General features: G+C 44.2%; 1 protein-coding gene across 2 annotated transcripts; it reads left to right on the top strand.

Annotated features, from left to right (window-relative positions):
- The first annotated feature begins 8,803 nt into the window (after nucleotides 1-8,803).
- On the top strand, nucleotides 8,804-48,562 carry LOC132678239 (zinc finger protein 670-like). 2 transcript variants are annotated; one of them, XM_081791724.1, is made up of 6 exons: nucleotides 8,804-9,328; nucleotides 19,788-19,914; nucleotides 20,106-20,178; nucleotides 20,695-20,810; nucleotides 43,875-43,939; nucleotides 46,290-48,562. In XM_081791724.1, exons 1-6 carry the CDS (start codon nucleotides 9,326-9,328, stop codon nucleotides 46,476-46,478), a joined length of 573 nt encoding a protein of 190 aa, XP_081647850.1. In that variant the 5' UTR covers nucleotides 8,804-9,325; the 3' UTR covers nucleotides 46,479-48,562. The 2 variants fall into 2 exon arrangements, with proteins under 2 accessions (XP_081647850.1, XP_060486304.2); XM_060630321.3 differs by lacking the exons at nucleotides 43,875-43,939; nucleotides 46,290-48,562 and having other exon boundaries at nucleotides 8,816-9,328; nucleotides 20,695-22,574.
- Nucleotides 48,563-55,080: the final 6,518 nt, after the last annotated feature.

Below are 55,080 nucleotides of genomic sequence, written 5' to 3'. Positions count from 1 at the left end.
TTTCTCTTTCTCCCCCCCTCTCTCCCCCTCCCACTAGCTCTCTCTCAAAATAAATAAATACATTTTAAAAAAATGACCTCACCGTATGCAATACAGACTGGTTCCATGTTGATCTTTAACGGTTGACAGCATTGAGGCTTCTATCCATCCCTTCTCCACCTGCGTGTATGTGGTACTTCAGCTAGAGAACTCCATGCCTTCTCAAGCGTTTGAGTTTTTTTGCTTTAAAATTTATACTTTTAGGGGCGCCTGGGTGGCCCAGTCGGTTAAGCGACCAACTTCGGCTCAAGTCATGATCTCACCGCTCATGAGGTCAAGACCCACGTGAGGCTCTGTGCTGACGAGCCTGCTTCGGATTCTGTGTCTCCCTCGCTCTCTGCTCCTCCCCCGCTCTTGCTCTCTCTCTCTCTCTCTCAAAAATAAATAAACATTAAAAATTTTTTTTTAATTTATACTTTTAATTGTGGTAGCATACACATTCTATAAAATTTCTATTTTAGGCATATAGCTCAGTAGTGAGAATTACCGTGACATTGGGAAGTCAATCTCAGAACTGGAATAAATGCCTAAATTTTGAGATCACTCCTGCGTTACCAAATGCCATCTTCCTCTCTCCGATTCACATTATTTTCAACTATTTGTCCTCCACGGTGTATTTCAAACAGACTCAAAGTTTGAATTGCACAGAAAAACAACCTGGAATATCCTGTATAAAACCCACGTGCCTCTCCGCTAAGTATATTTCCTGGGCACAAACGTCCTATGTGAAGGCTTTTAGTAGAGTTTCCCCTTTGAAAATTTCTGGGTGATCTGTCCTGTTGGCACTGACCCGTGCTGGGTTTGGGCACCTTAAAACGATGTACTCGCTCATTTCTCTTTTTCCAATAGGGTAAAATTTATTTAATTAGTAAAGCTTGAAAGAAAGCACCAAATATTTCCAAGGAGGTAAGAAAGTGGTAAGTTTCAGAAAAAATAAGATATTCCAGTATTACATCCCATTTGTTAATAATTTTGATTTCACTTTTTCTTCCCCTGGGAGTGCGTTGTAAGTTTCTGAGGCCTGGTCTTTAATTTTGGGTGATTTCAAATCTGCTTAGACTGGCAGAGAGGAAGTATCCAAGCAAGACTGATTATTTGCAAAACAATGTCTTGCCTTGAAAACAATAATTAGTTGACATCTTTCTTTCCCCCCAAAGGAATAGATATTTGGGATTTTCTGGTCGAACTAGTAAATATGCATTACAGTTTCTTCCCTCCTTACCACATAAACATGGAGTTTGAGTGATTTTGTGCAAACATTGAGTTTCAGTGATGTTGGTTTGTGTCGTATAGCATATAATGGTGGTCCTGGGACGCCTGGGTGGCTCAGTCGTTAAGCGTCCGACTTTAGCTCAGGTCATGATCTCACAGTCCATGGGTTTGAGCCCCATGTCAGGCTCTGTGCTGACAGCTCAGAGACTGGAGCCTGCCTTGGATTCTGTGTCTCCCTCCCTCTCTCCCCCTCCCCCACTCATGCTCTGTCTCACTCTCAAAAATAAATAAACATTAAAAAAAATTCAACAACAACAACAACATATAATGGTGGTCCCAAGCAACTCCAGGGAGCATAGAGGCATGTGACTCAGGTCAATGACCTGAGTAAGACTGTTGGAGTCACTGCTTTGAATTCTCCTTCAATTCCCAGAATAGAATTGGTAGATCAGAGGATAATTCAGTTTGTAGTTTTTTGAGGAACTGTCATGTTGTTTTATATACCATCAACACGATTTTATATTCTCAGCAATAGTACAACAAGGGTTTCAAAGAGTATTTTCGTTTTCCTGATAGTGTCAGTTAAGGACAAAAGTCCCTAATTTGATGAAGTCCAAATTTGATGAAGTCTATTGTTTTTTTTCCATTCTTGCCCTCGGTGTCTTATCTACGAATTCTTTGCCAAATACAAGTCTAGAATGGTTTCCTATGTTTATGTGAGTGTGTTATCGTTGTCATTTAGGTCTTTATCCTTTCTGGTAAAGTATTGTATGTGACGTCCTGTAAGAATAAAACCTCTTTCTTTTGCTTACAGCTATCCAGTTGGCTTAGCACAAATTTATGAGAAGAATATTCTTGCCCTATTCTTGGCTTCCACCACCCCACCCCACCCCCACACACAAGAAATCAGTTGACTATAGATGTATAGGTTTATTTCTCAAATCTAAATCTATTCCACAGATCTATAGGTCTACCCTTATGTCAGTATCACACTCTCTTGATTACTACTGCATTTCTCAAAGTTGTGACCTTAAGAAATGTTAGCCCTACCATTTTGCTTTTCTTTTTCGAGACTGCTTTGGTTATTCTGGTTCCCTTGCAACTCCATATAATTTTAAAAACCAGGTTGCCAATTTATATAAAGGAATGAAGTGGGATCATGACAGGTATGGTGTTGAGTCTCTAGACCATTTTGGGGGCGAGTGCCATTTCAAAATGTTAAGTATTCTGATCCACTTTCCCATTTATTTACACGTTTATTAATGTCTTTCCCCCACGTTTTATAGCTTTTTGAGTGTTCACTATGTACTTCTTGTGCTAAACTATCCCTAAATATTTTATTCCTTTTGATTTCATTGTAAATGCCTTTCCTCACTTCATTATCAGATTGTTCCTTACAAGTGTATAACACTTTGATTTTTACATATTGATCTTGTATCCAAGCAATTTGCTGAACTCAGTGATCGGTTTTAGGAGGGTTTTTTTTAATGTTTATTTATTTATTTTTTTTTTTTCTTCAACGTTTTTTTTTTTTTTTTTTTTTTTTTAATTTATTTTTGGGACAGAGAGAGACAGAGCATGAACGGGGGAGGGGCAGAGAGAGAGGGAGACACAGAATCGGAAACAGGCTCCAGGCTCCGAGCCATCAGCCCAGAGCCTGACGCGGGGCTCGAACTCACGGACCGCGAGATCGTGACCTGGCTGAAGTCGGACGCTTAACCGACTGCGCCACCCAGGCGCCCCTGTTTTTTTATTTTTTTATTTTTAGACTTTTCTAAAGATAAGGTATCTCAGTGGGAGGTAGAAATGCCATTACATCTTCCTAACCAATCTTAATGCGTTTCGTCTTTTTATGGGTAACAGCTTTGGCTAATATGGCCAGTACACCCCCAAATATAAGTGGCAAGAACAGATATCCTTATTTTGTTCCTTACTTCAGGGGAAAGCACCCAGTCTTTCACCACTAAAAATAATTTTAGTTTGGGGTTTTCACAGATGTTCATAACGAGGCTAGTTAATTTCCTTCTATTCCTGGTATGCTGAGTGCTTTAATCATAAAAGCGTATTTCATTTTGCCGCTTATTTTCTCTGAGGCTAATGAGATCTTGCCATTTTGCATTTTACTCTATTGATATCATTCATTATTACACTAATGGATTTTGAGATATTAACCCAAGCTTTCATCCCTGGAATATATCCTACTTGGTCATGGTACAGAATTTTACATATTGCTGGATCAGGTTTGTGGGTTCACAAAATGAGCGTGAAGTGTTCTCCTCATTTTCTTTTTTTTTTTAATGTTTAGTTTTGAGAGAGAGAGAGGGGGAGAGAGAGAGAGAGAAAACAAGAAAGTGAGGGAGGAGGGGCAGAGAGAGAGGGAGACACAGAAACTGAAGCAGACTCTAGGCTCCGAGCCTTCAGCAAAGAGCCCTATGTGGGGCTCAAACTTGTGACCCAGGAGATCACAACCTGAGCTGAAGTCCAACGCTTAACCAACTGAACCACCCATGCACCCCGTCTACTTATGCACTTCTGGTAGGAATATAAATGCATGCCGCCATTGTGGAAAACAGTATGGTAGTTTTAAAAAAATTACAGAGTGTTATTGTATGATCCAACAATTCCACTTTGAGTGGATAACCAAAAGAATTCAAAATATGGACTCAAACAGATATTTGTTCATCTGTGTTCACAGGAGCATGATTTACAGTGGCCTTAAGGTGGAAGAAACCCAAGCGTCCATCAACGGACGAATGGATCAACAAAATTTGGTATACACATACAAGCAGAATATTATTCAGCTTTAAAAAGAAATGGGGGCGCCTGGGTGGCTCGGTCGGTTAAGCATCCGACTTTGGCTCAGGTCACGATCTTGCAGTCTGTGAGTTCAAGCCCTGCGACGATGGCTCAGAGCTGTGCTGACAGCTCAGAGCCGGGAAGCTGCTTCGGGTTCCGGGTTCCGTGTCTCTTCTTTCTCTGCCCCTCCCCCACGCCTGCTCTGTCTCTCAAAAATGAATAAATGTTAAAAAAAATTTTTTTTAAAGAAATGAAATTCTGACACATGCTACAGCATGGGTGAACCTTGAGGACATTATGCTAGGCGAAACATGCCAGGCAAAAAAAAAAGACAGAAAAACTGTATTATTCCACTTAAATGAAGTGCCTAATCAAATTCATAGAGACGGAGCAAATTATGGTAGCTGTCAGGGGTTTGGGGCACAGGACAATGGGGATTTGTTGTTTAATATGTATACAGTTTCAGTTTTGCAAGATGATTTGCAATTTCTGGAGATTGGTTTCACAGGGTAGTTCACACTAGTAAACTACTTAAAAATGGATACAAAAAATGGGGTGCCTGGGTGGCTCGGGAGGTTAAGCATCTGACTTCCACTCAGGTCATGCACAGTTTGTGAGTTTGAGCCCCACATGGGGCTCTGTGCTGACAGCTCAGAGCCCGGAGCCTGCTTTAGATTCTGTGTCTCCTCTCTTTCTGCCCTTCCTCTGTTCACACTCTGTCTGTCTCTCTCTCAAAAACTAAATAAATGTTAAAAAAAAATTTGTAATGGATAAAATGTAACTAAACACAGAATCCACAGAAAGAAATTTTTGTAAATAATATAACTGAAGAGTACTCGTATTAAGAATATATCGGGGTGCCTTGGTGGCTCAGTCGGTTAAGTGTCCAACTGTTGTTGGTTTCGGCTCAGATCATGATCTTGAGGTTCATGGGATCTAGCCCTGAGTAGGGCTCTATGCTGATGGCACAAAGCTTGCTTGGGATTCTCTCTCTCTCCTCTCTCTCTGCCTCTTCCCCCTACTCATGCACGCACTCTCTCTCTCTCTCAAAATAAAAAATAAACATTAAAAAATAAAATTGCAGTAAAATCTACATTAAAAATATTTGAGAGAGAACACAAGCAGAAGAGGGGTGGAGAGAGAGAATCTGAAGCAGGCTTCAACCCAGTGCAGGACCCCAGATGGGGCTTAATCTCATGACTGTGAGGTTATGACCTGAGCTGAAATCAAGAGTTGCACGCTTAACCGACTGAGCCACCTGGGTGCCCCCATAAATAAAATGTTGAAAGTAAAAAAGAATACATAAAGAAATCCTACAATTCAAATAATCTACATTTAAAAAGTCAAGGGATGTAGGAATACCTGGCTGGTTCAATCGGTACAGCATGCAACTCTTGATCTCAGGGTCATGAATTTGAGCCCCATGTTGGGTGTAGAGATTACATAGAAATAAACTCTGGGGAGCCTGGGTGGCTCAGTCTTGATCTCATGATTTCTTGGGCTTGAGCCCTGCATCAGGCTCTGTGCTGGCAATGGGGAGCCTGCTTGGGATTCTCTCTCTCTCCCTCTCTCTTTGTCCCTCCTCCACTTAAGCGGTCTTTGTCTCTCTCAAAATAAATAAATAAACTTAAACGCATTTTTAAAAAAAAAGAATGGGGGCGCCTGGGTGGCGCAGTCGGTTGAGCGTCCGACTTCAGCCAGGTCACGATCTCACGGTCCGTGAGTTCGAGCCCCGCGTCAGGCTCTGGGCTGCTGGCTCGGAGCCTGAAGCCTGTTTCCGATTCTGTGTCTCCCTCTCTCTCTGCCCCTCCCCCGTTCATGCTCTGTCTCTCTCTGTCCCAAAAAGAAATAAAAAACGTTGAAAAAAAAATTAAAAAAAAAGAATGAAAATCTCTAAAAAATTTTAAAAATGAAAAGTCAAGGGACGTGCATAGATATTTTCCAAGAAAGATTTACAAATGGCCAAGAGCACACAGAATGGGGAAAGGTGGTCAAAAGGTACAAACTTCCTGTTATAAAATAAATAAGTCATGGGGATGTAATGTACAGCATGGTGACTATAATATAGTTCATAGTACTGTATTATATATTTAAAATTTGGTGAGAGAGTAGATCTTAAATGTTCTCATTGCAGGAAAATAATTGTAACTACACACGTGATGAAGAATGTTAACTATACTTTTTGGTAGTGGTCATTTCTCAATATACACAAATATTAAATCACTGTGTTGTATGCCTGGCACTAATATAATAAGTCAATTGTATCTCAATTAAAAAAATTTTTTTTGATGTTTATTTATGTTTGAGAGAGAGAGGGACAGAGTGTGAGCAGGGAAGGGGCAGAGGGAGAAGGAGACACAGAATCCGAAACAGGCTCCAGGCTCTGAGCTGTCAGCACAGAGCCCGACGTGGGGCTCAAACTCATAGACGGCGAGATCATGACCTGAGCTGAAGTTGGACGCTTAACTGACTGAGCCACCCAGGCACCCCAATTGTATCGCAACTTTTAAAAAGAATGAAGTATTGATATATTCTGCAACACAGCATTCCCTGAGAAAATTATATCAAGTGATTGAAGTCAAACACAATGACGACATATTATATAATCCCATTCCTATGAAAGTCAACAAATATGGAATTTTACATAGACAGGAAATAAGTTAATGGTTGTCTAGGGCTGGCACTTGAAGGAGATAAGCAAGAAGATAGGACAGTAATAAGTAAAGTGTATAGAGTTTTCTTTTTAAGAGATAAATACGTCCTGAAATGAACTGTGGTGATGATTGCATGCATCTATGTAGGTACTGGAAACTGATGAGTTGTAAAAATTAAAGGGGTCTATGGTTATAGTATGTGAATTGGATCTAAATAAAGTTGTTCAACTCTTCAACAAATGTTGGGACAGTGTTGGGAAAACTGGACAGCCACATGCAAAAGAATGAAACTGGACCACTTCCTTTCACCATACACAAAAACAAGCTCAAAATGTATTAAAGACCTAAATGTGAGACCTGAAACCAAAAACATCCTTGAAGAGAGCATAAGCAGTAATCTCTCTGACATCAGCCATAGCAACATATTTCTAGTTTTGTCTCCTGAGGCAAGGGAAATAAAAGCAAAAATAAGCTATTGGGACTACAACAAAATAAAATTTCTGCACAGCAAAAGAAACAACAGAATTAAAAGGCAGCCTACTGAGTAGAAGGGATTTGTAAACGACATATCTGGTAAAGTTTTAGTATGCAAAATACATAAAGAACTGACACAGCTCAATACCCCCAAAATAATGCAATTAAAAATGAGCAAAAGACATGAACAGGCATTTCTCCTAAGAAGACATTCAGGTGGCCAACAGACACATGAAAAGATGCTCAACATCGTTCATCATCAGGGAAATGCAAATCAAAACTACAATGAGCTATCACCTCACACCTGTCAGAATGGCTAAAATCAAAGACGCAAGAAAGAGCAAGTGTTGGGAAGAATTTGGAGAAAAAGGAACCCTCTTGAGCGGTTGGTAGGAATGCAAACTGGTGCAGCGACTGGGGAAAGCAGTATGGAGGTTCCTCAAAAAATTAAAAATAGAACTACCCTATGACCCGGGAATCACACTATTGGGTATTCACCCCCCCAAAATACAGAAACACTAATTCAAATGAGTAAAAGCACCCCTATCTTTAGGCAGCATTATTCAAATAGCAAAACTATGGAACTAGCCCAAGCAGCCATTGATAGATGAATGGGTAAACAAAAAGTGATATCTATCTATATCTATAATGGAGTATTACTCAGCCATTAAAAAAGAATGAAACATTGCCATTTGCAACAACATGGGTGGAGCTCGAGAGTATAATGCTAAGTGAAATAAGTCAGCCAGAGAAAGACGTATACCATATGATTTCATTCATATGTGGAATTTAACAGACAAAACAAGCAGAGGGGAAAGAGAGAGAGAGAGAGAGAGAGAGAGAGAGAGAGAGAGAGAAGCAAACCAAGAAACAGACTCTTAAGTATAAAGAATTAATTGATAATTATCAGAGGTGAGATGGGTGAAGGAATGGGGTAAATAAGGGATAGGGATAAAAGAGTACATTTATCATGATAAAAAATAACATAAAATGATTTTTTTTAATTTTTTTTATTTTTTTCATTCTTACATCCAATTTTATTGTCTGGACAATGACAAACATGCACATTTTAAATATTCGGTGTATGTAAAAATAAAATGATTTTAAAAAAAGAAATGCCCACCCTAAGGTTGTTCAAATAAGTAGATATATGCATTAAGAGTTTTGCTTTCTAGGGGCGCCTGGGTGGCTCAGTCGGTTAAGCTTCCCACTTCAGCTCAGGTCATGGTCTGGTGGTTAGTGAGTACGAGCCCCACGTCTGGCTCTGTGCTGACAGCTCAGAGCCTGAAGCCTGCTTGCGATTCTGTGTCTCTTTCTCTCTCCGCCCCTCCCCTGCTCACACTCTCTCTCTCTCTCAAAAATAAATAAACATTAAAAAAATTAAAATAAGCACTTTTTAAGTTAAAAAAAGAGTTTTGCAATCCAATCTCTTAAGCATATTAATACTTTCCAAGAACGTCCCATGTTTACATAACTTTTTCTTGTTTCTTGTTATATCAGTTAAAACAGTAATCGAATTACCTTATAGGGGTATTCTAGCCTTTTATACATCAAGGTTCTCTAAGTATACATTCAAACGATGACCTAAAAATAAATTTTCTTTCAGTGTAAAACGTACACCTGAGAATTCAGTCAATGCCTCTTACAACTGTGGTAGGTCTTTCGAAGAGTCCCTGCCCCCAGCTGAGACTGGGGCTCCGATTTTCCATCCCAGCCAACAGGCTTGGAAGGCAATAGGCTTTTTAAACTACGAAATAAGGATGGGGAAGCATCGGGTGGAAGACCCAACGCTGTCAATGGTCAACGATCAAAATGGAGCCAGGTGACTTTTAAGGGTCTGTACTTGCAAAGAAGGGTCACAGTTCCAGCAGCTGGCGTTCCACGGACCCCTTACCTCTGGCCTGCTCTCACTCCGGAGGGAGTGGGTGGGCCTTGCAACCTGTCCAATCAGGGGAGACGTCAGGGCAAGGGGGTGGGGCGACGCTCCGCAGGCGCGCCGCGGGAGGCTTCTGGCTCCCGCCATTGTTTGGATCGCGGGTCGCCTGCGCTGGAGTCTTCCACGTCGCTGTGCCTCGGGTTCTGTCTTGCTGAGCCCTGGACCTTCCTCGGAAATCGTAGGTAGGACGCCGGGAGACACAGGAAAGCTAGAAATGGTGAGTGGGCAGGCCCGGGCTTCCGGAGAGGGGGCGGAGTGCTGGGTGGAACTGGCCGGAGCTGGCCGTGGCGTGAACTGGCCTCCTTGCGGACGACTCTGAAGTGTGAGCACCCATAGGTGGCGCCGCTCGGACCTCAGTCCCGTCCGCGCGTGGCCAGGGGGCTGGGCCGGCCGCCGGCACCCCGACGACCTGTGCGGTCCCTGTGCGCGGCAGCTTCGGCCTTCGAGCCTCCGGACAGCTCCGCGCCTGCAGCGCCGGGTCTCTCCGGATGGTGCGGTGACCGTGGTGACGGGGGGCAATCGTGTCCGGCTCTCTGGTGTCCGTGCGCGGGAGTTGCTAAGTGTGGCCTTTGGGGTCTCCATTCCCTCCTTTCTCTTCAGAGGGGACCGGCTTTCTCCTGAGTTTTCTAAAATTTGGGGAAACCGTGAAATCCACGAGCCTGTCGCGGCACCGTCGCCCCCCCCACCCCCCCACCCGCCGCGTCCAGCCCTCCCTGGGACTGGCATTCGTTGCCTAAATTAACTTCCAAATCCCTCCTGGCCCGCATCCCTCCTCCAGTTCACAGCGTCTTTATGAACTATTCGTTCTCTATGGCGCCTTTTAAACAGACCCGATACTTCATTTGTTGATCATTTTCCCGCTGTCAGTGGATGGCTCTCTTAAAAGGGTTTAGTTTTTGTTCCTGGATATTTTACGGAATAGAAAAGTAGCGAAAAACTGCCCGGTACAACGTGGTATGAAATCCTTGCGCCTCTCCCCCCAGGATCTTTCCTGGGCACAGACATCCTATGGGAAGTCTTTTGGGTGGCGGTTCCTCTTTGAAACTTTACTGGGTGATGTGCCCGACAGCACAGCCCCTCCCTGCCTTGGTTTGTCACATTTGAAACATTTCTTCAATTAATTTTAGTCTCAAGTTTTTCAGTGAATAAAAACGTATTTAAATTTTTTTTTTAACGTTTATTTTATTTTTGAGACAGAGAGAGACAGAGCATGAACGGGAGAGGGTCAGAGAGAGAGGGAGACACAGAATCTGAAACGGTCTCCAGGCTCTGAGCGTTAGCACAGAGCCCGACGCGGGGCTCGAACTCACAGACCGTGAGATCATGACCCGAGCCGAAGTCGGCCGCTTAACCGACTGAGCCACCCAGGCGCCCCTATAAAAACGTATTTAATCCATACAACGCGAAAAGCAGTTGTGAAGTATTTCCAAAGAGTCAAGAAAGGAGTGAATTTCAGGGGGGAAAAAAAAAAAAAAAAAAAAAAAAAAAAACAACATTTCTGGGATTACACCTCAGGTATTATTATAATTTTTTTTTTTTTTTTTTTTTTTTTTTACTTTTTCCCTCCCTTGAGTGTGTTACTAATATTCTGAGGTCTGTTCTTTGATTTGGACGAGTTGGGATGAATTTCCAAGGCTTAGACTTGCAGACCTGTGGTGTTCAGCTATGATTCATAGCTTGTAAAACAGTTTGTTCTCATGGAAATAATTAACGTCTTATTATTTTTTTAGTTTTTGTGAATGCGGTTCATACTTGGGAGGTTTCTTGTTGAGCCAGTTTATTAAGGGCCTTACAGTTGTTGTTGTTTTTTTTTTTTCCCTCTCCTTTCCACATAAACACTGGGTTTGAGTGATTTGCTGGATTGTTCAAACACTGGGTTGATGTCATTTAAAATATCTCTGGTGGTGCGAATAAATAAAAAATAAAATAAAATAATACAATATCTCTGATCTCTGGTGGTGCAGAGCAATGCCAGTGGCAGGCAGAGGCTTCCGGATGGTCTGTCCAAGCGTTGGCCCCCCCTTGAGGCTGCAAAAGGAAGTTCATGGTGCCCAGTTTTTCCTCCTGGAGCAGTACCTCCCCTGCCAGTGTGTGGGGCTTCCGGAGTTCATTCCCGTGGCTGCTCAGGTGTCCTTTCCGCAGACTGACCCACCTCGGGACTTCTGTCTCCACCAGGGGAGTCTACAATGGAAACTTTTTTTTTTTTTTTTTTTTTTTTAAGTAAGTGGGGCTTGAACTCATGAGGCCAAGCTCAAGAGACACCTGCCGTACCCATTGAGCCAAACAGGGGCCCCTAGAATGTGAAACCTCCCGAATGTGGCTTTCCTTCTATCCTATGGGAAGCAGGCTGCTCATAAGAGCTGATTCTGATCTTTCTTTCCTTTGGGTTCCTTTGCTGCTTGAACAGTACAGCCCTTTGGCTCTGGTTTCCTTTGGCACTTGGGCTCAGAAACTCTTAAGTTAACTTGATTGAGAGGTAACGTGAGGAAAGCAAGAAAATTGTGGAACTAAGTAGAATCTGTACTCTGTTTAGGCAAGAGAACCTCAACATGTGAGAGGCATTCAGTTAAGTTTTCTTAAGGTCATTGAAAATTTTTTTTAATGTTTATTTTTGAGGGATAGAAAAAGCACGCACGGGAGGGGCAGAGGATCTGAAGCGGGCTCTGCACTGACAGCAAAGAGCCTGACGCGGGGCTGGAACTCCCGAACCGTGAGATCATGACCTGAGCTAAAGTTGGACGCTTCACTGACTGAGCCACCCAGATGTTCCTGAAGGTCATCTTTCATTTTTGGATCAGTTAGTGAATGCACTTTTCCCTAAAGAACATTGGCATTTAACAGGCTAAAGCAAATGAATTTCTATTTCAATTGATGTGAGGAAAACTACCCAAAGTTTATGTAAATATTTGAAAATCCAGTGCATTGAAGGAGCTAAGCTCAAATTCCTAAAATATTGTAATATGCTACTCGCTCCTGGAAAATGCCCGGAGTGTGATACAGGGGGGAAGGGCAGACTGATACTCTGTGTCCTTCCAGTTAGGCATTTGAAAGTTTTCATTTTGTATGGTTTACACTTTTGTAAACTTTAGTGTTTAGTTATATTGTCACATGGTTTCCTGTGTATAAAAGTTAAAATGAAATCAAGACTGTTAGTGTAATATACGTAAATTTCTCTATATTTTTTAAGTAAATTTGTAAGATAGCGAAGTGTGACTTAAGAAAATCACTGTGAACAAATCCTAGTTCCTTCCAGCACTGTGAAGCCCAGCCACCCCCAAATACACAGTTTTAATCGTTTCTTGAGCCTCGTGTTAGGGTTTCTTTATATTCAACAAGCAATTGCGAATGCATATTTTTCTTAACCTATGTTTGTCCTTGTAATGAGCAGTCAGACTTTGCAATTTTGGATATTTTAGTGCTGACAGCTTAAGCCTCTCCCTGCCCTCTCCACTCCCACCTCCCTTGCTCCTTGTGCTCCCCGTTGGATGAGCTGATGAGAAAGCCTGGGTGGTCCCTCCTCTAGAACAGGTAGGAGATTCCAACCAGAAAAGCCCCCGCCTGTGTGCAGAACTCTTGCCCCCGCCCGCTCCCCAACCCCAATGGACTCCTTACCCAGCCAGGCTCATTTCTGTTCTCCTGAAGCCATTTCAGAGCTGCCTTCACAGGCAGCCTTGCCCTGAGACCTCTGTTATGTGAGTCCTAAGCCTTTTCCGACTGTCTGGGTGTCTGTGTACAATGTTGTTGGGGCTACATCGCCATTCCCCTCAATTTCTGAACCACTTCTCAGCAGGGAGCCATAACAGTTGGCACCGTGAGCAGCGTGTCCACATGTGACCCCCATTCCATGGGTCTGTCTTCTCTTGCTGTAAGTTGCTCCCTGATGGTGGCATGTACTGCCGGGGGCTGGTGAGCTCGTGCTGTGACCTGTGCTGTCCTGTGTTGCGTCGGTGACCCAGCAAGCCTCAGTTCTAGACTGAGCCAACCAGAGTTGGCACTTGTGAGAATTTCTAGGCTTTTGGGAGCAGGACTGTCGGATTGGGGCCCTCCTTAAAGTGGTCCTGGGTCCATGTCTTTGCTGGTTTCTCTCCCTGTGTTAGAGTGAAGCTGTGACAGAGGCTGGGTTGGCCCCTGTATGCCCTGTGGAAAGAGGTGGCCTCATTCAGCGTTTACTCCTGGGAGAGCAGACATTTGGAAAGAGAAAGAAGAAAGGGTGAAAGGCAGCCAGTAAGTGGTGGGCTGAGTCCACACTCCGAGTACCAGATGGTTGAATGGGACCTTTGAGTACCTCTGCTGCTCCTGCCCCTGCCTCTTCTGCAAGAAATATCCTGACTCTGCGGATTTGAGAGGACAGCATCCATGGCACCCTTTGACACAGCATTGGAATTGGTTCAAAGCTGACGTAAGCTCCTTGTCCTTAAACCCATGAAAGCAACCAGTTATCATGGGGAAGGCTCCTATCCCTGATGGCACGGATTTGAGACTCTCAGGAGGAAACCTTTTATAAACACCAGGGTAGAAAGGCACCCCCTCTGCTAAAGTATATCCAGGGACAAAGAAAACAAAAGAGGGATGCTTGAGGAAGGGACTAATAGATAAAGTACTGAAACAAAGGACCACAATTTGACTGAATTGGAAATCCAAAATGTACAAAAAGAATTTATACAACAGAACAGGTAAGAATTCACTGCTTGGCTTTTCAGCCTCTGTAACATAAGTTCTGGATCAATTTTGCTATCTAATGTAATGTACTAACTCAAGAACCTTTAAGCAGTCAGTCAATACTAGGTCTCAAATTATACCTATACCTAGGATCCCACTCCTGTTTAAACAGGGTACCCCTGATGGTCTCATGGCAGTCACTGAATAGGATATAGGGGAAAAACAGCACAGCTGTTTCTTCTTGACCGTCAGAACTATGGTCTTGTCGAAATCCTCCATGGACATAGCCCTGGTTGTTCTAAAAGAACCCAGAGTGATCTAGGAAGCTCTGAACCAATGATTCATAAATTAAAATTAAATAAAGCCATCGGCACTTATAAATTATCTTGACAAAATGGGACCTCACGGATTTGCCGTCTAAATTGAGTAGTTAATATGGCTCAACATAAATTGCTCAGGCCCTTGAAGGAATGAAACCACATATAAAACCTGTTTAGCGAGGGGCTGATTATTCCCAGTGCTTCTCCTTTGAACAGCTGAATTTGACCTATTCTTACCTGGAATAAATGAATGACACCTCACAGTGGATTGCTGTAACCTTGTAAACGTGGTCACGCCCAACAGAGGTCTATATCCAGTCTCCAACTTTATGGAAATTACTGACTCAACCAATCAACAACTGGGTAAATCTGCTGTCACAGATTTGGCTGGGTCTGTTCTGTTCAGTGTTTATCTAAAGAGCAGTTGCCTTCACTTTGCAGGGACATAGTATACCTTTACTGGGTTATCCTCATGGATCTTCAACAGCTTTGCCTTCCCACACAATTGTAGTCAAGATCTGAACTGCATCCTTGTTTCTACAAGAACACAGGTGTCACGTTATATTAATGAACTCCTCCTCCTCCTCTGAGAACATACTAGAGAGACAAATATTGAGAAAAGGAGCTAGCAAAATTTGGATGGGACATTGTCATGCATAAAATGTGAGGCCTGGTCAACCATGTTATTGTACCGGAAATTGTTTGATCATCTGACACCTGCTCCTTCTCTAACATCATGAGGAAATAGCTGTTCTCCCTAGCAATACCCCAACCTCAACGACGTTCTTTTGTTGTTCCGGAAGTAACATATTCCTTGTTTACAAATTTTACTTGAACCCGTTTATGCTGTTATTTACAAATGGGCACCTGTACCTCAAAAGGCTGGAGGTTTTTCAAATTGCCATTGAACTGGCACTCCTGGTCGTGCCCACAGAGACTTCTTCACTGTAGATGATTCATTGGCCTCCTTTCACGCCTCCTGGAATTACCCATGATGGCCTTGGAAAAGGCCTGCTCTGTTACCAGCTTGAGACATTATGGGGCAAACCTTGGACCTATGAGATAGCCGCCTGCGGGAGGGGGTGACCTATTCTCTGCTCCATCTCTTGCAAGATGTCTTAGTACTGAAATAAGCCCCTCCCTTTCCCAGGCCCCTGGCCTCCCCGAGGAGCTCCATAGGAGTACCTGAGTGAAAAGCAATGGTAGTCCGTAGACTTTAGGTATGACATCACCACATTTGTACATGGTGGAGCATAGGCAGAATTGCTCATTTTTTTTTTTAATTAATTAATTAATTTAGAGAGAGAGCGAGGGCGAGAGCGAGAGCAAGAGAGAGATTGAGAGAGAGAGAGAGAGAGAGAGAGAGAGAATCCCAAGTAGGCTCCGCACTGTCAGCACAGAGTCCAACACGGGGCTTGAACTCACGAACCGTGAGATCATGACCTGGGCCGAAGCTGGACACTCAACCAACTGAGCCACCCAGGCGCCCCAGAGTTGTTGCTTTTTATGTCTTAATTGGGATGTCTCACTAATAACTGGACCCAGTGGTCATTACTACTGACCACACATCCAGTAGTCATTTTAGCACCAGGCAACAAGACATTATCTTCATCTGTTTACTAGTCTTGAGTGATTCTCTGAGTTGCCCCTTTGAGGTGAAAAGATTCTAGGAATCTTATGCCTCCACCATCCCCAGTGTAAATCAAAGCAACACTTGTCCCTACATATACTAAGGCCAGAATACAAGACCTTGCCAGGACACTTATCTAGGTCTGAGTCAAGATGCTACTGACAGTAACAAAGACAGACATTTCATTTCTCAAAGTATACTGTGCTGGGTGCTCTAACAAGGCATTCAGTGGAAGTTGTTTCTCCTCCCTTCCAAGTCTCGGTGCAGGCTTCATAGAGCACCGTAATGGCTTACTGAAATAAGTTGAAATTATTGAATGAAAGATGGTCTATGCTTCTCATGGATCAGTTATCAGGTGTGAATATGAATGTGTCTGTCTTTTTCTTTTCCTAGTAGACTTTTTTAACTTTAAGAGAATTTTAACAGAAAATTTAATCAGAAAATACAGAGGCTTCCCACATAATCCCTCTGCCTTGACAAGGTTTTTCCTATATTTTATATCTTGTATTGTTGTAATACCCTTGTTCCATTTGTTGAACCAACTTTGATGCATGAAAGTCCTTGTTTTACAATTAAGGTTGACGCTGTGTCATATAGTCTCGGGTCTTTAGCTAATGTGAAATGATGTGTCTCCATCATTTCTGTATCATATAGAATACTTTCACTCTTTGGAAAAATCTCCTATTCCCTACCTCGTCATTCATCCCTCCCTCCCACCCCATATCCTGGTAACCAGAGATCTTTTAATGACTTTTAATTTTCTCTTTTCTGAAATGTCATTCCCTTGGAATCATTCAGTGTGTAGCCTTGTCATATGGTTTTCCTGCACTTAGAAATATGACTTAAGGGGCGCCTGGGTGGCTCAGTCGGTTAAGCGTCCAGCTTCAGCCCAGGTTATGATCTCACAGTTCGTGGGTTTGAGCCTCACATCGGGCTCTGTGCTAACAGAACAGAGCCTGGAGCCTGCTTCAGAGTCTATGTCTCCCTCTCTGTCTGCCCCTCCCCTGCTCACGCTCTGTCTCTGTCTCTGTCTCTCAAAACTGAATAAACTTAAAAAAAAAAAAGGAAATATGATTTAAAATTTTCTTCATGTCTTTTGGCTTGATGAGCTCATTTCTTTCATCACTGAAGAATATTTCATCCTGTGGATGCACCAGTGATATTTTCTATCAGTTCACCTATTGAAATTATCTTGGTTCCATGTAAGTCATGACAAGTATGCATAAAGCTCCTATAAACATTTACATGTAGGATTTTTATGAACCTAAGTTTTCAGCTCCTTTATGTATATTTGAAATGTATAATTGCTACATAGTCTGGTAAATGTGGCCTTAGTGTTAAGAAATTGCCTTTCTTCCAAAGTAGGTATATCATTTTCTGTTTCCACCAGCAATGAATGAGGTCACCTGTTGCTTTCCATTTTTCCAATTGTTTGGTGTTCTAAGTGTTGTTTTTTTTAATGTTTATTTATTTTTGAGACAGAGAGAGACAGAGCATGAACGGGGGAGGGTCAGAGAGAGAGGGAGACAGAATCCGAAGCAGGCTCCAGGCTCTGAGCCGTCAGCACAGAGCCCGACGCGGGGCTTGAACTCACGGAACGTGAGATCATGACCTGAGCCGAAGTTGGACGCTCAACCGACTGAGCCACCCAGGCGTCCCAGTTCTAAGTGTTTTTAATGTTAGTGTTTGATGCCAGTCCCTTATCAGATAAGTGACTTCCAAAGATTTTCTGCCAGCTTATTGCTTGTGTTTTCATTCTGTTAACTTGTTTCACTAAGTAGCTTTTCATTGTAATGAAGTCCAAGGTATTTTCTTCTTTCTTAAATCTTGCTTTTTTTTCTTTTTTAAATAATCTCTACACCCAACATGAGGCTCAAACTCACTACCCTGAAATCAAGAGTTGCATACTCCACCGACTAAGCCAGCCAGGTGCCCCTGCTCTTGTTTTCTTAAAAATTAATCACCAAATACTACATCACCAGGATTTTCTATCTTAATCTTTTAGGAGTGTTAAAATTCTACAATATACCCTAAGATCTGTGATCAAATTTGAGTTAATTTTTGTGAAAGGTGTACAGTTTGTAGATTTGGTTTTTTTGTATGCACATGTCCAGTTTTTTTGACATTATTTGTTGAAAAGACTGTTTCCCATGGAGTTAACTTTGGTTCTTTGTCAAAGGTGAGTTCACTGTATTTGTGTAGATCTACAGAAAAGCAGTTGCCTTTTCTATACTAACTTTTTATCTTTTAGTTTTTCTCTTCTCAGTTCATGGGGTTTTCTTTGTTATTTGGAATTTTTTGACATTTTCTCAATTGACAATCTTGTCATATGACACAAAGACAGTTTTATTTCTTGCTTCTCCAAATGTATGCCTATTATTTTTTGTTATTTACCTTTTATTCCCCTTGTCTGAATGCATGAGCTAGGAATCCCGGTACAAGATTGTCTAAGTGTAGTGAGAGAGGACATTCTTGCCTTTGTTCTGAGGTTACCGGAAAGCATGTAGTTCTTTTAAGGTGGTACACTTATATATGGTTTTTTTTTAATTTTTTTTTTAATGTTTATTTTTGAGACAGAGAGAGACAGAGCATGAATGGGGGAGGGTCAGAGAGAGAGGGAGACACAGAATCCGAAACAGGCTCCGGGCTCTGAGCTGTCAGCACAGAGCCCGATGCGGGGCTCGAACTCACGGACCGTGAGATCATGACCTGAGCCGAAGTCGGACGCTCAACCGACTGAGCCACCCAGGCGCCCTGGTGGTACACTTATATTAAACAAGATCCCAGTTGATGTAGAGGCACATGGGGTCAGTGGGGAAACATTCTCTTACCTCAGGGATTTGCTCTCAGTCTTTCAGGGAGCCTTTGTCCCTGGGCTTTGACCTACTGTGATACAATGAGAAAGATGTGTTGTAAGTGTCCTCAGTTCCTAGCAAAAGCTCTTGAAGCCCTTGAGATTACTTGAGTGTTAATGGTGAAAGAATGTGTGTGTTTTTAAAAATTTTTTTCTAATGTTTATTTTTGAGAGAGAGAGAGACAGACAGACAGTGTGTGAGCCACGAAGGGGCACAGAGAGAGAGGGAAACACAGAATCCAGCTCAGGCTCCAGGCTCTGAGCTGTCAGCACAGAGCCCGACGCGGGGCTCGAACCCACCAAGTGGGAGGTCATGACCTGAGCCGAAGTCTGGCACTCAACTGACTGAGCCACCCAGGCGCCCCAGAATGTGTTTTGTTTAGTGAGGTTTTATGGTGGGGTTTTGGACACCTGAAATAGCCAACTTTGATTAAAACTTTAGAAAGTTGGGCTGCAAGTCCCAGCTTCTGGGTATAGGATAGGGGCTAGAGGATGAGTTAATTACCAGTGTCCAGTGATTTAATAAATTGAATCCATGTAATGAAACCTCCATCAAAATTCTTAGAAACAGGATTCTGACGGTTTCTGTGTTGGTGAATCAATCCAGGTGCTGGAAGGTTGGCATGTCCATAGTGGGGGTGGGAGCTTTGGATGCCCCACCCCCCATCTCCGTTCCCCTTACCATTGCCTTAACTTGTCCTATGTATTGCACCTTTTGCCTGTTCCTTATTTGTATGATTTATAGTAAACTGGTAATGGTAAATAAAGCATTTTGCTAAGCTCCTCAAAATCATTTCAGTAAATTACCAAACAGGTCAGAGTGTGGAGGGAATCTGTGAATTTGTAGTTGCCTGTAGAAATAGTAAACTGGGCTCCCCATTTATAGCTTGTATCTCAAATAGGGACAGTGTGTGGGACTGCCTTTTTAAACTATGAGTCTGACTTAAACTCTGGGTAATTTGTGTTAGAATTGGACACCTTTTTAGTGACATAGAATTGGAGAAGTGGCTTTGGAACAGGTACCACATATTTGGTTTCAGGAGTGAGAGAACCCTATCATCTGCTCCTCCTTTGGAGCAGAAAGGAAAGAAATACCTTTGTCCCCCCCCCGGTCCCTTAGGCTCTGGGAGTCATATGGAACTTCTTATAAATTGAGTATAGGTCTTCAGGGGTCTGTCTCATCCATCCTATGTACATATATGGGATTATTTAGGACTCGGTGGCCTTTGAGGATGTGACTGTGAAGTTCACCATGGAGGAGTGGGCCCTCCTGGATCCATCCCAGAAGAAACTCTACAGAGATGTGATGCAGGAAACCTTCAGGAACCTGGCCTCAATAGGTAGGGACGACAACATTTCTTGCTTACTAAGTCAATTAGAGATCCAGTGTAACTTGCTCCTCAGTGCTATTTTAAGGGAAAAAATGGAAAGGGAATGTTTTTGTTAATAAACCTGCCATGGTAATAACTTATCATGGACCTAGAATCTAGCAATTCTATAAATTTTTATAATTTATAATGCTTTTTCCTAGTATGTATTTCAGAAGAAAAATGGGAAGTCTATGACAGCGAAGATCGGGATGAGAATCATGGGACACATCTAATGTGAGTAGCATTCACGTGGGAAAACAAGAGAATCTAGAGATGTGATGAAATTTTATTTTTAAGTTTTATTTATTTACGTGATCGCTGCACCCAGTGTGGGGCTCGAACTCGTGACCCCGAGATCAAGAGTCAGATGCTCTACCAACTAAGCCAGCCAGGTGCCCCCGTAAAATTTTAAAACCAAACAAATAAATCAGCCTGGATTTATTTAAATCCATTGATCCATAGGCTATTTTCATCAGTGGTTTTTTCCCACATGTGGCCGAGATGTACAGGTTTTGAAATATGGTACGCCTGGAAACAGCATATAGAAATACCATTTATGAGTATTACTGTTTTGATAACAGCTAAGGTGGAGCCCTATTGCAGAGCTTTTGGTATGTTCACTTTCAAACAATCAAAACCTGCAGAAAACCTACATTTTCCTTGATGGTAACAAGTCACTGTCATAGTTATTCGTAAACATAAGCTCATTAATAACCAAGCTATTAGTAATATGCTTCTCGTTTTTTACAGCAGTCAAATGGTAGGAAGACTCTGTAAATGTAAAGAATGTAGCCAGTATGAAGGACTCTTCGGCCAGATTCCAAATCGGAATCCGAAGAAGAGAACTCCTACTGGAATAAAACTAGGTAAATGCCCTTTGTGTGGACAGGCGTTCATGCATCATTCATCTTTTAACAAGCACCTGAGATCTCACGCTGGACACAAACTATATGAGTATCAAGAAGGTGAAGAGAAGCCTTATAAATGTAAGCGTTGTGGGAAATCCTTCAAGCATCGCCAATCTATTCGAATGCACGAAAGGTCGCACAGTGGACAGAGGCCCTATGAATGTAAGCACTGTGGGAAAGCTTTCATTTGTCGCAATTACTTTCAAATTCATCAAAGGGCACACAGTGGGGAAAAGCCCTACAAATGTACAGAATGTGGTAAAAGCTTTAGTTATTCAAGTAACTTACGTAAACACGAAAGGACTCACGTTGGAGAGGAATCTAGTGAATGTAAGCAATGTGGTAAAGCTTTCAGTTGTGTCAGGTCCTTTCGAATACACGAAAGGATACACAGTGCGAAAAAGCCCAAGGAATGTACAAAATGTGGTAAAACCTTCAGTTACTCAAGTAATTTACATAAGCATGAGAGAAGTCATAATGGGGAGAAACTCTATGAACGTAACGAAGGTGGGAAAGCCTTGCATTCCCTCACCAAATTTCGAAGACCCGCGATCAAGCACAATGGAGACGGACTTTATAAATGTAAGGAGTGTGGGAAAGCCTTCAGGTGTCCCAAAAACTGTCGTAGTCATGAAATGACACACAGCGGAGTAAAGCCGTATGAATGTAAGGAATGTGGTAAAGCTTTCAGCTCTCCCAGGTCCCTTGGAAAACACAGAAGAATTCATACCGCAACGAAGCCTCACGAATGTAAGGAATGTGGTAAGGCTTTTCGTTATCCCAGTTCCCTTCGAAATCATGAAAGAACTCATACGGGGGAGAAACCTTATAAGTGTAAGGAATGTGGGAAAGCTTTTAGTTGTCCCAATTATTTTCGAATTCATGAAAGAACTCACACTGGAGTAAAACCATATGAATGTAAGCAGTGTGGAAGAGCTTTCAGCTGTCCCCAGTCCTTTCGGATACACGAAAAGACGCATAGTGCAGAAAAGCCCTATGAATGTGCAAAATGCGGTAAAGTCTTCAGGTACTCCAGTAACTTACGCAAACATGAGAGATCTCATACTGATGATAAACGCTATGAATGTAAACTATGCGGTAAGGCCTTCAGCAGTCACTACTATGTTCAAAAACATGAAAGAACTCACACTGGAGAAAAACCGTATGAATGTAAGGAATGTGGGAAAGGCTTCATTTTTCGCTCAGGTGTTCGATCGCACATGGTAATCCACACTGGAGATGGGCCTTATAAATGTAAGAAATGTAAAAAAGCATTTATTTCTCCCAGTTCGTTACGAACACATGAAAGAACTCACACTGGAGAGAAACCTTATCAATGTAAAACTTGTAGTAAAACCTTCAGTCTTACAAATTCCTTACGAAATCATGAAAGAACTCATACATGAGAGAAATGTATGTGGTAAAGCTTTTTCCTATTTTCCTATGAAAATAAGGAATGTGAGAAAGCAAAAGATTTGTTGCATAATCTTTCATGGACACGTAAGAATGCACACTGGAGAGGAATTGTAGAAATGTACAGAACGCAAGAAAGCCTTCAGTTGTCCTGTTTCCTTCAGAACTTACCAAAAGTCACAGTGGAGAGAATTCTATTGGTAATAAACAATGTGGGAAACCTTCACTTGCCCGCCATCACTAAACATCTCATTCCCCAGATTCGTCCTGTATAACTAAAAAATAAAAACTTTGTAATTTTTGCAGATATTTTCAAGGTGGTATGAAAGTTATATGGGAAAGAAATCATACTCAAGTAATATGGGTAAGCTCTTTGAACCTTCATGTATAATACTTCTGAAAATTCACAACATGAAAGAAATGTTATAATCGTTATACATGTATGGTCTTTATCAAGGATTCATTCTCTTGAGAGAGAGCATGCGCCCATGTGGTGGGGGAGGGGCAGAGGGAGAGGGAGAGAATTTTAAGGAGGCTACATGCCCAGCGTGGATGGACGTGGGGGTCGATCTCACAACCATGAGGTCATGACCTGAGTCAAAATCAAGTTGGATCCTTAACTAACTGAGCCACTCCGGCGCCCAAAGGATTCATTTGTAAAGTGATTCTCTGCACTGTGGATTTCTACTTACCTTTGAAAGCAGATATTGAGTGAGATAATTAAGTAGGTACTCTTTAAGCAAGAGTTCCTAAGTTTAGTAAGTAATTTTTTTCCCGAGTAATATTATTGTGTTCTTATTTTGAAGTCTGTTGGATCCATGGGTTATTGAAGTGTATTTCTAATATGCAAGTAGGTTTAATTTTTATATGATTTTTAAGTTCTGGAAGGAGAGGAACGTTGAAAAATAACACTTTCTTCCTTTTCCCTAGAGTCCTCCTGTGGGGCATGTACTCAATATGCTTTAGCCATTATTTCTATATTCTACATTTCTTTATTAACACAGAGTTCCCCTTTCATTGACCTAAAGAGACTCTTTCTGTTTTCCTTACCAACTTTCCTTTCCTTTCCTTTCCTTTCCTTACCAACTTACCATATAGTTGTCAATATGCAAAGTTCATCATACAGTTTCGTGAATTTGTCATTGCTTGTGGCTGGAATTTGGAGTACAGAGTTACATTAAGAATAAAGGTCTTGGGGCGCCTGGGTGGCTCAGTCAGTTAAGCGTCCGACTTCGGCTCAGGTCATGATCTCGCGGTCCATGGGTTCGAGCCCCGCGTCGGGCTCTGTGCTGACAGCTCAGAGCCTGGAGCCTGTTTCAGATTCTGTGTCTCCCTCTTTCTCTGACCCTCCCCTGTTCATGCTCTCTCTCTCTCTCTCTCTCTCTCTCTCTCTCTCTCTCTCTGTCTCAAAAATAAATAAATGTTAAAAAAAAAATTTTTTTTAAAGAATAAAGGTCTGTGTGAGGTAGAACAATAATAAATCTAGAGTTGGAGATGACCCTCCTTGATGCTGTTAATGTCAAAGTCAGTAATGTGAAGTATGTTTTCCAGTATCTATTGCATTTATGTATCCGTGTTAGAATTCACTAAAGCCTAACCTACATGAAACTTGGAACACAGAAGTGAAATGGGGTTAGGCACGTTTTTCAGCCACCTGTATAGACGCAGGTAGAAGCATAGGACTTCATGGACACCTGCTTCCAGCCTGTTTTCCTCATTCTTTTTTTCCTTTTTTCCCTGAGAATCAAGAATAATCTCAAAACCACCACCAAGTGCTTGACTTCCATTTGATCCCAGCAGTAGGCTTCTACAGTTGTGTCCAAAGTTCTACATCAGAGACCCGGCAGGGGTTAAAATTTCCAGCAAGCTCTCAGGTATCCACAACTTTAGGCTGTCGTGGTTGAGAATGTTCTCTGAAGTGCCACCCCCTTCTTTCCTAGATTTTACTCATATAAGGTCTAATGTGTATAGTAAACACCCTTTTCTGTTAATACCACAGTTGACTGTGTGTTTGTGTTTCCCCTATGACAGCTGTAGTGGGCCAGTCCGGCAAAACTACATGGCCTTGTGCAGTGACTGCTGAGGGCCAGTCCTTCCGTGTGAGAATCAGCACCTTCCTCCTATCAGGCAGATTCTTTCTGGGTGTTTCACGTAATTCATAGTTGAGCATAATCCCTCGATATATTGTTAGTTATCTTGGTATGTGATTGAAAGTGTGTGCATTTCTTCCTCTGATGAATTCATTTATAGTTTTTTCTTAGAAATACTTGGTTAATTTTAACAAGCACTTGTATGCTAATATGTGGTATGATGCTGAGAGGATATATTGAAATGTCTTGTTGTTTATTTAAAAAAACTTTGTTTTTTATTTATTTTGAGAGAGAAACAGAGCATGAGTGGGTGAGGGGCAGAGAGAGAGGGAGTCACCGAATCTGAAACAGGCCTCAGCCTCTCGGCTCTCAGCACAGAGCCCCACGCGGGCTCAACCCACGAACCACGAGATCGTGACCTGAGCCGAAGTCAGACGCTTAACTAACTGAGCCACCCAGGCTCAGGCGCCCCTAAAATACTTTGTAATTATGGATTTTCAGATCAACTTTTGTAATTTCCTTCACTTAATCGTTATATATTATAAGTCAATATTATTGAGGCGTCTGGGTGGCTCAGTCGGTTAGGTGTCCGACTTCGGCCCAGGTCATGATCTCACAGTTCGTGAGCTCGAGCCCCGCGTTGGGCTCTGTGCTGACAGCTTGGAGCCTGGAGCCTGCTTCAGATTCTGTGTCTCCCTCTCTCTCTGCCCCTCCCCTGCTCATGCTCGCACTCTGTCTCTGTCAAAAATAAATTAAAAAAAAAAAAAAAAATTTAAGTCAATGTTATTGTGTGCATATAAATTTCAGTATTTTTTTCCTTAGGAAAATATTTAAAAATTCTTTTATACTTAGAATTTTTATGATAAAACTAGTTTTCCATTTGTTCATAAAACCGCAGACTTACGTCATTTTCAGTTGCATTTTGCCCAAGACCACTAGTGTCGCATCTATAGTCAAAGACAAGAGTATATGAAATCTAGAAATAAGTATGACCATAAGCCATAAATAACCGTGCTGTGTAACAACAGTATCAGCACACTTGATTAAAAGGAATTCTCATTGGAATTTGACTTGTGGTAGATTATTTGATTGCTGTTTAAGAAAGGAAGACGTTTTTCTGTATTGGGGCTTTGAGAGAATGAACTTAATTCGATCATAAATAATCATAGTAATTCTTACATAGAAGGCGGAAAGAATGGCTTGATGGTAAACCTAATTTGTAAGAAGCAGAAATCGTATTAGTGAATAGAAGGTCATTTTGGTTATTTCTTTGGGATCTGTTCTGTATTGTCATGTTAGGGATTTGGTTCTAGAATACTTTTATGTTGATCGAAAATGGTTACAAGGTATCTGTGTCTGATGATGGACATATGAGATACTTTTCAACGGCCTAGGCCTTGCATGGAGTACTAGGCCAGCTCTCAGCCATCTGGAACACCTTACCTTTCTTGTTATTTAAATACTGAAATATTCCCTACAGTGTATTGGACACTTCCGTAAACTACCTCACTTAAAGTATATATATTTCAAATCACATATTCTTTAGCAAAATATGTAAGACTTATTATTTCTTTTAGGAGTAATGCTTACAAATTTAGGGAAATTGTCGAAGAGCACAAACTCAAAGTGACAGTCAAGATCCCTCTTCCAGTGAAGCCCTTCTTTTTTTTTTTTTTTTAATGTTTATTCATTTTTGAGAGACAGAGCGTGAGCCGGGAGGTGCAGAGAGAGGGAGGGAGATACAGAATCCGAAGCAGGCTCCAGGCGCTGAGCTGTCAGCACAGAGCCCGACGTGGGGCTCGAACCCACGAACCGTGAGATCATGACCTGAGCCGAAGTCAGATGCCTAACCGAGCCATCCAGGCACCCCTCAGTGAAGCCCTTCTTGCTCAGAGACAATGCTCTTGATGTTCATTTTTCAACACCATGTCAGGAAGTGTAGGCTGAAAATACAATTTAGCACAAATATTTAAGCCACTCTAGGCCGTAGATAACATAGGCATGAAAGAAACAAGTTCCTATGTTCTTGGTGCTTATGTTTTTGTGAGACAAGAAGGTGGTTAGTTGAGAAAGCTTTGGTTTTTAATTAGAAAATAAATGTTCTGAAGGAAAGGAAATGAAGGTCCATGACAAGGAGGTAGGGAGTGGGTTGTATGTCTTCTCTATGGAGGGTGGGGGCCACAATGAGTGAGAATGTGATCGTTTTACCACCATCTAATACATCCTAACTATGGAGCAGCTGCTGGTGTGTGGATGGAAGTAATGGCCAATACCACCAGAAGTCCTGCACTCCTGGCATGAAGGACAGGGATTCCCCACACAGGAAAGATCTAGACCGGTTTCATCTTTGTTTTGGCCCTGGTTATAAGTTGTAGGGCATGTGCTATTTGATTATGAGCACACTCCTGGGTGTTGGGACGTGAGACTGACCATTATGTTTATGCTTATTTATGTTTCTCTTTGACATCAGATGAAAGGAATTGAAACTCCCTTAATGATCTGGCACGTATTTTCTGGCTGATCAGACTGAGTGGCACACTTTGTGCCCCATGCCAAGTTCCAGTCTGAGGAGGTTCTGTCATCTGCGGAGCTATAGCCCATCATGAGTTTTCCCGTGAGTAGAGTGATAGGGGAGCTGTATCATTTCATTGTTTAGTTTTTATTTATTTTTTTAACATTTATGCATTTTTGAGAGACAGAGACCGAGCGTGAATAACGGAGGGGGGGGAGAGAGACAGAGACAGAGGGAGACACAGAAGCCGAAGCAGGCTCCAGGCTCCGAGCTGTCGGCACAGAGCCCGACGTGGGGCTGGAACCCACGAACTGCGAGATCATGACCTGAGTTGAAGTCGGACACTTAACCCACTGAACCATCTAGGCACCCCTCATTGTTATTTTTTAAAGTTTACTTAAAGTAGTCTCTACACCCAACACGGGGCTCAAACTCACAACCCTGGGATCAAGAGTCGCTTGTCCTTCTGACTCAGCCACCCAAGTGCCTTGAGCTGTATCATTTTAAGTAGCATCCCAAGGTAGTGGCAAAGGAGGTAGATTTGACCTCCTCAAAGTGGGGATTTTCTGTGCCTTTTTATAAAGATAGTATCTTGATGGTTTTTGTTTAAGGGTGTACAAGGCCACTTTCGTTATTGTCACGGATCACTTCTGTCTGTTTACGCTTCCAGGAGATATCATGGAAGACGAGGTAAAAAGCGGCAGCTTTTCTTTCGTAAAACAGCTAAGGAAATCCATATCTGGTTTCTTTCTTCTTCGGTGGCAATTTGTTTTCTTAGTATTGTAGAGATGATGTAATTTTATTAGTAGTCCTACCTCATTTGATCTCTGACCTCATTATTCCTTCCATCACACAAGCAGGGGATCTTACTCCAATTCACATAGCTCATAATAGTGGAATCTCTCCGTTTTGAAGGCATAATACGTGCCCTGGGCAGTGTCAAGTTTTAAATTCGGGAGAGCACGGCAAAGTTTATACGACTGTGCACTTTTACAAATGTGCCCTCAGAAGGTAACATAGCATTCCACATGTTCCGGAAAAAGCAAAAGTGTGGGAACCTAAAACAGATCGGTGGTAAGCGGTCATTCCAAACAGGCACCACAGATTGTTCTTTGGGGATGATGGAGTAGTCTCCATCTTGCGAGTGTCACAACTATCCATTTATGAAAATACACAACTACTCAAATTGTATGTGTATATACTAAAAGTAATTCACAGAAAACAGTACAAATGTTTTCGCGTGCTAAGAGGATGTTAAAACCCTGAGTTTCATTTCTGTGCGCGATACTTCCTCCACCTTGGGGTCCTTCCTAGGAAGAATTCTGAGACGTGAGGAGGGAGGACCTAAGCCACCATAGACTTGGAACCTGGTCTGAAGTTAGACAACACCTTCAGGGCTTCACTTACCCTCCTGTCATTCACATGAAAAATGATAGGGCTCCTGGTGCCACTTTTAACGGCGGGAATCTCAGGTCCTATCCTGGGAATGCTGTCATCCGCAACAAAGATGCCTCTAACAGATCCTGGTGGGAACTGTCTGGGTTTATCCTAATCGAATGCTTGATTATCAGCATCGCGTCTTCTGAGAGCAGGTCTTGAGGCCATTTTCAGATGTGAAGTTTCCCATCTCTTGCCCACACTGTTCCTGCCTGCTGAGGAAGTTTTATTTATTTATTTATTTATTTATTTATTTTATTTATTTTTATTAGTTTAGTTTATATTTTATTTATTTTCATTTTTTATTTTATATTTTATTTTATTTATTATTTTTTATATTTTATTTTATTTATCTTATTTTATTTTATATCACTTCTTTAAAAAGTTTATTTCGAGGGGCGCCTGGGTGGCGCAGTCGGTTAAGCGTCCGACTTCAGCCAGGTCACGATCTTGCGGTCCGTGAGTTCGAGCCCCGCGTCAGGCTCTGGGCTGATGGCTCGGAGCCTGGAGCCTGTTTCCGATTCTGTGTCTCCCTCTCTCTCTGCCCCTCCCCCGTTCATGCTCTGTCTCTCTCTGTCCCAAAAATAAATAAAAAACGTTGAAAAAAAAAATTAAAAAAAAAAAAAAAGTTTATTTCGAGATAGAGCGCCAGTGGGGGAGGGGCAGAGAGCGAGAGGGAGGAGAATCCCAAACAGGCTCCACAGTCTCCGCCCCGAGCCCTACCCAGCTGGATCCCGTAAACCGTGAGATCATGACACGAGCGGAAGGCAAGAGTTGGATGTTTAACCGATGGAGCCACCCAGGCGCCCTACAAGTTTAAATGCAATACCTACCCGGGGCACCTGGGTGGCTCAGTCGGTTGGGCGTCCGACTTCGGCTCAGGTCATGATCTCTCGGTCCGTGAGTTGGAGCCCCGCGTCGGGCTCTGTGCTGACCGCACAATTTCACAAATCTCAACCCCACCCCCCACCCCACCCCCCCAGTGATCTCAGAAAAGCCTGGGGTCAGCTGGGTGGTTCAGCCAGTTAAGCTTCCAACTTCCCCTGGGGTCATGATCTCCCGATTGGTGAGTTCGAGCACCGCACGGGGCCCTGTGCTGACAGCTCGGAGCCTGGAGCCTGCTCCGGATTCTGTTTGCCTCTCCCTCTGCCCGTCCCCAACTCATGCTCGCTCTCTCTCTCTCTCAAAATATAAACATTACAAAGAGAAAAAAAAAAAAGCCTGCCTCGTTCTAGCCCAGGCCCAGGAGAATCTCAGGCGCCGGGCTGTTCCCCGAGACGTTCTCCCTCCTGGGGTTCTGTGGCACAGTCCGCCCTGAGGTGTCAGCTGCCCACGCGCTAAGTCTGCTCCGTTCCCTCACCTCGGCGAATTTGGAGCCTATCCCTCCAGGCCACAGCCAACCCTTTTCTGGACCAGGAGTCCCCCCGCAGAGTTCCAGTCCTGAGGCCTTTGGGAAACGGAAGTCTCCGGCAGAAACCGCCCACCCCCACAGGCCCGGGACGCCCTCTTCAAAGATGGCCGCCAGACTGCCGCGCGGGCCCCACCCCACAGAGAGCGGCGGGGAGTCCGTCCTGGCCAAAGTGCGCAGGCGTGGGAGGCGATGCCCCGCCCTTTGCCAGAGGCCACGCCGCCTGATTCTTGAAGGGAAGAGGCAGAGATGGGCGGTGGCGCATCTCGACGCGCCCTTTCAACAGCTTCCAGTGCTTTCCTGAGTCCACAAAGTGATCTCTGCGGCCGGGAGGCCTGGGGACTGAGGTCCCCGGGCTGCCATACTCCCCCCCGACCCCGTCACTCCCCCCCACCCCCCAGCAGATGTTTTCCGGGGAGGGGCAGCCATCAAGGCCTCTATGAGGACAGGAATAGGTGGCCGACCAGCCTGACGACCGTGCAGGGGTGAGACCTCAGGGGGACATGGATACCAGACCCAGGAGAACTCAGCAGAGGACGTGGCAGCTGATGGAGGGCATGCCACCCCGTGCGCCCCTCGGTGAATCCAGGATAGAAGAGCAAAACGAGAACGGTGTCACGTTGTGCAGGGTAGAAAGGGATGCAGTTACAGCTGTACGAGGGGCTGGCACACGACAGCTCCAGCTGCCATGGGCCCCGACTCCCCTCTCGAGGTTCCCGAGTTGTGTTTTTTGTTTTTTGTTTTGTTTTTTTTTTTTTAAGAGACGGCCTTATCGGATGGTTCCTGCTCACGGAGTGTGAAGTCACGTGGCCATCAGGAGGGGCACGTGGATCCTCCCTTGGGGATTGGCTTGGGATTGTCACGTGGGAAGGGGGTGAGAGCAAGTCACTCTTTTAAGACCAAGCCAAGCCGACACGGTTCCTGGGCGGGGGTCGGTGTGTGTCTGCGAAGCCAGTTAGTCAATGCTTCTCGACCTCCTCCTGCATAACAGGCTCTCTAGCAGGTGCTGCAGTGACTGTACAAGGATCAAATAGCCTTGTCCCCTTGACGTTGACATTCTAGGAGACCAGAAACAAGACAGAAGTAAGAGCTGCAATTGATCAGGTGGTTCATACAGCTAAGGAGGGAGAGAAAACTACAGGGGAGTGTGGGGGCGGGGGGGGGGGGGGGAGGCGCGGGGGCGCTGGGCAGGGCTTCCCTGGGCCATTATCTCTGAGGGTTTGTGAACTCGAGTGTCTGCGTGTCCATAAAAATGTGCCACAACAGGGGCGCCTGGGTGGCTCAGTCCGTTGACCGTCCGACTTTGGCTCAGGTCATGATCTCACAGTCGGTGGGTTCCAGCCCCGCGTCGGGCTGTGTGCTGACAGCTCAGAGCCTGGAGCCCGTTTCAGATTCTGTGTCTCCCTCTCTCTCTGCCCCTCCCCTGTTCATGCTCTGTCTCTCTCTGTCTCAAAAATAAATAAACGTTAAAAAAATTAAAAAAAAAAAATGTGCCACAACAAAGTCTGTGATTTCGTATGTCTGCCTGGGAAAGTATGCATCTGAAACTTGGAATGCTTTTATTTTTGATTCTTGCCCAATGGCCCTTGTGACACCTCAGTTACCACATTGAAAGAACTGGTGAGAGCATACTTTGTTGTTGGTGGTGGTGGTTTTTTGTTTTGTTTTGTTTTCCTTTGTTTTTATTTTTGTTTTTTTCTGGATCTTAGAAAGCCTTTATTCTTTCACCATCACGAATTTGTTAGCTCTGGGTTTTTCAATGGTTAGCTATTTTACACTTAGGTAGTTTATTGAGGTAGTTTGTCATAGTTTATTGGATGTTGTTCTTACTCAGGTGTGTTTGAACTTTGTCAAATGCTTGTTTGTGTTTATTGAGATGATTCTGTAGTTTGGGGCATTTACTCTGTTAGTGGTTTATTACATTAATTCATTTTCAGATGCAAAACCAGTATTGCTTCCATGGTTTGAATCCCAAGTGGTCATCAGGCTTAGGTCATTTTATATATTGTGTATATATATATATATGTATATGTGTATATAGATAGATAGATAGATAGATAGATAGATAGATTCAGTTCACGAAAATTTTGTTGTGGCTTTTTTTCCATGTATATTAATAGAAAGTATTTCCGGGGCGCCTAGGTGACCCAGTTGGTTGAGCGTCCGACTTTGGCTCACGTCATGATCTCGCAGTTTGTGAGTTCGAGCCCTGCGTCGGGCTCTGTGCTGACAGCTCAGAGCCTGGAGCCTGCTTCGGATTCTGTGTCTCTCTCTCTGCCCCTCCCTTGCTCAAGCTGTGTCTCTCTCTCTCAAAAATAAATATAAACATTAAAAAAAAAAGTATTGTTTACATCTGATGTATGATGTTGTATATGGTGTAAAATTATCCAATGTGGTATGGTGTATACTTTCACAGACTAGTATTTCAGTCTTAGTCCCATAGTGGGTATCATCACCATGTCTGTCCATAGAATTATTCAAATAAGCCATTCCCATACTCCCTTGGGAACGTAAGGAGCACCGCACTAATTTGATATTGCAAAGGCTACTTCCCAAAGCCCCTGTTTGTTTTCTTTGCTCCAGAGCAGAACTCAAGTATCAGTATGTGTTTCCAAAAATTGAAGTAACGTATTAGCCTGAGGATTGAAACGAGTCTGTCCAGTTTGATTTTTATTATGTGCAGAGACATACGTGGTCCTCTTTTGTATTTGAGTCGTTATGAGGCAAGGGATGACCTCAGCTAAGGCATTCTTCTTGGTGCCAGGCAGCCGGATCATCGGCAATAAATGGCCTCAAGGTCTGTAAAAATGTGAAGATAAGGCAGACTCTTGGCCAGGACCTCCTCTAGCATGATTTTCTGGTGTATGATTAATCCTGCTGCCCACTGGGCCCTGTCTTTGGTCAAGGCTGACCTGGTTAAGGACAGAGACCAGCGGCGTTTCCATGTTCTCCATCACAAGTGCTGGTGGAATGCCACCATGGATATTAAAATAGGTGCAAATTCTGTTCTTTTTTTTTTTTTTTTGTAGTTTATTTGAGAGAACATGCAAACGGGGGAGGGGAGGGGCAGAGAGGAGAGAGGGAGAGAGAGAGGGGGAGGGAGGGAATCCTAAGCAGGCTCCACACTACGCAGAGCTGGACACAGGGCTCAGTCTCACGAATCATAAGATCACGACTTGAGCCAAAGTCAAGAGTCAGACGTTTAATTGACTGAGCCACCCAGGTGCCCCTTTTTGACTGTTTTTTGTTTTGTTTTGTTTCTATACTGTTTATTTCTGCTCTAATCTTTATTATGTCCCCTTTTTTGCTGGCTTTAGGCTTTATTTGCTGTTCTTTTTCTAGCTTTTTAAGATGTATTTGAGACTTTTCTCGCTTCTTGAAGGAGGCCTTTATTGCAATATACTTCCCTCTTACGACTGTCTTTGTTGCATCCCAAAGGTTTTGGACTGTTGTGTTTTCATTTTTGTTTGCTTCCATGTATTTTTAAAATTTCTTCTTCAAGGGGTGCCTGGGTGGCTCAGTCACTTAAGTGTGTCTGACTTTGCCTCAGGTCATGATCTCACGGTTCGTGAGTTTGAGCCCCACATCGGGCTCTGTGCTGACAGCTCAGAGCCTGGAGTCTGCTTTAGATTCTGTGTCTCCCTCTCTCTCTGCCCCTCCCCCACTCACTCTCTGTCTCTCTCAAAAATAAATATTAAAAAAATGACTCATATAAAAAAAGAAAAAATAATAAATTTCTTCTTTAATTTCCTTGTTAACCCATTCATTCTTTAGTACGATGTTCTTTGATCTCCATGTATTTGTGGTCTTTCCAAATTATTTCTTGTGGTTGATTTCAAGTTTCATCACGTTGTGGTCTGAAAATATACATGGTATGATCTCACTCTTTTTGTACTGGTTGAGGGCTGATTTGTGACCCAGTATATGATCTATTCTGGAGAATGTTCCATGTGCACTTGAAAAGAATGTGTATTCTGCTGTTTTAGGATGAAATGTTCTGAATATATCTGTTAACTCCATCTGGTCCAGTGACATTCAAAGGCATTGTTTCCTTATTGAAATTCTGCTTAGATGGGGCGCCTGGGTGGCTCAGTCGGTTAAGCGGCCGACTTCGGCTCAGGTCGTGATCTCGCGGTCCATGAGTTCGAGCCCCGCGTCGGGCTCTGTGCTGACAGCTCAGAGCCCGGAGCCTGTTTCGGATTCTGTGTCTCCCTCTCTCTGACCCTCCCCTGTTCATGCTCTGTCTCTCTCTGTCTCAAAAATAAATAAACGTTAAAAAAAAAAAATTCTGCTTAGATGATCTGTCCATTGCTGTAAGTGGGGTGTTAAAATCCCCTATTATTATTATATTATTATCAATGAATTTATGTTTGTTATTAATTGATTTATATACTTGGCTGCTTCCAAGTTGGGGGCATTAATATTTACAATTGTTAGTTCTTGGTGAATAGGGCCCTTTTATTATGATATAGTGCCCTTCTTGATCTCTTGCTACAGTCTTCAGTGTAAAATCTAGTTTGTCTGATACAAGTATGGCTATTCCAGTTTTCTTTTGATGTCCATTAGCATAATAGATGGTTCTCCACCCCCTCACTTTCAGTCTGTGTCTAAAATGAGTCTCTTGTAAGCAGCATAGCAAGAGGTCTTGTTTTTGTTTCTGTTTTTGATCCATTCTGATACCCTATGTCTTTTTACTGAGCATTTAGTCCATTCGCATTCAGAGTAATTACTGATAGATATGAATTTAGTGCCATTGTATTACCTGTTAAGTTGCCGATAGTCTTTGTTCCTCTCTAGTCTTTGTTGCTTTTGGTCTCTCTTTCCTGCTCAAAAGGGTCCCCTTTAATATTTTTTGCAGAGTGGGTTTAGTGTGCATGAATTTCTTTAGTTTTTCCTTGACTTGGAAACTCTTTATCTCTCCTTCTAATTCTTTTTTTTTTTTTTAATGTTTATTTTGAGAGAGAGAGAGAGAGCACATAAGCAGGGAAGGAGGGGAGAAAGGAGAGAGAGAATCCTAAGCAGGCTCCATGCTGTCAGCGCAGAGCCTCACACGGGACTCAATCCCACAAACCGTGAGATCTTGATCTGAGCTGAAATCAAGAGTGAGACGCTTCACGGACTGAGCCACCCAAGCGTTCCTCTCCCTCTATTCTGAATGACGGCCTTGCTGGATGATGTGTTCTTGGCTGCATATTTTTCCCATTCAGCACGTTGAATGTATCATTCCACTCCCTTCTGGCCTACCAAGTTTCTGTGGACAGGTATGTTGCTAACCCTATGTGTCTAGCCTTGTAGTGGATCTTTTGTCCCTAGCTACTTTCAGAATTCTCTCTTTGTGTTTGTATGTTGCAAGTTGCACTATGAGATGTCTTGGTGTTGATCTGTTTTTGTTGATTTTGAGGGGAGTTCTCTGGGCCTCTTGGACTTGAATGCCTGTTTCCTTCTCCAGATTAGGGACGTTCTAAGCTATAATGTGTTCAAATAAACCTTCTGCCCCCTTTTCCCGCTCTCCTTTTTCTGGGATGCCTATGATATGGGTATTATTGCACTTTATGGAGTAGCTACTTCCCTAGGTCCAGATTCACGAGCTAATAGTTTTCTTTCCTTTTTCTTTGCAGCTTCATTATTTTCCATATTTTATCTTCTATCTCACTATTGCTCCTCTGCTTCCATCCTCGTGATTACATCCACTTGGTTTTGCATCTCAGTTATAGCATTTTTTATTCTGGCCTGACTAGATTGTAGGTCTTTTATCCCTGCAGCAAGGGGTTCTCTTGTGTCTTCTATGTGTGTTTGTTTGTTTTGTTTTGTTTTGTTTTTTTAAAGCCCAGGTAGTATTCTTAAGACTTTTGTTCTAAATTCTTGTTCAGCGAAATCACTTACGTTTTGAGTAAATTCCTGGCTGTGATTTCTCCTCGATCCTTCTTTGGGGAGAATTCCTCCACCTTGTCATTTTGTCTGGGTTTCTATCTTTTGTGTGCTGTGAGCCCTTGTTATGTTTCCTGCTCCTGAGAGTAATGCTATATTAAGAAGGGGTCAGGGGCGCCTGGGTGGCTCAGTCGGTTAAGCGTCCGACTTCAGCTCAGGTCACGGATCTCGCGGTCTGTGAGTTCGAGCCCTGCGTCGGGCTCTGGGCTGATGGCTCAGAGCCTGGAGCTTGTTTCAGATTCTGTGTCTCCCTCTCTCGCTGCCCCTCCCCCGCTCGCGTGCTGTCTCTGCCTCAAAAATAAATAAACATTAAAAAAAAAATGTTTTTTTAAACAGGCAAAAAACTATAAGCCCGATTCCAAAGTAGAAGAAAGGAAGAAAAAAAAAAAGGCCTGACCCAAAAAACGAGAAAAGGAAAGGAAAAAACAAACAAACAAAAAACATGGGGCGTGGTGGGGGGGCCCTGTGTCGGTCCTCTTCTGGAGAGGCCCCCGCTGTGCTGGGTCGCAGCGAGACCTGCCTTAGCGAAGATAAAGCAGCGGGGCCCAGGCAGGGGTTGGTGTAAGTAGCTCCAGCCGCCACTGGGGGCGCTGTGTTACTCACTGAGGTCCCACCGTGCTGCTGGGCTGGGGGGAGATAGCGCGACGGGCTCTCCCCTGGAGAGGGGAGCTTGCCCCCTATGCTGTGCAGGAAGCCCTCCCAGAAAAGAACAGTCTCCCGTCTTGTGTCCCAAGCTTCCGCAGGTCCCTGTCCTCCGCTGTTGAATGGCCACTCAGTGGTGCCCGCTGGGTCTTTTGTCCTCGGAGAGGCAACATACCCTCTTGCGCATGCACTCCAGGAAGGGGAACATTCTCTCCCGGGGCGCCCCAGGGGATCCCCACACCATGCTGTCCACTCCTGGGTCTCCACCCTCTTTCTCCCCAGGAGCACTGCTGCCCTCCCAGGTCGACTCTGGCCAATGGCACAGACTTCCAAAAACTTCAGAATCGGAGCGCCACTGTGTGTAAAAACTTGGCGACAGTCCGTTCCTTTGAGTATTTGTCTCATGCAAACCAAATGCGCTGCTCTCTCCCTCTCTTTCTGTCCTTTCCCTGCAAAAAGGGCTCCCTCCCCTCCTCAGCAATGGGGCTTTGCTCTCCCCCCAGGTCACATCTCGACACCTGCCAAGTTCTCTCCCTCCAATTGTGCAGATTTCCCCCTTAATCCTCAGATTGATTTCCTGTGTTCAAAATGATTTGATGTTTATCTAGCTGTGTTCGAGGGACCGGGCAGGCCCAGGGTCCCCCTACTACTTTGCCGTCTTAACTCCTAAATCTCCACAGTGATTTTAAGTTTAGACTGTTCTATCTTATGGATTTATTTAAAAAAAAGATACCCAATAAATTATATTTAAAAAAAACCCACAAAACCACACTGTATGTTAGCCAATTTGACAATAAATTATATTAAAAAATAAATAAGCTTATGCCGTATTTTGCTATTTACTATTCTTTAATTTAACTCTGTCTTCAGGAAGCCATTCTCAGATTTAATTCCTTTAAACACCAAATGTCACAAAAATGTAAACCATAAAAAAATCTCTTTCGGACAGATGACATGGGGGCATCACAGTTTGTCCTTCCCCTCTATCACACTCAGGGTATTTTCTGGGAATAAGTAGCCTATTACAGTGTGTTAGGGGGTTGAGTTTAGCTCCTTAAATGTATTGCATTTTAATCAATTTGCATAAGCCTTGGGTAGTTTTCCTCACATCAATTAAAATAGGAATTCAGTTGCTTTTCTCCTGTTGAATGTCAGTGTTCTCTAAGGACTAGGGACACGTAGAAACAAAAACTGACCCAAGAATGGAATAGTGTACTCGAGAACTTAAACACATTCATCTCACATCTCAAGGTTCTCTTGGCTAAACAGAACACAAAATCTATTTGGTTCCATAATTTTCTAGCTTGCCTCACACCGTATCTCTCCACCAGCTTACAGTTTAGGAGCCCAAGTGCTGAAGGAAACCGGGGCCCAAGGGCTGCGCTGTTCCATCAATAAAGGAATCCAGGAAAGAAACTGGACTCAGCAGGAACGAGCAGCCCGCGTCCCTCAGGACACGAGGAAAGCCACCTTCAGAAGGTTCCCTGGTCTAGAGGGTCCCGGTGGAGACAGAAGCCCTGGAGTGGGTCAGTCCCCGCGGAGGGAAGGGAGGGACACCCGAGCAGCCACAGGAATGCGCTCAGGGAGCCCTGCACACCCTCCCCTCCCCTCCCCTCCTCTCCCCGGGGCAAAGGGAACCTCTCCCTGCCTCAGGGTTCCAGGCTCCCAAGTGAGGACACTCAGCAGGGTTCAGTTTAAGGTTCTGACCCAGATGACCTCCCCATTCACTGACACGGTCCCCATTCAGTGACACGGTTCCAGGACACAGAGCTCTTGACTTTCAGACTTCTCCATGTAAACAAATTGTACTCTGAGTTCCCCTACACTGTGGACGGAAAACCAACCTGTGGGAGTTTTAAGACTTAAGGAACCTCAGGGGCGCCTGGGTGGCTCAGTTGGTTGGGTGTCTGACTTCAGCTCAGGTCATGATCTCATGGTTCATGGGTTGGAGCCCGTGTCGGGCTGTGTGCTGACAGCTGGGAACCTGGAGCCTGCCTCGGATTCTGTGTTTCTCTCTCTCTCTGCCCCTCCCCCGCTGACGCTCGGTCTCTCCTTCAAAAATAAACATTAAAAAAAAAAAAAAAAAAAAAGACTTAAGGGAACCTCAGTTGCAACTTTAGAAAAGGCATAGGGGTCCACCCACCTCCACCCTACCCCTACAGGTGTATCCCCAGCCCCCCTGGGCTCAATAGCTTCTCAGCATGAAGGGCTCCTTCTCAGGTGGGTGTGAGCAGGTTAAGACACCTGCAGGGGGAGGCTCCCCAGGAACAAAGAATAACTGGGCCTTCAAATACTTACCTCTGCAGGCTCAAGGAAGGCCTTAGCTTAGAGCCCTGAGACCTCTGCCTCCAGCCCCCTACTAGAGTTGCTTTGAACCATGAGTCTTATTTCATTTTATTTTATTTTTTGAGACTTTATTTTAATTAATTATTATTATTACTTTTTTTTTTTTTAGAGACAGAGCATGTGTGCAAGTTGAGGAGGGGCAGAGGGAGAGAGAGAGAGAGAGAGAGAGAGAGAGAGAGAATCTTAAGCCCAGACACAGGGCTCCAGCTCACAACTGTGAGATCATGACCTGAGCCAAAATCAAGAGTTGAATGCCTAACCAACTGAACGACCCAGATGCCCTGAGATTTTAAGTACTCTCTGCCACCAACATGGGGCTGGAACTCACATCTCCGAGATCAAGAGTCCCATGATGCGTGTTATTTTAAATGACGCAAACCCAGTGTTTGAACAATCCAGCAAAATTTAAGGTGAAAGAAGGGAAGAAAATTGTAAGGCCCTTTGCTAGCTCAACAAGAAACCCCCCAAGTATCTATTGTATCCTGAAGGAAGAAAAAGTTACATTATTATTCCCATTGGGGGAAATTTCTATAGACTGTTAATCATACTTGAACACTTAGGTCTGTACGTCTGAACCGTGTAAACCCTTTTGAACTCACCCAAAATAAAAGAACAGACCTCAGGGGGCACCTGGGTGGTTAGGTCGGTTAAGCGTCCAACTCTTGATTTCAGCTCTGGTCATGATCTTGCAGTTCGTGAGATCCAGTCCTGCATTGGGCTATGCTCTGATATCTCGTAGCCTGCTTGGGATTCTCTCTCTCTCTCTCTCTCTCTCTCTCTCTCTCTCGCTCTCTCTTCCATTCCTCTGCTCTCTCTCTCTCTCGCTCTCAAAATAAATAAACTTAAAAAAAAAAAAACAACAGACCTCAGAATATTACTAACACGATCAAAGGAAGACTAAAGGGAAACAAATAACATACATGCGATGTAATTCTGGATTTTTTTTTTCCTGAAATTCACCTCCTTGCCTCTTTGGAAATATTTTACGTTGTGTTTCAAGCCGTGATTAAATAAATATTTATTAAAAAGCTGAGTCAAAAGCTAATAAATCTTTTTAAAACATAATTCAAACATTTTTTATTTTAGAGAGAGCATGCAAGCGTTGGAGGGGGCAGAGGGAGAAAGAAAGAGAATCTTAAAGCAGGCTCCATGATCAGCAAGGAGCCCATGGTGGGGCTCCATCCCCCACCCCGGATCATGACCGGGCTGAAATCAAGAGTCCAAGGCTCAACCGACTGAGCTACCCAGGCGCCCCTGAAGTTAATAAAGCTTATAACTCAGGTTAGGGCATCGCTGACTGGACAGAACACCAGGGAAAGTTTCAAAGAGCAACTGCCAGGGGCAGCTGGGTGGCTCAGCGGGTTAAGTGGCCGACTTCGGCTCAGGTCACGATGTCTCGGTTCCTGAGTTCGAGCTCCCCACCCCCCCACCCCCTCTCCATGGGGCTCTGTGCCGACAGCTCAGAGCCTGGAACCTGATTCACATTCTGTGTCTCCCTCTCTCTGCCCTTCCCCCATTCGTGCTCGGTCTCTCTCTGTCTCTCAAAAATGAGTAAATGTTAAAAAAAAAAAAAGAAAGAAAGAAAGAATGTCATGTTGGGTTATAATGCAAAGTATAAAATAAATACCCGTGACCCATACGGTTTATTGAATGAGTGGGTAAAATCATAAATGCAGGAGATGAGTAAATATTCCATGCAGAAAAATTCCAAATATTGTACGGACATATTCTTCCTGAAGGAGATGAGGTATAACTCCTACTCCTGAAATGTAGGGTCTCTGTATAATGGATACCTTGCAAAGAATACAGTAGGAAATGGGAACAAGAGTGAAGTTTATAATGGAGAAATTCGAGAAACACCTTGCCCTGGTGTTAAAGGTCACTAAGCCGGGATGAGTGCTCTTAAGAACACACACTTGTGATATTGTGACTTATGAAAAGAAACATATATTTGGTCTTTGGTTCCGAGCACTGGAGCTCCTAAAATCCCTTGGAATTTCCTTCGATAAAAGCAATAAAGGTGCCTCTTGTGATGTTAATGAGGTGACTTTGGAGAAGCCCTCGGGTTACCTAAGAATGGGGTCTGGTTGCCAGGGGAACCAATCCCGTGATTAAAAAGTTGTAACTTTCAGTCCCAGCCCCTGACCTCCAGGGGAGGTTGAATCCATAGCCCAAGGCCAGTGATTTAATCAGTGCTGCCTGTGTAATGAGGGCTTCATAAAAACTCAAAAGGACAGGGTTTGGGAGAGCTTTTCAGTGGGTGAACCTGTGGAGATTGGAGGAGAAAGTAAGGCATGTAAATTTCACATCCCTTTCTCCATAGCTTGCCCTTTGCATGTTCCATCTGGCTATTCCGGAGTTAGGTTCTTTAGACAACATTTCTCAGAGTTCTGTGAGACATGTTAGCAGATTAATCATTAACCATTGTTTTTCTTTTGGTTCCATAAAGTACCTCTCAATAACCCAATGTAACTACCTGCACCATGTAGGTCTAACTTTGGGGGCCCACCTGCATCACCCCCTCCTGAAATGAGACACAACTTCAACTGAACCGATCCATTCTTAGGACTAAGAGGCTGGATAATGAGTTATGAGCTATCTACCAACTCGGGATAGGTTCAAACCTACAATACGCCAGGTGGCCCAAGATGTTAAAATATTCCCTAATATTATGGAAGTCTTTGCATAGATTCCTGGGACCCCCAAGATCTCAGACTTAGTTTTACTGTCGGACCCTTCAAGTTTGGGACGATGACTATGGACTGGACTTCAGACTATTGTCTGTATAACTATCATAGGATCTGCTACTATAATCCTATTTAGATGTGTACTGTCTGGGTTACAACATGCCCTAACCCTGATTTTTTAGCCCATCAGCTTTACCAGCAGTTGATGTCCTCACCATTGAATCTGATACCTGTGTGTCACAGGGTGGATTGTAGTGTAATCCCTGACAGTTTTTCGTTTTTCTTTTCTTTTTCTTTTTTGTAATGCAAGTGCCTGATTTAGGTTTTGATTGACAAGGCATTCACTTCAAAGAGGCATCCACTTCAAAGACGGTATCTCAGATAATACACATTGCCGGCCACAGGACTAGGTCAAGAACCAGGCCACCTCCCCCCACCAGCATGCCTTTGTTTTAGAGATCTTGGTTGATTTCAGTAACCCGACTATTTGGGGCACTTGTCTTTTGTTTTCCTGAACTTTAAATTCTTGCTCTTTTGTTTTCGATTCAACAACAATGAGTGAGCCAGAGAAACCCTAGGTCCCCACCCTCACTCTGATAAAAGCAGAATCCCTGCCTTGTGTTCTCTCTCTGTCTCTGTCTCTCTCTACTGGTGATCTTGCTCTGTGGTCCCTGGTGTGCTGTGTTAAGTTCCAGGTCTTATAAGTAATAAACCTCTGAGGCACCTGGGTGGTTCAGTAGGTTGAGCGTCCGACTTTGGCTCAGGTCACGATCTTGCAGTTTGTGAGTTCGAGCCCTGTGTCGAGCTCTGGGCTGACAGCTCAGAGACTGGAGCCTGCTTCGGATTCTGTCTCCCTCTCTCTCTGCCCCTCCCCTGCTCATGGTCTCTCTCTCAAAAATAAATAAACATTAAAAAATAATAATAAACCTTTATTTTTTCAAAGTTTCCAAATGAATGTTGCTGAAGGGCATCGTGCGGTTACAATGAGAACCACAAGATTTGGTCCAGTCATAATCTTGGTTCGGAAAGGGGCATGTGGGAAGCTCACGGGAGCCTAAGTGAGTGCCCCAGGCATTTATAGCCCAAAGCATTACTATTAATAAGCTGAGACTGGCACAAATATAAATGAAATAAGACAAAAGAAGTCAAATACCATATGATTGCACTTATATATGGAATCCAAAAACCCCGAAAATAAACCAACAACAAAAATTGAGCTCAAAGCTACAGATTAAACATTGGTGGTGGCAAGGGGCTGGGGGTGGGGGGCAGGAGAAATGGGTAAAGGGGGTAAAAAGGTACAAACTTCTAGTTATAAAGTAAATAAGTCATGAGGATATAATGTACAACATAGTGACTATAGTTAATAATACTGTACTGCATATCTTATTTTGTTTTTGTACTGCATATTTTAATGTTTATTTATTTTTGAGAGAGAGACAGAGACAGAGCACAAGTGGGGACGGGGGGCAGAGAGGGAGAGACACAGAATCCAAAGCAGGCTCCCGGCTCCGAGCTGTCAGCCCAGAGCCCGACTCAGGGCTCGAACCCACAAACCGTGAGATCATGACCTGAGAGCAAAGTCAGACTCTTAACCGACTGAGCCACCCAGGCACCCCAGTACAGAACATTTTAAAGTTGCTAAAAGTAAATCTTCAAAGTACTCATCACAAGAAAAAATATCTTGTGACTATGTGGTGAGGGATGTTAACTATGCCAACTCTGGCGATCGTTTCACAATATATACTGATAACAAATAATTATAACTAACATAGAGGCTAAGGGCAGGAAGCGAGTGCAGAAAGCACAGTCTGACCCCCCCCCCCCCCCCCCCGCCTTTGTCTCCAGAAAGCAGAAAGAAAATTCTCCATGTGAAAGGTACCCTCCCTGCACTAAGAGGTAAAGAGACATCCTTAACACCAGAAATAGGGAATTTGGAGCCAAGAAGGCTGTCTAAACAAACCTTGTTACTTCTTACTAATTTACTACCCTGGCCAAATTCTGTTTAGAATTCCTCACTAATTGAAACTCTTGCACAAAGAGTTCTTTGTCTTGTCAATTCCTCACAGATTTACTGTCTTTGTCTAAAACGTGTAAAAACTTGCTGCCTTGGTCATTTTTTTAGGTCTCGATTTTCTTGTAAAACCTAACAAGACTCTTTTTTTTTTTTTTCTCCTGTTAATCTGTTTCAGCTCAATTTCATTCTTAGACCAGCTGCAAGAACCTTGAAAGATGGAAGGACATTTTTCCTCCTCAACGCTAATATAATGTTGTATGTCAATCATACCTTATAAATTATACCTTATAAAAAAATTCTTTTTAAAAAGGACTTGTGTTCCCAAACATGCTCAGGCCCCGTCATATATATTTTCCCCCGTTTTAAATGTCATGCTGCTATTCTTATGCAGTTTTATGGTTCGGTGGCTTAGATGACGCCCAGTAAATGCTGGATGTTAAAGGGTTGTTTTTAAAAAAAAATAAAATAAAATAAAATAAAATAAAATAAAATAAAGGGTTGTTTTTGTTTTTTTTTTTTAATATGACTGATGGTGGTCACAGTCTCTACCAGGATTCAGAGGAAAGTCAAGGCTGTTTTTCAAATGGAGAGAAGTTTTCCAGAGAAGGTATGACCACACAGTAAAGTTTTAGGGGTTCGGCATTGTGATTCTTCCCTTTGAGGTTTCCATAAGCATCAGTTCCGTGTAATACATCATCAGTTCTGGGCAATAAGATCCAAGTAGAAAGGCAGTTGCACCTCTATGTGGACATGAGGCAGGACTTTTTCTGTTCTGGGCAGAACACCACAAAACTGGTAATGTTATGTGTCACCGGGTAAATGACTCTGAGTAGCGGGCTCAAATGGCTCCAAATCTAAACATTTCCATTGATTTAAAAAAAAAAATTTAATGTTTATTTATTTTTGAAGGAGAGAGAGACAGAGTGTGAGTGGGGGAGGGGCAGAGAGAGAGGGAGACACAGACTCCGAAGGAGGCTCCAGGCTCCAAGCCGTCAGCACAGAGCCCGACGCGAGGCTCGAACTCACGGACCGTGAGATCATGACCTGAGCTGCAGTCGGACGCTCAAACGACTGAACCACCCAGGCGCCCCTCCATTGATTTTTAATAACAACCTTATGGAAGGCAGTAACTTGATTCCACATTACAGGTGGTATTTCATCCTGTTCTCAGGCGACTGAAACCCTAGAAAATGCATAAACATGCACGGGCTGTGCACATTCACAGCATTGTACCCCAACACCTGATTTGCATGTGCCTGTACTCTCTTTTTGACGAAGATAAGCATTGTTGACCCAGCATTGATAAGCAGGGTGGACGAGACAATGAACATCTGCTGTTGTCACTGCCAAGAAATGGAAAATCAAATGTGATGCACAACACAGGCAGAAGGGCAGAGAGCAGAAGTTGCATACCTGATCCCACAAAGCTTGTTCCTAGGAATGATACTGCGTTTGGAAAACAGCTATGATTGACATTCCTACCTATTGAAGTTTGTGATATTCTAAACTCACTCTCCATCGTCTTGTAACGAACATACAGATTAAAGAAGGAAGTTGAGCGCCTGGGTGGCTCAGTGGGTTAAGCGTCCAACTTCCGCTCAGGTCACGATCTTGCAGTTTGTGGGTTCGAGCCCTGCGTTGGGCTCACTGCTCTCAGTGCAGAGCCTGCTTTGGGTCCTCTGTCCCCCCCTTTCTCTGTCCCCCCCTCCCCCACTGTTGCATGCTCTCTCTATCTCTCTCTCAAAAATAAATAAACGTTGAAGAAAAAAAGAGGAGGGTAATTAAAAAAGCACCCCTGTATGTCTCAGGTCTTTGATGATAAAACTTATCTCCGCAGTTCCTCTATGGATAAAGTGTTACTTTCGGGGTGACGCTTTTGGTGGGGAACAGATCAAGAAGCACCCACTTGATGTTCCCATCAGAATATGCCTTGATAGGGGCACCTGGGTGGCTCGGTCGGTTAAGCGTCCGACTTGGGCTCAGGTCACGATCTCGCGGTCCGTGAGTTCGAGCCCCGCGTCAGGCTCTGGGCTGATGGCTCGGAGCCTGGAGCCTGTTTCCGATTCTGTGTCTCCCTCTCTCTCTGCCCCTCCCCTGTTCATGCTGTGTCTCTCTCTGTCTCAAAAATAAATAAACGTTAAAAAAAAAAAAAAGAATATGCCTTGATAAATATTTTACTCATTAAAAAGTACCTCTATTTCCACTACATACCTTGGGCCTAATGATCTAATCTATTTTCATAACTTTATTAGGCATGTATAGTTTATAATTGTGTAAAATTTGTGAATGACCCGTGAATGTCTTTATTGAAACATTTATATTTTGTTTTTGATGTATAAAAACAATTTAAACTCTTAATAATATTACCTTTTACCCTATATTATTGGTATTTCTATATCTTTTATTATTATCAATGATGCATTTACATTTTTCAGTTTTCAAATGGATTTATCTTTTCTTCAAATGGATTTATCTTTTTCTCCCCCCAAATTTTAATGTTTATTTATTTTTTGAGAGAAAGAGTGAGACAGAGCATGAGAGGGGGAGGGGCAGAGAGAGAGAGAGGGAGGCACAGAATCCAAAGCAGGCTCCGGGCTCCAAGCTGTCAGCACAGAGACCGACGTGGGGCTTGAACTCATGAACTGCAAGATCATGACCTGTGCCAAAGTGGGCCGCTCAACCAACTGAGCCACCCAGGCGCCCCTCCATGTATTTATCTTTGAGGCACCTGGGTGGCTCTGTTGGTTGAGCATCCGACTTCGGCACAGGTCATCACCTCACGGTTCATGAGTTTAAGCCCCACAGTGGGCTCTCTGCTGTCAGCTCAGAGCCTGCTTCTGATCCCGATTTGGATCCTCTATCCTTCTTCCTCTCTGCACCACCCCAGCTCCAACTGGCATGTGCTCGCTCTCTCTCTCTCTCAAAAATAAACATTAAAAAATGTATTTATTTTTTAGGGGCACCTGGGTGGCTCAGTCAGTTGGATGTCCGACTTCAGCTCAGGTCATGATCTCGAAGTCCGTGAGTTCGGGCCCCGCGTCGGACTCTGGGCTGACAGCTCGGAGCCTGGAGCCTGCTTCGGATTCTGTGTCTCCCTCTCTCTCTCTCTGCCCCACCCCTGCTTGCTCTCTGTCTCTCAAAACTGAATAAACATTAAAAAAGATTTTTAAAAATGTATTTATTTTTGATTTACATTTTTTCCTTTGTATGCCAAGACTTCCACTGCCTAACCATACAAAAATACTTTATGATTTTTCTTTTTAGTTTTTTGTTTTATCTTTTTTAAACCTTTAACTCTTTAATCCATACAGAATGTATTTGGATAGAGCAGATAGGAGAGTTATAGCCTAGCACAGCTTATCACCTATTTTGTTACATCCTTCTGTCTGTTTATAGACTTCCAAGGGACCATCTGACTATTCCACAGTTTCTCAACATTGACACGACTGATATTTTTGATCAGGTGATGTTCTTTGTCAGAGGGCACACGATGTTGTGTCTTAGAGGATCCCTCGATGTCTGCCGCAGGGCTACCGCCTGCTTGAGTCACGACAACCAAAAATGTCTCCGGATATTGCCAAATATCCCCGAGCGGCAGAATCATCTCCCTGTCCCATGACAAACAGCCGATCAGTGCCTAGGGTGGCCACAGCCCATTGGATGGTCATTTCTTGTTAGTTTTGTCATTGGTGCATCTGTTGAAAGTTGAATTTCCTTCTTTACTTGCGCTAATTTCCTGATTACCCTTTGGCTTTATTCGCAGACATATAATTTAGAATTATTTTATTACAGGACAGGAAAGAAGATCCTGAGGCTAATTCGCCTGGAAACTTCTTTAACTTTTGTGTGGCTGTAGGTAGAGAGAACTGCATCACTGAGTTCAGGCGTCCTCCATGCACCAAAGTCGATGATATTACGACGGAGGCCATGCTTCTGTCACTTCATCAGGAGACACTAGACTTCTGTCCGCATAGATCCCGCACGTGGTGTTAGACTGTGACCTCCAAAAAAATTAAAAAAAAAATTTTTTTTTAATGTTTATTTATTTTTGAGAGGGAGACAGAACGTGATGGGGGGGAGGGACAGAAGGAGGGAGACACAGAATCCAAAGGAGGCTCTGGGCTCTGAGCTGTCGGCACGGAGCCCGAGGCGGGGCTCGAACCCGCGAACTGTGAGATCGTGACCTGAGCTGAAAGTCGGATGCTTAACCCCACTGAGCCGCCCGCCGGCCAGGCACCCCTGCAAATCTCAGATATATTTTGCAAGACGTGATTTTAGTCCAATCATTTCTGTTGTGTATACGGTATGGATTTACGCAACGTGCAGCAAATCGGCGCCTTCATCGGTGGTGGTGGTTTTCCAGTCACTTCCCCTTTAGTTTGCTAAGTAAACAACACCGTCATCTCCACTGACGACACTTGCTTCTTCCGTCCTGCATTCTCCATATTGGTCGTTGTGATTTCTGACATGAGGTTAGAGATGAAAGCAATGATAAGTAACTGGGGTGTGGATCAACATCTTTGGATTTGGTTTGGTTCCGTTCCTCCTTTCAGTGGGAGGAACGGTTCATCGAGCTCTGCTCCCAACCATCTCGAATGAGTCCTAGGCCTGCCTGGCACCCAGTGTGTCTGCAAGTGTCCATCGGAGCTGGACCAAAGGTGACGAACACTACTCGGCACCCTCTTCAGATGTCAACCGGGGGGCAAGAGGGACGGATTCCAACCCCGGGGATCTTAATAAGGGTAGAGGGGAAGAACAAAGATGTGTCCGAGTGGCACAAAGGGGTCCGCCCTCGGTGTTCAACTATCCGTCCCAAGTTCGTAACAACAGGTGGCGTGTGTTCAGTGGCAAAGCTTGGTCTGAGTCGGACAGCCTGGTGCCGAATCCGAGCGCCCTTAACTGACAGCCTGTGTGACATGAGACGGGGCTCTTTGCTCTGCTGCCTCTCAGTTCCCTCTTAGGAAATGGGATCACGTTATTACTTCCACGTCAGGAAATCTGTGAAGGTGAAGAGTAACGAGCCGATCCACCTACGGTGCTGAGCGGGGTGCCTCCTCCTTAGCAAGCCTCCTGACAGTGTCTGTTATTAGTGCTAACATTCCTGGGGGGCCTGGGTGGCTCAGGAGGGTAAGTGGCCAACTTCGGCTCAGGGCATGATCTCGCGGTCTGTGAGTTCGAGCCCCGCGTCGGGCTCTGTGCTGACAGCTCAGAGCCTGGAGCCTGCTTCCGATTCTGTATCTCCCTTTCTCTCTGCCCCTTCCCTGCTCAGGCTCGCTCTCTCTCTCTCTCTCTCTCTCAAAAATAAATAAACATTAAAAAAATTTTTTATTGGGGCGCCTGCGTGGCTTAGTCGGTTGAGTGTCTGACTTTGGCTCAGGTCATGATCTTGCGGTCGGTCAGTTCAAGCCCTGCGTTGGGCTCTGTGCTGACAGCTCGGAGCCTGGAGCCTGCTTTGGATTCTGTGTCTCCCTCTCTCTCTGCCCCTCCCCTGCTCGTACTCTCTCTCTCAAAAATAAACATTAAAAAAAATTCAAACAAAAATTTTTTATTAGTGTTAACATTCCTGTTACTATTCTCATTGTGATTGTCTTCATCATCTCTATGAAGACTTAAGAAGCAAAACGTCTCTCAGTGGAAGATATGACATTTTACACTGCAGATGAATCGATGTCCCTGGAAATGTAAGATTGCACCTGGCCTATAAAACTACTGAGAGGTCATGGTTTTATTTATTTTTTTTGGACGTTTATTTATTTATTTTGACAGACAGCGCGAGCACATGTGCAGGGGAGGAGCATAGAGAGGCAGAGAGAGAATCTGAAGCAGTCTCGGGCTCTGAGCCCTCAGCAGAGAGCCTGACATGGGGCTCGAACTCATGAACTGCAAGATCACGACCTGAGCCAAAGTCGGGCGCTTAACTCACTGAGCTACCCAGGTGCCCCGAAGTGATGCTTTTAATAAGATTCTTTGGGAGTGCGTGGGTGGCTCAGTCAGTTAAGTGTCTGACTTTAACTCAGGTCATGATCTTGATGTTCGATGTTTGTGCATTCGAGCCCTGCATCGGGCTCTCTCCCGTCAGCTGGGAGAACACTTCAGATCCTCTGTCCCCCTCTCTCTCTGCCCCTCCCCAGCTTGTTCGCGCTTTCTCTCTCTCTCTGAAAAATAGATACACGTTTAAAAAATAATAACATTCTATGATGACTATTTTGATTTCTTGTTCGGGTGGTACTTTCTTGTACTTTGAAACCTTCACTAAGTAAATGCTGTGATTACTTGGTTTTGGTAATTCATGCCTTCCCCATCAGGTGGAACCATTTAATTGATTCTCCCTCCCACTCCCACCTCAAACACCATGTCAGTATTCCAATCAGACCATGAAGAAACAATTAAAAAAAAGAGCGTAAGCCTGTATCTTGACATTTTTCCATTTGAAGAGAGTTCATGTTTTCCACCACAAGAAGGATCAGTTGTTCCCTTGTCTTTCATTCAGAGCTGAGAACAGCTTCTTGAACCTTGGGTAATGCATTTCATGAGGGGTATATAGTTCAAGGTCATGGGGAAAATATCTCCATATGTACAAAGAAATCCTTGAGTCCTGTAAGGAGAGCTCTTGATGGGTTAAGAGGACATCTTATAGGATGGGTCTTGAGATTTCAGGGGCTTTCCTCAGTGCAGGGGGCTGGATGCACCAGCACCCTAAGTACATTCCGGCCCTCATATTTGCCATGATTCCACACCAGCAACAACTACCTGCTCTTACCAAACACAACCTCAAGATAGCATGTCTGATAGTATGCCAACCACAGTGATTAAAGGGCCCTTGAGACCTAAACGTAAGACAGGAAGCCATCAAAATCTTAAGAGGAGAAAGCAGACAAAAACCTCTTTGACCTTGGCTGCAGCAACTTCTTACTCAACATGTCTTCGGAGGCAAGGGAAACAAAAGCAAAATTGATCTATTGGGACCTCATCAAAATAAAAAGCTTCTGCACAGCAAAGGAACCAAGCAGCAAAACTAAAAGGCAACCGACAGAATGGGAGAAGATATTTGCAAACGGCGTATCAGATCAAGGGTTAGTATCCAAAATCTATAAAGAACTTCTCAAACTCAACACCCAAAAAACAACTAATCCAGCGAAGAAATGGGCAAAAGACATGAATAGACACTTCTCCAAAGAAGTCATCCAGATGGCCAACCGGCACATGAAAAAATGCCCAACATCACTTATCATCAGGGAAATACAAATCAAAACCACAATGAGATACCACCTCATGCCTGTGAGAATGGCTAACGTTCAGGCTACAACAGACGTTGGCAAAGATGCAGAGAAAGAGGCTCTCTTTTGCACTGCTGGTGGGAATGCAAGCTGGTGCAGCCGCTCTGGAAAACAGTATGGAGGTTCCTCAAAAAAGCTAAAAATAGAACTACCCTATGACCCAGCAATTGCACTACTAGGCATTTATCCAAGGGATACAGGTATGCTGTTTCGAAGGGGCACGTGCACCCCAGTGTTTATAGCAGCACTCTCAACAATAGCCAAAGTATGGAAAGAGCCCAAATGCCCATCGATGGATGAATGGATAAAGATGTGATATATATATATATATATATATATATATATATGTACACAATGGAATATTACTTGGCAATCAAAAAGAATGAAAGCTTGCCATTTGCAACTACGTGGATGGAACCAGAGGGTATTATGCTAAGCGAAATTAGTGAGAGAAAGACAAATATCATATGACTTCACTCATATGTAAAATCTAAGATACAAAACAGATGACCGTAAGGGAAGGGAAGCAAAAATAATATAAAAACAGGGAGGGGGACAAAACATAAGAGACTTTTAAATATGGAGAACAAAGAGAGGGTTACTGGAGGGGTTGTGAGAGTGGGGGTGGGCTGAATGGGTCAGGGGCATTAAGGAATCTACCCCTGAAATCATTGTTGCGCTACATGCTAACTAACTTGGATGTAAAATTAAAAAAATAAATAAAGAAAAATAAAAAAGAATAAAGAAAAGAAATGGTAGTTTTGCATGCTGTATTGGAGAGGATGCCTGTCACAGAGTGATTCCATCATTGTCAGCATGATGGTTACTCTCTGGTATCCTAGATTCATCAATCAGTGGGATTGCTATTCTGACGAAACCCAGTTTTCTGATAAATTTCATTATAGATGGATTATAGACGGATTAAATCATGTGATCACTAGAAAGGGACGGATCATGACGGCGGGGGGAGGGTGTGGGGGTGGAGGGGCGGGTGTGACTGAATCACCGGTAAGAAAGAGTCCCTGCTTACGATTTCCATGCGATCCCAATTTTTCATGTCAGAAACGTTTTCTAAATTTAACCATTCTAAACCCAGAAGCCAGTTTCCATCTGAAGCGATGGTTTGTTTTTGGTTCCAGTGACGTTTTTCTGAATCTGACCTAAGTTCTGGAAGGATGCCCGCCTAATGCACCCCTGCTATCTGCCTGTGCACCTTTTTGACAAAAGTACTGTGTCAGACTCCCATTTTGCAACAGGCGAAGACCGAAATGTAGCTAGATTCATTATTGTGTCTGGAGAGGTGACTTTAAATAATTTTTTTTTTTTTTTAATTTGTTCACTTATTTTTGAGAGAGAAGGAGCGAGCACGAGCAGCAGAGGGGCAGAGAGAGGGAGACGGAGAATCCAAAGCAGGTTCCACCCTGTGGGCGCAAAGTCCTAGGTGGGCTTGGAACCCACCAATCGTGAGATCACCACCGGAGCTGAAGTCGCGCGCTTAACCAACTGAGCCGCCCTGGCGCCCTTGGAGACATGATTTTTTTAAGTGTCTGTGTTTGCAAAGAAGTGTCAGAGTTCTGGGAGCGGACAGGCAGTACTGCGCTTCCACCCACACGTTCCTGGATAGGGCGCCTCCTGGCCGGAGTTAAGCGCCGACACCTAACCTCCGGCGCCCGCTGTCACTCAGGCGTGAGGGGGCGAGGCCTTGAGAACTGTCCAATCAGGGGCGGCGGCGGCGCGGTGGGTGGGGCGCCGCTCCGCAACCACCCCGGACGTCCCTGCGCTTTTCAGCCTCTCTGGGGATCGCGGGTCGCCTGTATTTAAAGGTGCCACGTTGCTCAAGCCGCCGTTATTTCGCGCTGTGAGCTACACCGGGGGCAGTGCTCTAAGGACGGCCGCCGGGGGACCCAGGAAACCTAGAAATGGTGAGCGTGCCTCCTGGGGTCCAGAGCCGGGCGCCGAGGGGCCGGTTGGAACCGGCCGGAACCGGCTGTGGCGGGACCCCCGCGGTCATCTCCCGAGTCTGCGGACCCGAGTTGGCCGGCGGCGCCTGGGTCCCCTTCGGCTTGGGTGCTGGGCCGGGAGCGGGGACCCTGGCGTCCGGGCTGCCCCGTCCTGTGCACGGCGACTTCGGCCCCGGAGACCCTGGGCAGCTTTGCACCCGCAGCCGCGTCTCCTCCGATTGTGTGGTGACCACGGGGAGGGTCGTCAGGGGGACAATCGTGACTCCTTCGCGTTTGTGCGTGGGAGGAGCTGTGATCTGTGGGGTCCCCAGTCCCTCCTTTTGCCCAGGGCGGGCTCATTTTCTCCTGAGCGTTCCAGATGTTTGGGAAGCACGGTCTGAAGTCTGTGACTCTGTCCCCGCTACACGCCCCCAGCCTAGCTCTCCCTGGGGCAGGCAGTGAACACCTACATTTCTAGTTCCTTCCCGCCTTCCCTAACGCCAGCTTCCCTTTGCCAGTTCACAGCATCATTATCAATCATTGGTTCTATGGGTGCATTTCAAACACCCAGCATTTTAGCTCATTATTTAGCCACAGTCCGTGCATAGCTGTTTTTTAAAAGGCTAGTCTTCTGTGTGGATATTTGACTTGAGAGAAACGCCGAGAATAATCACCTGGAACTACTTTGTATGAAATCCTTGTGCCTCTCCCCCCAGGATCTTTCCTGGGCACAGACATCCTATGGGAAGTCCTTTGGGTGGCGGTTCCTCTTTGAAACTTTCCCGAGCGTTCTGTGCTGTGAGCACAGTTCCAGGTCAGCGCTGCCCCTCTCTGAGTAAGTTGCTTTTAGAAGATTTTTTTTCACTTTATTTTAGTCTTAGTTTTTCAGTGTCTGAAAATTCATGTAATCAGCAGAGCTTGAAACTCCGTGTGAAGTATTTCCAAAGAGGCGCGAAAGAGGTAATTTCAGAAAAATAGTCCAGTAGTACAGTTGCAGGGCTTAAAAATTGTTGTTTCCCTTTTTTTCCTCCCAGCGCAGCTAGCTAGTAAGAGTCTGAGGTTTGTTCTTTTATTTGGGGTGAGTTCACATGGGTTTCCAGGGCTTGGGTATGCAGACCAGAAGTGTGATTCTTTTCCTTTTTTAAATGTTTATTTGTTTTTGAGAGAGAGAGAGAGAGAGAGAGAGAGAGAGAATGAGCGTGAGTGGGGGAGGGGCAGAGAGAGAGGGAGCCACAAGAATCCAAAGCAGGCTCCAGGCTCTGAGTTGTCGGCATAGAGTCTGACACCGGGCTGGAACCCCCCAAATGCAGGATCATGACCTGAGCCGAAGCTGAATGCTTAACGGTCTGCGCCACCCAGGCGCCCCTGATTCTTAATCAGGTATGATTAAGAGTTTATAAAAACAATTACTTGCCGTGGAAATAATAATTAACACTTTTTCCCCCCTCCGGGAATGCAATAATTACTTGTGGGGGTTCTTGCTGACCTAGCAGACTGCCTTCCAATTTTCTTCTCTCTTTTCCGCATGAACACTGGGTTTGAGTGATTTTTGCTGGCCTCTTCGAGCCGTGCTGTTGTGTGATTTAAAATGTCGGTGGTGTCAGGGGCGCCTGGGTGGCTCAGTCTGTTGAGCATGCGACTTCGGCTCAGGTCATGATCTCACAGTCCGGGAGTTCGAGCCCTGAGTCGGGCTCTGTGGGGACAGTTCAGAGCCTGGCGCCTGCTTCGGATTCTGTGTCTCCCTCTCTCTCTCTTCCTCTCCCCCACTCACGCTCTGTCTCTCTGTCTCTCAAAAGTTAATAAACATTTAAAAAAATAAAATGTCAGTGGTGTCCAACCCAACTCCAAGGGGAAGCAGAAGCCTGAGGTCAGGGTCTCTAAGCTAAGACCCCCTTGTTAGATCCTTCCTTCCTTTCTTTCTTTCTTTCTTTCTTTCTTAATCTTTTTTTTTTTTTTTTGTAAGTAAACTGTAACCAACGTGGGGCTCGAACTTATGACCCCAAGATCAAAGGTCACAGGCTATCAACTGAGCCAGACTGAGCCAGCCACGAGCACCTTAAGCTAAGACCCCCTTAAACCTGCAAAAGCAAGTACTTGAAGGCCCCCAGTTGTCCTTGGGGTCCCTCTCTCTGCAGGTGTCCTGTTTGCTCACTGCCATTGTAGAAGGAGCCCTTTATTCTTTTTTTTTTTTTAACGTTTATTTATTTTTGAGACAGAGAGAGACAGAGCATGAATGGGGGGAGGGTCAGAGAGAGAGGGAGACACAGAATCGGAAGCAGGCTCCAGGCAGGCTCCAAGCTGTCAGCACAGATCCCGACGAGGGGCTCGAACTCTTGAACCACAAGATCATGACCTGAGCTGAAGTCGGACACTTAACCGACTTAGCCACCCAGGCGCCCCAGGAGCCCTTTATTCTGAGAGAAGCTGCAGGCTGGTGGAAATCTGGGATGGCACTCGGGGCGGGTGGGGTGACGAGGCAGTGGAGGCCTTTCTGGAGTTGTAGCTCTCATTGCCTTGGGCCTGTTTGTAGG

This window comes from Panthera onca, chromosome A2 (genome assembly GCF_046562875.1).
Source record: "Panthera onca isolate mPanOnc1 chromosome A2, mPanOnc1 haplotype 2, whole genome shotgun sequence".
NCBI classification, from domain to species: Eukaryota; Metazoa; Chordata; class Mammalia; order Carnivora; family Felidae; genus Panthera; species Panthera onca.
Note: the sequence above shows the minus strand (reverse complement) of the source record. Positions and strands in the feature narration are given on the sequence as shown.

What these genes read in the sequence shown, in the direction of transcription:
- LOC132678239 (XM_060630321.3), top strand. An exon ending in CAGGAACCTGGCCTCAATAG is followed by an intron (nt 19,915 to 20,105) that starts GTAGGGACGACA and finishes GCTTTTTCCTAG; the next exon opens with TATGTATTTCAGAAGAAAAA. An exon ending in AATCATGGGACACATCTAAT is followed by an intron (nt 20,179 to 20,694) that starts GTGAGTAGCATT and finishes CGTTTTTTACAG; the next exon opens with CAGTCAAATGGTAGGAAGAC.